Source organism: Diadema setosum, chromosome 5 (assembly GCF_964275005.1).
Source record: "Diadema setosum chromosome 5, eeDiaSeto1, whole genome shotgun sequence".
Taxonomy (NCBI): domain Eukaryota; kingdom Metazoa; phylum Echinodermata; class Echinoidea; order Diadematoida; family Diadematidae; genus Diadema; species Diadema setosum.
This window is the reverse complement of record NC_092689.1, coordinates 24,257,130-24,329,218: the sequence shown is the minus strand read 5'-3', so window position 1 is coordinate 24,329,218 and position 72,089 is coordinate 24,257,130. Positions and strand designations below refer to the sequence as shown.

Here is a 72,089-nt window from a genome sequence, read left to right as displayed (position 1 = left end):
CATTGAATCGTAATTAAGTTAACAGATTGTAAAGCACTGAACATACATTAGTTATATTTTTACTAAGGGGTACATGCATATCATCGAGTCCTGTTTTGGTAGTAAACACTTGGTATCAAATCGATGACAGTCTTCTTAAGATATGAGGTTTCTTATCACATACAAGTTCTGAATTTGTTTGTTTCCTCTGTTAATATCATTCCTTTCAAAATTTGACACAGGTTTGATAATAAAATGTACAGGTCGTATTTCAAAATGACATAAAATCACAAAGGTAAGGTGCTATTATGATAAAGAGATCGCAAAACCTACGTTGTTGTTTTTTAACTTACACACAAGAATCCCACCAAGTTAGTAGAATTTGCAGCATGTTAGTTCCAAGGATTTCAGTTCTGTTGATGACATTCAAATTTTAATCATTTTTCTAGAATGCACCGATATTGTTTTCTTAAGAAAACGCAGACAAAAAAAAGGGAGCATTTTACAGTGTTTAACGCCGTGCCTCCATCAATTATTGCCGAGAAATGCATCTCTTGGATATCTTGATAATAAAATTGGATTTATTCGAGGATGTGACTGAAATAAAAGCAGCATCTTACCATTGCTTGAGCGGGGTTCTCGACTTCTGCTGCAAGACAATTCAGTGTGCCAGACACAAGAAGGGGCAAAAGCAACCAAACTTCCATTCTAAATAGTCGAAGTGAGCCTGGAAAAGTTAGATGAAGTAGTGCAACTATACAAAGCAAGATTTTACCTCTCACGTGATATGGACACACACACATAGGGTAACTATATATATACACACAGTGTTATCAGGTACGACTTCATGGGAATTTGATGATAGCCTCTTGGAGCGAAGACATGCTTTCATGCGACGTGTCAATTATGTTATGTTGTATTCGCGTGAAATCATCTCAAATTTGTGTGCTTTGCTTAGGTGTGACGTGGGTATAACACTCAGTGCAAAGAACTCTCATGGTAACGCCTTTTCCAATGATTCAGTTCGTCTCTTTGTAATACATTAAACCAAAGCAATCTACAATTTATTGATACACATGACGTGGTTTATGATTTATTCAGATCATTACACACCAGAAAATAGGTTAAGTAGCAATAATACCTAATGATTTTCAGCTAAATTGATCACAAAATTCCTCACTAATGATACCACTACATTCCACCAACTAATCTGTCCCATTTACATCATTTTCGACCCAATTCAGTGGTTTTCTTTTCACTACATCTAATACAGGCATACATACAATAATCCAAGCATGTCTGAATGAAAGACGTATTGTAATCCCTATTATCATAAAGAGGGAATGTGCATGGAGAAAATAAGGAACAAAATAAAAACTTATTAATTCGCCCTGTATTTCCAAATCACAGCCACTGTACCCGTCTGTAGATTACTCTATGATTTATCTCACAAAGCATTCAGTCACTCTTCTGTTTTTCTTCTTCTTAACAGTCCTCTCTTCCCTCCTTACTCTCGGTCAGTCAAGGTGTATGTTTGCATTACCAAAGAGGTTCTAGACGAGCTGAAACATCTTTGGTTTGCATCATCGCGTAAACAATGAGAATACAGTGAAGAAAATACCACCCTGTAGACTGACAAAAATATTGCATAGACTGCATGTATAATATAACATTATTTACATATTTGGCACTAGATCTATTCACATAATTACACTGGCGATGAAAAGCCCGGATTACCGCACACGAATAGATAATTTAATGACATTGTCGAATAGCATAAAAAAGGCCCCCTGACATCAAAGTTCATGTTAAGTTTCTCTGATGAAATTATGAATATAAGAAAAATCTGGAGAAAAAAAAACCGTTTGCTATAATGTTCCACGAATTTTTGACTTTGTCATATCTAATTTTATCTGCACCAACTATGCTCCGCCCCCGCCTTAAATAAATTCTCTCCTGCCATGCTGGCATCAACAACAACGAAAACGACCCCCACAAAAAATAGCCGAAATAAAAATCAGAATTAATATTAGCCACGTTCACATGCACGGTCACTCTATCATCATCAAATGGCAAATTAGCAAATTTGTTTAGTGCATAGTATGGTGCTGATTATCGATAACGTAATGAGCTAACAACTCGAGCCACACTCGAGGATATCATCAGGAAGTGCATGCAATGACCACAATGTCGTGCATTCTAAGCATTTTATTCACGAGAAAAAAAATTATCGCCTTCCACGCCTTCTGATGGTACTCTTCATTTGGAGACAAACTTCAGCTCCAAAAACAAAAACATCAACAAAAGAAAGATAGCAATTTAGATCAATAGTGAGGCAAGTACAGGGAAGTGGTGTCGTTTATTCTGAATGGTTTATATCTTAATTTTCTGTTTCCTTTGATTCTGACTCTTTTTTCCCCTTTTCTCTCATTTTTCTTTCTCGTTTATAGTAAGTGAGCGGTTACTTTCAATACGGCTACAAGGTTATCTGTTCCGAGCCGTCTAGGCAGCCAGGGATCGAAGACTTTCATCGTTGCATTTTACCTATTCCTTGCTTAAATTTATGATGCACTTTATTCTTGCGATGTCTTATCCCAGAATACGAACCAATCTTGGCCTGTTATCAAGTGATATTTTTGATAACCATGCTGTCACTGCCTATTTCTTACGGAATTGTAGTTGAATATTGTAGTTTTATCTGTGTTACCGTATTGTGTATATACTTGAGACGTGGAATATTTGTTGTTGTTGTTGTTGTTGTTGTGTGTGTGTGTGTATGTGTGTGTGTGCGTGTGTGTGTGTGTGTGTGTGCGCGCGCGCGCGTGTGTGTAGGGGTGATGGATGGCTGGTTCGTCTTCCTGCTCACAATGGGTGTCAAGGGACACTCGAAAAACTTCGATGTCCACTATTTTCATTAACCGATTCTACTTTCAATTCAATGACTTTATTTCCATCGAACAAGAGGCAATGTAGAATATTCAAGTAAAAAGCAAAGAAGTACGAGTTATAAAGATAGTGTATAAAATGCATGTAATAGTGAAAATATGAATGTATAGTTTAAGACAAATAATGCAAACTTTGCAAGAATGACGTGTAGAAGTACATGTACATTAAACAAAGCAAAGCAAAAGTCTGATCCACTACCAAAAATAGCTTGTAGACGTGGATCACTCGGTAAACAATATGCAAGTAACATTATCCAAAAATTATCTATATTAAGCAAAAGGGTTTTTAGCACATATGATAAAGCAGTACTTATAATGACATAAAAGAAATACGAATTTAAAATATGATGTTAATATTGCGGCATAGTCAATATTCATTGAGCCGTGTACACCAGGAAAATATGGTGACAAAAGAACCAATGCATCAACATACAGGAAGAAGGACATGACACAAAAAATGACCCAAAAATGCACATGCTCATAAAAATAAGATGTAATATTTCAGTGTACTTTTTGTATGACCTAATTTGTATTACTATTTTCTCTTCCTGTGAACAGGAACACAATTTTGTCACATTTTGTGGGTCTTATCAAACGAACTTTGTTTCTGTGTCGATGTGACAAGATGATTAAAGGTGAAAATGCCACTGAAAACGTAAAATTCTCTTCTTACGTCAATCGCTATCAATAAGAAGCAAAAAAAAAAAAAATCCTTCCGTTAGGGGCAGCCTAATGCCAAGCAGTTGTTTGAGTGTTATGAACATGGATGACCAATATTCATTACGTGGGGTCTAGGGCAATTACCCCCTGGGCAATTACTCCGGACCCTTCCCCTGTCCCTAATCCTAATCCTAATCCTGAAACTAATCCTAACCATAACCCAAACTCCTAACACTAAACCCAACCCTAACCCTAATCTTAACTCTAACCTTACCACTAACCAGTATTTAGCCGGGGGGGGGGGGGGGGGGGGAATTGCCCTCGGGGGTAATTGCCCGGATACGCATTACGTGACCTATTCTTAATATTAGATATTCCTCGACATATTGTTTGCGCATCTGTTCCGCGTGTGCGTCTGCGCTGTGTACTAATGTACTGTGAACATTATAGCGAAAAAGAAAAAGAAAACAACTGTAAATTTGTTGAATGTTTGCGTGATTTTCTCAGTTACTGATCAGGTTATTTGTAAATTCAATATCCGAGTCTAAAGAAAAGGGGTGCTTTGAAAATTTCACACATAAATCATATAAATCATAATCTTAATTGCTATAATTGTTCTTCAATGACTGTCAGTATCTCTGCGATATCCATACTGCCAGCATTGCATAAAGAGGATAAAAAACCCATCAGATCAAGTTTGATTGAGAGCGATCTTTTGCTCACACCGTCCCTTCACTATGGGATATACACTTAAGTATGTTTGACCAATCAATGGGATTACTTGAATTTGGAATTAGTGACCGAGAGATGGTTTTCTGCCAACATCCATGCCGTGATACTATCACAGATTATTATGTGATATACTTTTTACCACACAAGCGATTGTAATTGACAAAGATATCGCTCGAATATATCGGCCACGCGGGTAGCTAGCAAGTTCTAGTTGCACCCCCCCCCCCCCGCAATTACATCACATGTACATCGCACATTTATCGATACATCAATATCGCTTGTTATCGTCTTAGATCTAACGATTAATAGTCTCGTTCATTCGACTGCTGCGGACCGCGGTTGTACTTCCTGTGTTTCAATATTCAGCACGATTGTAAAATAAAAATCTGCATAATTGATGGAATACATGGTTGTCAAATCTCAAGTTGGTCAATCGATGTGGGATATAAAACAAATGATCATCTCCTATTTCTCGGGCAAAGGATACAATCTAACATGGCCTCGGTGATGTAAGATTGTACCATCGCCCTCGCAGTCGATTATTATTTGCTTACTATCGCATCTTATTTGAGTGAATCATCCGTAACACGCAAGTATCAAACCGCCCTGCATATTCATTCAAAAGATCATTTTCACTTAGTTATGTGTGCACTTGATAGCATCTTTCTATTCCATTTTCTCCTTAAAGCACATAGAGAAGCAATGCCAGTGATATGCTCTATAGAAGGCGTCAATTTGGCTTATGAACATGGTGATTGTGAAGAGTTTGGTCCCAAAATGGGTTAAGCGCCATTAAAAAAAATAATACTAAAGTAAGTCCATTATCAGATAGAGCAAGATAAACAATTCCCAATGATTTACCTTGCTTGTTTAATAAGAATGCTTATTCTTTAAGTGTTTCCTAATATTTGTTTTGTTTTGAGCAGCTTTAATTGTAAATTATTTTACCTCAAATTAACAAAAATGGAGTGAACCCATTTTAGGATTAAATGTTTCATGTATATACAAAGCTTTTGCAACACAGCTACTTCCTCGATGTAGTTCTGTTGTCACCTAGGCCTGCATTGTTTTATTATGTTTTTGTCTTTAAGCCCCTTGCTGCCCCTATATGTATGTATGAGATTAAAACCTAAAATGGCATTAAAACGCTTTATCCTGGCGAGGAAAGCGCATGTTTTTGAAACAAGACACCAAACAGGTTAGTCATCGCATTCTTCATCAGCGACCAGGATGCGATGTGATGTTAGATTAAAATCCGTTTCTGAAGCAGAACATACACACAAGGGTATACGTCTGCTCCTGGTCGGACGGATTTCAAAAATAACCTGCTTGTGATGGAATGCGTCTAAACTGGTGGTAGTTGTTGCCACAGTGCATGGTAACCGCGCAGTTTGTATGTGCGCGTTTGGCGTAGCAACGACGCATCCATGGACTGGTTCCCTCCACGAAGAGCCAAAGATGAAAGGATGAAATCAGTTTAAAAAACATGACAAACATGAATCCCTGATAGCTTTTCAATGGACTTACATTGCCAACGTCATGCTCCGATTTACTATCACGAAGATAAACGGTTCAGAGACCCACCTCATCTTGTCTTTCACTGACGCAAACTCACACCCCCGGCCCCCATAGAGACATCCCAGCCAGTAGTTATGCCTTGTCCGTGATGGAATATACTGTATCAGACTTTCCTGATAGTCAACGGTCTTTCCCGTAGTCAATCAGACTTTTCCTGATAGTCAATCAGGAAAATAGTTAATCAGTGCCATTTTAGGTTTTAATCTCATATATATATATATATATATATATATATATATACATATATATATATATATATATATATATATATATATATATATATATATACATATATATACACACACATATATATCCGTTTGGTATGTATCCGTCGGGAATATGTAGTTTGTTGAGGATTGAAAAGTGCTCAATGCTGTAAAGCAGAGCATATTAGGCTCTGCTTTATATATTTATATATATATATATATATATATATATATATATATATATATATATATATATAGAGAGAGAGAGAGAGAGAGAGAGAGAGAGTGCGAGAAGGGGTCTCGACCATTTACAGCACCAGTGTAGCTTCTCTTCTCGCACTTCTTTTCGCACTATATATATATATATGATATGTACATGTATATATATTGTAGCGAACAACGGGGCCTTGGCACTTATGCAGACCGAGCCGACCGTCCGTTTGATCGAAATATACGATCACTCTATGAAGAGGATAAAACCTTAAGTTTCCTACCACTTGTACGTCACCAGTCTACACCTTGCACTTCACACCATCTGATTCAACGGCACATTCTCACTCTCATATCTAATTCACCCAACACACTGACAAGTGAATTTTCTCTCTCACTTCCGACGTCGTTTCTAGAGTACGTCGTCCTCCGACGTTCGCCCTGGAAGTACGTCGTTTGTACTTTTCATTTCCAAAGTACTGTACTTCTCATTTCCAAAGTACTGTACTTCGTTCTCCGACGTCAGCTCTGGAAGTACGTCGGACGTACTTGTTTCTTCCAAAGTACTGAACTTCGTTCTCCGACGTCTGTTCTGGATACTCAGTTATCCCACGGTGCAGCAAAGCCCGCTCGAGAATGCTCGCAAAGGCTGCTGGATGAGTTGTCATCTGCTGCAAAACCACCGGATGCCATCCTAGTCTCACCAGCGTTCATTCCAACCAGTACTTATGTTATACTGAACACGAATGCATCACAATGTCAGAGGCGATGTACCGGAACACCAACTTCTTTATTTACTGGTATAGTGTGTACATACTCATGTTCACAACTCGTACCGAGCACAAGACAGAAAGACAGTGCTACCTCGAGGATCAGCCTCTCAGCTTCATTGCCGAGCACTGAAAATATGAGCAGAGTAGCGTGCAATTGTAATACCATTTCATCGCTTCCGAAACGAATAGTTGAGGTAGCTAATAGTACCTGTGCTGAATTATTATAGGCATGGTTATTAATTTCTCCTAAAATTTCCTTTATTCTTACTTTTATTTTACACAGAGTTAAGCTATCCCTTTAAACTCTTCACAGTTTGATTGAAATCATTTTAATCAAACATCAACACCATATTCAGTCCCATAACTGATCATGTTTACTAATTAATCGACGTTAATTGTCTAAAATGTGTCATATGGCCAAGCTGTATACACACGTATACACACACAATGCTAAATGTGTGTGTCAAAGCTCTGTAACACAACTTTGAACTAACTGTAGGAATTATCGCTGCACTTATCATCCATACTTTTTATCACTATCTGAATCTCCACAAAAAACCACTAATTGACAAATAATCATCAATACAAAAGACTGACTTAAAGGAACAATTCAAACACTCTTTTAGAATGCATAGCTTGTTACATGTATAAATCAGCACAAAGTAACCACGACTACATTGTGTTACTGAAAATGTATGGACAAATTTCGCTCTAACAATAATTTCGCTCAAATTCCAAAGGAAATGCACTACACACTACACAAAATAAATATCATTTTGTTACAATATATATAATGTGAAGCGGGCTTGGCCTCGTACGTGGTATAGGTACAAGGTCTTTATAGTGAATAAAGTGCACCTATATCGGTAAAACTCAAACGTCCCTGTACGCCCACCTGAACAACACACGTTCTGAGATTATCAACCACAACACCCCCAAATACCCCCAAGCCACATCACCCCTCACACTTCACTACCCCCGCATTACATGTACGAACCCCTCACACTCATCCTCCTGACACCACACCACTCACAAGCAAATCCCCACGCCTTAAAAGGTAACTAATTTGCCTTGATCTATGTTGGTTTATGCATTACCGTTGGCATTACCTATATTAAAATACTACTACAACTTTATTCATTCACTGCAAGTGTATGTGATAATACTGCCTTTCCATTGGAGCAAATGTAATAATTGCTGCCCATGTTTGTTCGATTTTCTCTTGCCTTGTTTTTGTTTTGTTGTTTGCCCTATTCTGTTGAAATGTATGCAAATTGGTGTAACTGCCTACATTCCGTTTGATTGGCTTCTTGTTATTACTATTTCTATTTCTGTTCAAATGCATGCAAATTGGTTGCTATTTTGCTTTTATGTTATGTCTCATCAAGCCCTTCAAAAAGGCTGGTGAAACAGCCGAAAGCTCGGGGAATAAAGGCAAGAGGCAAGGCTGAACATCACTGCAACGTCTATACTGCAAGTTTTCCTTCCGTCACACACACACACACACACACACACACACACACACACACACACACACACACACACACACACACACACACACACATATATATATATATATATATATATATATATATATATATATATATATATATATATATTCTTTCTTCGTTCTTTTCATTTAACTTTAGTATCAGGTTTTCATCAGTATTTATGAAGATGCAGAGTAAATAATTATGCTATAGACAATGATAATTGTCATCAGTGATGATATACGATAAGTGTATAACGGTATACATTCATGGGATACATGCCAAAATACCTTCATACATACATAATTATATTTCATGCATACAACACAAGCGGATGAGACGGAAATTTGATAGAAACATTAAATTAATTTATTATAATAAAGCAATTACAATCCACACTTTTATAAACACTAGAATAGTATACAAATATGCTTTGCTTTGACAGAGGTGCCTCCAACCCCTACTTTTCACCGATGGGCGCAGCCAAGAAGTGAATGGTTGTTGTTGTTGTTGTTGTTGTTCATTTTCCATCTGTGAAGATGGCTGGATAGCCCATATTCAGCTACAATAAGCTGGTCTTCCATGGGGTCCAGTTGGATGTGGGGTGGGACCACTTCACCGGGTTAGACACCCTGCTCTTTGCGATGAATGAATGAAGCGGGATCTTTTACGTGCATGAGCTGTGACTCTCTCATACACGGGACCTCCATTTTATGTCCTATCCGAGGGACTTTTTTTTTTTTTTAGTCAACGAGACTTGTGGTTTTAACCAGAAACTTTAAATTAGGCAGAGTATAATTTGTTTTATATTTTGGATCAGAGATTTAAACCAAAGAAAATGAAGATGCGACGCGAAAAGTCGTGTGGTGGATGCGATATTGTGGAGGGATCCTACACTGACTGTATGAAGCAAATAACGCATGATGTCAGGATTGCTTTGTGAAGTTACAATAATTATTGTTTGTGAGAAATTGTAGAATTTCACAGACTGACGGAAAGAAATGGCTCGCGACGTCAGAATTGCTCTATGATGTCACAATTCCGTGACGACATCCTTTTGCAAATACTTAGTAGTACACCATGGTGTGTCAATAAGCATGCCAACATTCTGACATAGCTGAAAATACCTTTAATATGGTGAAGCTCTTTCAACCAATACTAGAGGATAACTTCTTGATCCAAAATATATGATAACAGTTATTCATATGACACAGACTATACAGTGTTGAGTTGTGTGCTGGGTGTCTTGTGGGTAGAAAGCGGGCGTGTGTATATGTGGGGGTGGAGGGAATTGGGTTGTTCCAAGTTATTCTTCAACATGAATGTTTTGGGGACGAGATTGGAGCTTGTTGATCCAATATGATTCTTGTTTGTCGTGTTTGAGGATGCTAATACTATGACTGTATGAAAATTATGTCCGATGGCTTCGATACCGCAGATTGAGTGCAAGGTCGTGAAGGTTGAAACGAATTAGGCCCTATGTATGGGAACTTATAGATAGATATCAAACCCCAGTCTATAATGGAAGATGTAATATAAAAGTATAACAGAACGTGTCAGTAAGACAATGAATCTAAAGACTGATACCTGAATTAATGCTAGTGTACACTGTGAAATAAACATTCATATCGACTTTGCATCACTCTAATCGTTTGAATATGCCCGAGCAAATCGAATGTAAGAATATACAGTGGTTATGCGCAGACACGGTCATGTGAGACCATTGTTAATCCTTCTACAGATATTAAATTGTACAGCTACAAAATAATTTGTAATGACATTCATTGCATATAAAAGATCTTGTTTTCATTTTAAGAGGTCTTCAGTACATGGTATGTGTCATCAGGGTACACGTTAATTCCTAGAAACCTTGTGAGGTTGCCGAAGAGTGAATCCAAATTGATTAATGGCTGTAGACAAAACCCCAAAAAGCGGAAAGCACAAGAGTGAGCAGTGAGGGTATCGTCAGTGATGCGTCTGACGTAGGAGTCGATGATTCAAGTTCAAGTTCTGCCGGGTCACACTGCAAAAACATGACGGCTGTACTCTGTGGGTAGCCGCTGTCGACTTGAAAGGTGATATCGTTGAATCGGTAATAGTTTAAACCCGAAAAGAAGTATGTAAACCTATTACTGTCTTGGAATGCTGCGTCTACCGTAGAAGGAAGCCCTCTCCAGACAGCTAGTGAGCGAGGGTAGCCCCGGTCCACTGTACGTAGAGATGTCGAGAGGCGGTAGTACTGGTTTCCTGTCGGGAGACGTGGAAATTATAATTCCAAACTGAGTTTACCACTTATACTTAGCTGTACATAGATTGGAGGAACAGAATAATTGGGCATGTAGTGATGTGCGCCCTCTAATCGCTGACGGTGTTTGGGAGGGACAAAAACGAGCAATGTTGTAAAAACGCAAGGCGAAGCTTATGAGACAACAGTGATTCTCGAGCTGTCTACCGTAGGCCCAACAGAAAATTTTGTGATTACACATTATGTACCTAACCCTGTGATAGCCTGTCATGTTCGCGTTAGCAGAAGTCACTAAGGCAGAGAATAAGTATTATGTTGTCTTCATTTCTATCCCCTGTCAGCTTACTTTACCGTACTGACGACGGCGATATCACCACCAGCGAGAAAACATTGCCGAATACTCGTATTTTCCCATTTCTTAATTGTTTTCCTACTGGTGCGGCTACTATCACTCTATTGTTCACTGCTTGTAATATAGTAGTTAAGACTCGGTCACGGTGTTGCGTCCAAGAGTCAGCTTATGTATTCGCTTGAAATACATTGGGAATTGTGGTAGGATTTTGTTGGTGCAGCTAGCAGTAGTTGTAGTGTTGTTAACCATTGGGGGCAGTGTTTAAAATGTTCGAGTTATCACATTGATGCATATGTGTAGGTCAGTTGTTGTCTCACAAAACATCCTTCCATACGTAAGATTCGCAATAAAACATCAAATATAAGGAGTTATCACTATTTTTCTCAATAAACCATAACTGTAGACGGTTTATTCTATAATCAATTATTATCAATTTCCATGCCGTGTTTTTATACATAATTTGGACAAATAAAAAAGACATGAAATCTCCTTTATCCTCACCTTTTGTCAAGTAGATTCGGCCATTTCCACTCCAAACGAATGCTGAAGACAGATCAGATGGAAGACCACGAAAGTCAGCAATACTGCGTGGAAATCCGCGGTCGATGTTCCGGTTGGTCAGACGCCAGTACTGAGCACCCTGGTGAATTAGATGCGCGATAGAATGGCAGGGATCAAGTAGATAACAGCTCGGAATATATATATATATATATATATATATATATATATATATATATATATATATTTTTTTTTTTTTTTGTTATAGCTCCAAATTAATATTTCGACATTGTTCCACAAATTGTTTCAGTGCGCACAATCTTGGCGTACTACATCAAGAATCACAACCGCTAATATATCTCAGTAATGGTGCGTATATTCCTCATTTTTGTTCATGCTTCGATTATGCTTAACATAATTCTACTTACTGTATTTCCGTCCTCGGCGAACTTCACAAGACAACTACCCAGGTCAGACGTTAAGTCTAAAGCAAAGATTGATCTCTTACAGTGTAAAATAGTAAAGCTGTTTTCGTACCTGTTTGATGATACAAGCTGTTTGCTTATTTGTAGACTCAGTGGTGCAGACTTACCCTGAATACATATGTCCTTCCCCATGGCTCATAGAAGAAAGCGGCATCCAGCTCATTGGGGAGACCGGGAAACTCCTCACTGATTGGCTTGGGGTATCCCGCGACAAGTTGGCCGTTAACTCTTCTGAACACTTGTGTACCTGGTAAAGAGAAAATGTTGGTTTTTCAATATCTGATTTATGATCAATAAAGATTGATAATTATGAGTGAATATCAAAATTTATATTTTTCCTTGCAGTAGTCTAGAGAAAAGATATCGAGTTTTGATTCAGGGGCATATCATTACGTTAAGAAAAGTTAAAGAGATTAGTTCTTCATACTCACCTACTCCGATGTATACGCTGCCATCTTGTGTCCGTGTGACAAAGGACACATCTCCCATGCAGTTTTCCACTGGGGTCAATGGAGTGCCCATCTCTTCCGGCACGCCGACATTAGGACCTGTCAATAACCGTAGTTAGCACGGAAAAGTGTCGAGAGCAAAGAGTGAGTAATTATGCTTTTACTAGACAAATAGGCCTATTACTTGAGAGCGTAAGACGTGCACACTGATATCGAATTGTCATGTTGTCCACTCTTTTTCAAGATCCAAAGGGAACGATTCGCTCACAAACCTGCAGCGAAAATGATTTACACAATAACTAAGTGCTAATTTGTTTTCTTCCACGAGATGAATTTTATGTGAGACATTCATTAACTTTAACGATATATCAGCCTTTTTCTTCTGGCATTTTGAATTTACATCATTTTGAAATACTTGATGTATAGAAACATGGGGTGATTTTATGTTCAGAAAACTTCACTTCAGCCTTTTTTTTTCTTTTTTCGGGGGGGGGGAGGGGTCCCATAAACGTAGCATATTGTGTAAATGTGACTGTTTAATATCAATGTGAGAGAAATCTTTTTAAATATTTTGCTATACTGAGACCTGTGACCTGAAGGAAAATCTATATTACCGACTAAAGATGTAAAATGGCGTGCTTAATTTCATTTTAAGAGCATCGCTATGATAATATCCTCCGTTGATGGAGGGAGATGTGAAGACTATACTCACCATAATGAGCCTGTATCCCGGCTATGTCGTCCTCGTGGAGTTCGAAGTTTGGAACGTAACCTCGGTAGTAAGGCGCCATCAGGGCCGCCTGGATCTGAGAATGACCGAGGCCTAGACTGTGTCCAAACTCATGAGCGGCTACCTGGAACAGGTTGATTCCTGAGCAAAAGGGGATGAGGGAATATATATTATATTAACTCAGATTCATCATAACTGAATACATTGATATAGATATTAAAAATTCATTTCACTAAATTATTGATAGGTGAACAGTTCAAAAGCTTCTCATATTATTAGAACATACTCACCATCACCAGCAATGTGCATGCAATGTCAGATGAGTGTAAAACATAATGCATGGGTACTTATTCCCTGTATTAACCGCCAAAAAAAAAAAAAAAAAAAAATCGGAAGGTTGTATAACAGTACAATGAGACAACCATAAAACATAATATTTTCATTTTCGTGTTTCAGTGTAGAACATTGACACAGCGATGGGTTTATATTTTTTTTTCCATTGATATGACATATTGTGTCCATTTTCTGCAATTTATTCTGTTAGCTACAAAGCAATGTAGATAAATTCTAGGAAGTCACGATAAGTTCTATGTCACAACATTTTCGCCTCATTTCAACAAATTGGAAGATGTGCACCAGGGAGACTAAAACAGCAATAAGAACAGCTTTAAGCACACCGACCAAGTTCTTTTCTCTTTCTTGAAAAGAAAAGCATGGAAGCATCACACAAACCTTGGTTTGTATTTTCTGTGAACGGTTCGTCTTCATCGAAGTGGGCGTCGCCTGCGAGGCTACTAAACCTATTGGGAAAGAAGGCATGCGCGAGAACGTTGCCGGGTCCGTCGAAATCGTTGGGGTCCAAATTAGTATGTCTACCTCGCACGAAGTCGATGATGATATCGGCATCCCCGCTGGTCACTTTTGTAAAGCTGAGTGCTGACACGTCGCTCCAGACCTATAGAACAGAAATTATACATGGACCACATTAACATCAGTAACCAGAAAAAAAAAAAAAAACATTTTCCTAAACATTTTCGTCCCAGGTTACCCTTTTCTTTCTTTCTTTCCTCCTTTCTTTCTTTTTTTTTAGGCAGAAAGATCAAAATGATAAGTTCACGAATAGATAACTATAAAAGGTCATATGTCAGTGTGACAAAATAAACAAGTTTTATGAAAAATACAGAGAACTGCTGAGAAGAATAATTGCTTTTCAAATGTGGATTACCAACACATTTCAGATTTTATCATGATTTCCTTGAATGCCCGATAGAGGGTGAACCATATCTAAAAAAAAAAGTCACTCCAGCCCCTTGTATATAGTACTTCAATTACAAAACCTGAGTGTGGGGGTTTTCCAAATTCAGAGTCTAAAACAAATTCATAATGATTACATCCGATGAGGAAGTAAAAATGTATAAAAATACAAATCAGTCAAATATCAAGGCTAGCAACTAGCAAGGGTAGTACATGACGTGCAGAAGAAGAGACACTGTAACCAATGTAGTTACAGAAATTAAGTTCTTTACCTTTGAATCAACCGTTACACTGCAAAATGCATTTGTCGCTGTAAAGTCACGCTCCCGAGCTGATACGTATGATCGTTTTCCATTACTCATTCTCTGTCTTGGTTGATCATGCGTATAAGTGTTGTTCACAGTAGCCTTAAATGTAAACTGAAAGCTTTAAAATATACCCATTAAGTTGTTCACATAAAACAAAACAGATAAGAAAATGTTACATTTCCTTCTCAAGTAAAAGAAGTACTGTACGAGAAATAAGAGAAGAGAGAGCCCATTTAGCCTCAGGCCGGGGTAAAAGGGCTGTGATACTCACTTTCAGTGCTCTTTCCATGATCTGGTCGACGGCAGCTGCACTCAGGTCAGGCGTGCGCGAGTTAATACGCCAAGTCAACTCGTTCCTTGGCCAACGCTGATCCGACAGTGAATAACGTTTCTTGCGCCGAACCATATCTGTCTCCCGGTCTTCGGACATGTCCGGCATACCACACCGAGGCATGTTCATCAACGCGTACGTCGCTTCATCCAGTTCACCTACATTATTTCGACACAAATTGCAAGAAAAAAAAACCCCAAAACTAGTCAGCGACCAGTCGTCAAAATTTCCAATAATTCATCATTTTTATCTCCGATATCTTGATTCATCTAAACGTAAATGCGATGAGTTGGAATTATTGAATTGCATTTGCTCTTGTCTTTGATCTCTGTTCAAAGAAAAAAAATAACTTAAAAAAAAACAGATTACATGAACAGGGGATTATTGTTACTCTGAAAATGTAACGTGTATCATAACTAAGAGTATTCACTTATAGAAATATAATTTTCAAGAGCTATTGATAGAGCCATGTGAATACCTATAATTGTAATATATCTCAAGTTTTGCAGGACTCCCGGCACTATTTAGAATTGTTGGCAAACACCAAACAGAATATAACAATATGATGACATTGTGCATATAATGTTTAAAAATTGAATATGAAACAATAAAGTTCAAAATGCAAAACGCCAAAAGTACCATGCGGCTTATTATGTACCAAATTACTAGTTTAGACAGAAATAAAAACACTTAAACACACTGAAATCTGATCACGTAATATAGAAAGATGTGAATGAAATGAATGAAATAAGTGGATTTCAGACTTGACAATAGTCTCTGACAATCCTTCAACTGCTGAGTAAAATCTCACCCGTAACAGTCATGTTATTGAATTCCTGGAAGTACTTGATGACTTGCACATAAATGTCGTTTGTCATGGGCATTCCGTCTTTCATTTCAGAAGTTTGCAAGTACTGGTACTTATTCAGATACGCCTGTGTGGTAATGTAAACAGGAGAAGAAAGGTTTTTAATTCAATGTTTTGATGTTTTCATGGCAAAAAAGCAACTGCAAAAACATGAATTCAAGTTCTAGTCAGAATTCAAGCGATGTTTTGTACCTATAAATAAAACCCTATGCAGTAGATTCAATGTGGATTGAATTATCACATGTAGTTGTAAATTGAAAAACACTTTTGGCACTTTCCTTTATACATTTAACAATGTCCGGTCATTCACTCTTTCTCTGAGACGCTGTCTTAGTGTAATATTAGATACAAGAAGGTGAGACGCGAATTACAGATTTTTATTTGTGCTAAGATCCTTAGCAATTCTGTGTATAATCTTAGAATTCACCATGATTTCGAAAAAAATATATACTTAGTGAAGCCAGAATTAATGCTGATCCGATGCGCTTAAATGTGTTTGTCATTCGTCATCATGTGAGTGGTTGTAAACCCCAAGCAGTCACACACTCCTTGCATGATATGTAGAACTTTGGATGAACATTCGAAGCAGTATAAAGAGAAAAATATAACGTTAGTTCTCAATAGAGAATCATTGAAGGTTATTTCAGTCCTGATATTGTAACAAGGCAAGGCATGATTTATGATACATTATTTCATGAAAGAGAAATGCGTACAGATGTCGGAATTTTGGAAACAGAAAACAAACATTATCACAGGGCTGGAAATTTGACTTACCATGGCTTCTTCAGGCGTGTCTACCGTATCACCCCCTGTCACAGCCAGAGCACATGCTATCAACATTAGTGACAGTCCAAGTGCCATGATGAAAGTTCTCCGTATTTCTCTGGTTCTCTGTCTTTCAGCTCACACGAAATCGTAGTGAACCTGTTTCAAGTTTGCAAGGCTTATATCGGCTGCAAGAGACTGCAAAACAGCATGGTAGAAAGGATAAAGTGGGTGGACGAACCGTGCATAGCTGGTTTCAAGCCCTATAATTTGCATGCGTTTTGCACACGTCCCCATTCGAGACAGAAATCACACACACACAAAAGAAAAACTCATTTAACTCACCACACTTTGACAGAATATACAGGGAATGTGGTGGTAGCCCCATTGGAAAAACGGAACCAAGATAAAAGAAAAAAAACCAAACAAACAAAAAACAAAAAACCTTCAGAGGAAGTGACTTGCACTACATCGTTACTAATTTGTCATAACGGAAATGAATCCAATGTTGTACTTTTACAGGTATAGAGCATAGAACATTTCTCATCATAGCGTGTATGATTTAATGTATGCTATATGATCACAACGGCGAATAGGTTTTTATGACAGGTCACTTAAAAAAGTTCAAATCATCAACACACTCTTCTTTCATACACACGCACATGCACAACAATACACTCAAACGGTGATATCCAAAACAGGCATACATTTCATATACACGTAATATATCGTTTTCGCCTGACTATACACCTTATACATACAGTAGACTTAAATACAAATATGCTGTGTGCTCAAATATAGTCTGTACAACTTATCTCTACTCTTTCCTCTCTCTCTTCTTCTTCTATTTCTTAAACGACTGTTGTCTCACGTCTTTTTGATTACTTCTTGGGTGTTTTGTTTATGTTTAGACGACCAAGTGTCACGTCACATGTCCTCAGAGGCAGCCATCAAGATCAAGGTAGTATGGATGTACATCAGTACATCGTACTACAAGAATATGTGTACAACGTATTGTAGTGATGAAATTACAAAAGGATTGCATCTTGTGATTTCCGTACTAACTATACATGCATATGAAAACATATGAAATAAAACATTTTTGTTGTTTGAAACTAGATAATAAATAATAATAAATAACTAACAACAACAACAACAACAACAACAACAACAACAACAACAACAAAGAAACCCAAATCCCACTTCCCTTCATTACAGTTATGACTCAATGGTGAATGATGAACGTTTGGATGAAAGGGAATGAGTAGACACGTAGTAAAGGGGAAGAGGGAAGTATGTGAAGGGATGGGGTTAGCGTTACTGCTACCCTGATTATATTTTGTATCATTATATTCATCTGTTTAGTATATTTTCTCGTTTATTTATAAGATGAATTTCCTTGCATTCAATAAGGATTAAGCGAAACATACTTCACTCTCTTCCCCATATTCACAACATCGTGTGAAATGACATTTGCCTTTAATAACTCTTACACTGCAATTATGCTCTCTGTTACAGCGATGATTTACAGTACATTACTGCATGATAATTTTTGCGTTGTCTGCGTTTGTGTTTACCTTGTCTTGAATCTGCATGCTTTGTACGTTATAGCTGTAGGTTACGCTGTGATGAAAATAAATCAGAGTGAATCAAATGTAACTGAAATGGCAACACACATTTCTTATTGTGTGTTCCAAGTTAGACCAAGATCTTAAAAAAATAATAATTTGCGTGATTTTTCCAAGGTGCACAGAGTCATATGTAGCCGTCATGCCATTGCATATTTCCTACGTAATATCATGAACCATTTTATATCACTATGTTTATCACAGATGAAGCATCACACTGAAATTGTGTCATCGATGTCAGTATGGTTTAAACTTCTGTCTCTTCATAGCCCACATTTATAATGAATCACATCCAATGACTACCTTCAAGCTGAAATCTACCATGTGTAGGCGCTGTGAGCGAGATTCACTTCCTGCTATATCCTCCTCAAACAAGTATTCTAAAGCTGCTTTTCATTAGATAATTGTACAACCCAGAACTCATTGACCACGTTGATGTAATCTCTTACTTCCTGAAATAGATCAGATGAGCCATGGTAGATATCATACGACACTGAAATAATCGGGTTCTTATATTGGACACATTATGTCTGTATACCTGGTATTTCTCCTTGAATGGGCAAATGTTGGATGATATTCAAATCGACGATATATGTTGAATGGAAAGTCATTTGCTGTATGAGTGGTTTAGATTCTTTTTTTTCTTCCATTTTTGCTTTTGATCAAAACAGGACTTATTTCTTGCTCAAATGGTTACACGGCATATTTATTCAAATGGCAAAATGACTGTATCAAAGCTTAAAATTGGATTTGCCTTCTAAAAATCACCGACAAAAGCGTACAAGTCTTTATTGATCTCCTACTGCGTATTCGTGCTAAAATCCCGTGTTTCCTTTCGCAGGGCTTAGCTTCATTTCATCCCTTCAGTGTCATGCAATGGTTATCGTTGATGAACCAGTGTATCATCAAACGCTTCCTGCCAAACTCAACAATAGTTCTTTTTGCGTCAACACCGTGAACCATCACGGAAGTGTAGGAGTGATTCTTTCGATGGTGGAGGTTTACAGAACGCGTGATGGTCCTTCGATCCTTCTATGAAAACAAAAAATTAATAACAGCAACACAAAACCAAGCTAAAGGTGAACCATCCACAACGACGACAGCAAACGACTGTTTGCTAAAAAGAGAAAAGAAAAGAAAAGAAAAGAAAAAAAGTGTGCGCAGTCATCTGACACACAACTGAGCTGACAATGTCAACCATTACAGTCACCCTCCTTGACATTTTCAATTGCTATTTTAAACTAATGGAGGAAGTCATAAAAAAAGAAAGTTTTATCACATTACGCTGATAACATCATCATCGAGATGGAGAATCACCCAAACAATTCGTTCTCAGGCGTGTGAGTCAGGTATACAATACTGCAATGGGGATGTGGTTCTGGTTCATTTATGATTTCCCTTGTACAAGAGTAATCAAAAGACTGACTTGCAGTTTAAGCTTCTATACTAATCGATAGTCGGCTACCTTCTGTTCACTGTAGCAGACTTTATCAAGTCAAATTTTCCAAGATCACTGGGGAAGGATTGGTAACAATGAGTAGCCGCCTGGCCGGTGTCTCTCTTCGCCGGGAGGATCTTTAGAGGAATGTCAAAGCCAATTAGCTTTGTATGGACCCCGGTGTAGTATGTACCTTATTCAGTGAAGGATTAATTATCTCTTATAGTCAAATAGTTTCATTTATTTTCCTTAGAGCATCACCCCATTGATTGTTGTGCTAGGTAATAAGGGCGTGTTCTGCAACTACCAAATGAGTTGTATCGTTCAATATAAAGGTTCTCTTTTTAAAGTTTTCATTCGCCGTTCCCGCGTCATCGGTATCATTGACGTTCAAATCCAAGATGAGGAATGCATTACAATCAAACTTGTTAAGGGATTAGTGAATTGTGAACATTGCGCGCCACATCCGTGGACGTCAGTATTGTTATCACACTTGATGTCAAAGTAAGTCACGACGAACGATAAATCACGTTTGTTAAAAACGTTGATCAGCAGTTGCGATCCTACACATTTCATTTGTACAGAGGGATACAAATAAAATACTAAAGAAAACTGCCCTGCTGTTCAGAACACAGTGTGAAACACAAATTGAAACAAAGGTCAGAACACATTGTAAACACATTGTGACTCATCATTTTACAATATGAAACAGATCATCATTATTTATTTATTTATTCATTTCCAGTTTTATTTAATCAGAGTAGCCTCGTCAGATATAAAACTGCTTTCAATGAGGGCCCTGCAGATGGGTAAAAACATAAAAATACAATACATAACATTTAAAAACAAAAGTTTACAGATAAAACTGCAACGGACAAAACATAGATTCAAGACATAGTTACACAATTGATAACAATAAACTTAAAATGCCTTTGAACATAATCATTAATACATCATTTAAAACATACGTTATATTACACATACATTTCTAAATTTTCATAAGTATAATAAGATAAATGCGCCTTAAAAACAATGCACAATGAATAAAGTGATAGAGTGTATAATCTGATTTCTTACTCCCCAAGTCACTCTAGTCATTACACAATTAGCAGCAAGCGCGCCGGAACATTTGTTGTTGTTGTTGTTGTTGTTATTGTTGTTGTTTTTTTTTGGGAGGGGGGGAAATCTCGACGGGGGCACATTATGTGATGGTGTGAAATCCTCGGTGAGGGAGCGAAGCGACCGAGTTGGGTTACCATGGTATGGACTTTTTGTAAAAACAGAGTACAAAAGTCGCATTTATAAAGCATTAAAAGCAAATTTATAGGAAATTACACATAGTGGAAAAAAAATTAGTGCGAAGGACTATGATTATAACATATGGGGGCACATTTATGTGACGGTGTAAGATCCTCGGCGAGGGAGCGAAACGACCGAGCAGTGGGAGGGTGTGGGAGGGGGGATACCCCCTCCCACTGTAGGGACTTTTTGTAAAAACAGAGTATACAAAATTCGCGCTTATAGAGCATTTAAAGGCAAATTTCTAGGAAATCAAACATAGTGAAAAGAATTTAATGCGAAGGACTATGATTATAACATACGGGGTACATTTTTATGTGACGGTGTGAGATCCTCGGCGAGGGAGCGAAGCGACCGAGCAGGGGGAGGGTGTGGGAGGGGGGGGGGGGGATACCACGGTAGGGACTTTTTTGTAAAAACAGAGTACAAAAGTCGCGCTTATAGAGCATTTAAAAGCAAATTTCTAGGAAATTAAACGTGGCGAAAAAAAAAATAGTGTGAAGGACTACGATTGTAACATACGGGGGTACATTATGTGACGGTGTGAGATCCCTCGGCGAAGGAGCGAAGCGACCGAGCGGGGGGAGGGTGTTAGAGGGGGTATCACGGTAGGGACTTAAAAAAAAAAGAGAGTGTAAAAGTCGCGTTTTACAGAACATTTTAATTCAAATTTTTAGGGCATTAAACGTAGTAAAACAAACACTGCGAAGGACTATCATCATAACTTATGAAAACTGTTCATTTTACTATATGTACGTGCAGAGCGAGCGAGCCACTTTCACTTTGCCATTCGTCTGAAATGTATTAATTAAAAGCTTAAACGTGATCGCATTGTTGGAGCACTAATAAAATTATTCTTATATTGCTAAAAAGCATAGAAGAAAGGGAAAATGTAAGGTTTTACTAAAGGTATGTTTCAGGGGGCACACTCGAGGACGCGAGGCTACCATCTATACACTAAATTTACTCATAAGTAAATATTAGTGTATAGATATTATAATGTATATTAATAATGAATTATGATTTTTGCATTTTCTGTTATGAAATTGACAACTTTTAGACAAGAAAAGTGCCTTTATTGATCATTTTGGTCATTAGATAATTGATTAATTATTTGTTAAAGGGGGCACTGGGGGGGGGGGGCAAAATCGCGTTTTGCCCTCCAAAAATTTTATCTGGGGGGGGGGGGGGGGCAAGTGCCACCCCTGCCCCCCCCCCCCCCCCCCCCCGCTTCCGGCGCCCTTGATTAGCAGTAAACGAGCGGAGTACGAAGAAAAAAAGAAGAAGAAGATTGCAGAGGAAGAAGAAAGATTAATTAAAAGGCAGTAAAAGGAAAGAAAGAGAGAACTGAAGGAGGGGCAAAGAAGGGAAGGCACTCCGAAAGCATGATAAAGTACAATGCAAATGTGAACGACTTACAAACAAACGTCAATACCAACAAAATCTGCTACAATCGAGAAACAAAGCACAAAAATTGGATTATACTATTTTTACAATTCAGTGATTGGCCGCGAGCGTTCTCTCATTGATGCTCGTAGTGCATTGATTGAATTTAGTTGCCTTTGCTCAGGTCTGAGGCTATTCCATTCTGGAAAGTGCGTTTGCCACTATTTTTCAAAATTTGACAACCACCTTCAGATAGAGATGCATGTGTCTTTGACCTAGTACCCACTGTGTGTGAGGGCTTTGCAAAGCGTTGTGACAGATATGGAGGCGCGATGTTGTTAACGCACTTAAATACCTCACACATTCTATGAACATGTCTCCTTTCTTCAAGGTTCTGCCACTTTAAATTCCTGAAAAAATCAACTTTGTGTGTTCTAGTGTGAGCACGCCATATCATCCTCGCCATTATGCAACAAATCCAATTTTCTCAATAGAGCCAACGAGCAATTTGACCACACAAGCTCACAATAATCGAATTGGGACATTATGAGCGCATTGCACAATACTGTAAACACTTCATTTGGAACATATTCTTTGGCAGTCCTTCTCAAGAAACCAATCTTCTTAGATATCTTTTTTGCCGTATTACTTACATGTCTTTAATATGTAATATTCATCTAGCAGCACACCCAAATGCATAAACTCTGTTACTCTTTCGATCTCTGTATCGTCAACTGATATTAGGAAAGTTTGGCGTGCGTTGCCTTGATCCAAAAAGCATATACTTTGTCTTACCGGCATTCATTGTTGATTGAAGTGTCTTCAACCAATCATTGACAGAACTCAAACATTTCTGCATATCATTCTGTAGTTCCGTTGTTGATGAACCTTAAAATAATAAAACGGTGTCATCAGCATACATGTGGATTTTACAATTGACTTCTGTCACCGCTTCCGGGAGCGAATTTATATAAATGACAAAGAGCGGCGGTTCCAAAATCGAACCTTGCGCTACACCGTGCTTAATGATCCTACAGTCTGACAAGTCTTTACCAACTTTGGTTTTCTGCTTCCTTTCAGTCAGATTAAGAAGAGAACCATTCAAACTCTTTCTCTAATATAGCGACATTCTGAACATGTACTAATATATTACGGTTCACTGTGTCGAACGCCTTTTTAAGATCGATAAAAAGAGCATCAGTTACATTTCCTCTGTTCATAATATTTGTTAGAATATAATCTGTAACATCTAATACCTTTGACTGTGTGTTATGTTTTGGCCGAAAACCTGATTGCTGATAAAACAAAAAAAAAATAATAGTCTGTAAATAAGCATTTATTGTTCATGGACCTCTCTTTCTATTATCTTCGACAATCTGACATTAGAGGCATAACAGATATTGGTCTATAATTCTCAATTTCGTCACGATCACCACTTTTATGTATGGGGGTGACTATCGCAGTTTTCCAATTATCAGGAAATTTTCCCGTCATCAATGATACATTAATCACGTGAGTTAAAGAATGTGTAATGGCTGGGCGACCTGCTTTTAAAAGTTTACACGTAATCACATCAACGCCAACAGCCTTTTTACTTTGCATTGTGCGAATCTGTTTATCAATAAATGGCACATGAACAGGTTGAAAATGGAAGCGAGATTCATGTGAAATTGCTTTTGTATAAAAAGATATATGATTCAAATCAGTATCGAACTTTTCTGCTAATTCATTTGCAAGGTACACGAAATATTCATCGAATTTTTCTCTGTCATCTGACATGGGCATTGTATTTCCTTTTTGTAAATTTGTGACTTCTCTCCCTTATTACATTCCACAATTTGATTGAATCATTTCTATTTTTAGTGATCTTTTTAGTATAAAACATTTTCTTCACATATTTTCCCATGTTGTTAACTTTATTTCTCAAATTCTTTGTTTCTCTCCAGTCAGATTCAGTTCGAGCCTTAGAAAACAGTAAATCTCGCTTTCTTCCAAGTTCAATCATCTCCCTAGATACCCACGGGGCTGTATAATTCGTGTGTACACAGATAGTCTGGAAAGGATCATGAATATCGCAAACTTCATTAAATAAAGTTATTCTAATGCCTCATCTACGTGTTCACATTCCCCAACTATGTGCCATGGTTTCCGCAGCAGGTCTAGGAGAAGTTTTTCTTCATCAAAATTCTTAAAATCACTGATACGAGCATATTTCACTGTATTACTTTTACAACATTTTGTCTTCCTGCTTACAACTATCATAAAATCATCACTCAGACCAAGAGGAACGACATCCATTTTGTTAATAGATTCAGGGCGAGAAGACAACACCAGGCCAATGCATGTCTTCGAATTTTCAGTAACCCTTGTTGGAGATGTTACTAGTTGCTTCAGTTGGTATTTACAACCTAAATCATCTATTTTAGTATTTTCACTCGAACACAATACATTATAATCAAAATCTCCAACGACTAAAATATCATTAGATGTCATTTCAGTCGAGCCCGATATTTTACTCAGTTGATATAAAAACATATTGTCTTTTCTTGGAAAATATATTACACCTATAGTACAAAAGATTTGCTAGATGTCGGGGATATTTTTACCCAGCAAGACTCAAGCCAATGTCAGTAACATCTGTAATATTGATCACTGTGAATGAAATCTTGTCCGATATGAAGAGAGCTGTACCTCCGTGAGCGTCTTTCCCTGGGCGATCACATCGCACAAGATTATAGCCATTTATTCGAAGCTCGTTGTCTAATATGCAATCGTGCAACCATGTCTCACCAAAGGTCATTACGTCGTACTTAGCCTCAGATAATAAAATACGTATATGTTCTCAATAATATTTGGGCAAAGACTCTGGGAGTTTAAATGGGCTATACTCAGTCCCGATGTCTTGCCTTGAAAATTTATATTACAGTGAGAATTCGGGCAACCAGTACCAGAAAACGAATGTCGAGAGTAACTTAATGGGTTGGCAGAATCACATTGGTTTACGCTGCTTTCTGTCCTAGTTGATTCTATTAGCGTCTTTGGTTGAGGAGCATTCTCGCAGTCTCCGGGCTGTCGATCCAATCCCGTGGAAACACGCGACCCTGTGGTTGCCTTCGTTGATGGTTGCGGTGTCCCTGAAAACCCCGTTGTTGCAGGTGTAGTAGTGAAAATCTCCGCAGGTGGCGTATGAAGTTACGGGCAAGTTGTACAACACCGGCTCTGTTCAAGTGAAATCCTTCATACGCATACATCTTCACCCTTCAGCTCAACAACCTCTTGTTTTATTTGAAACGCCTTACTTAATATAACATGTCGGAATTTCGGAGTTTTGGTATTTGTTCCAAGTTCAATGTATCACTGTCGGTAACCAGGAGAGCCTGGTGGTAGTGTCACTGCCCGGAAAGCAGTAGATGCGATTCCCGCTGGACCCCCCCCCCCCGACATGTTGTTAAAAGAGTACAGCAGTACGATGTTACAAATTTCATTTGTGCAGAGGGAGAAAAATTGAAGAATATTCATACCATATCTTCACCCCTCTGCTTAACAGTCTCTTGCTTTTATAATATCCTTTTGGCAAATAAGTTTTTCCCTTTTTTTGTTGTTGCATATTTTGGTCGTAAAGGCTGTCGCCGAATCTTCCTAATTTGCCAGTTGTGGAGGTAATCTTTTCTTTTTTTTTTTTAATGAGGGGAATAGGTAGGAATGACCAACAACCCCAACAAACAAATTTTTGTTATTTTCGACAGCATAATCCGACATTCATGTTTCATGGTATACAAACACAAATACAAACTGCATTCCATTTATTACATTTAGTAAAAGTGACGTATGCAAATAGCACAGTTTTGCCTGATACAAGATAAGAAAAGTCAATGCTGGATCAGAAAAAATGAATAGACAAGGAACTCTGAAGCAGTCGAGGATTTTAATGGCTACCTATCTTTTCATCTAAGAGACGTCAGATTATCCAATTTTTAAAAGTGAAAGTCTCCGTTTCTAGCGACTTTCGACGTCAATGGCGTGCATCTTTCTTGGTAGACCAACTACATGCCTATAAATAGGCCCTACACGCTCTTAAACCCTGCTTTTGTTGCTATTGTCAATCTGTATAGGCGCCAAGGATTATCTACATTGCAACTGTTCCGAAATCTGTTGGACAAAAGTGGAGGAGAAGAGGGAGTGAAAAAAGTAAAGGAATATAAGCAAAGGCCATTCCACCATGACAGAGGGAATATTATCAGTAGTCAAACCAATATTAGGTAGGAAAAAAAAAGGTAGAAAAAGTAACGTAACGTTGATGATGCACCAGTAGGACCTACGATGTCTACCGACGTGTTGTAGAGCTAGACCTCTCGATCTACCAAAAATATGGACACTATAGATGGAAACCAGTTCGGTTCAGAATACCAACCTCTTGAAGTTTGATTTTTACTAGCAGACCCAATTTAGGTGGTACGTGTAACCTGTGGCAATGTTCATTCGAAGTTCGCTATGTCGAAATTATTATAATTATCATATTCGAAATGTTAGCCCACTATGACACTCAAGGAGGACTCCACCTCGATCTTCTCCTTTGTGTCTTCTTTTTTTACTCCTTGCTGGATGAAAAAAAAAGAAACTGAATAGAATGTTAAACTATGATTCAAATTTGAAGCACATTATGGTTATCATTGAACAAAAAATCAAATCTCAAACCAATTTACGCCATGCGCGCAGTCAGCCGTATTCAATTCAATTCAAAATCTATTTCACTTTTCGACAGAAAACATATACATTTCACTTCATATGGTAGAGAAGAAGGTAAACAGAACATTGTAAAATGCAAATACTATAAGAGAACTGAGGAACCTTAGAGTAAGAATACATTGTCATGAAAACTGAAGTGATCGAAATAAAGTATAACACGAACTGATATGGGTGAGAGTCTACTCTTGTATTCTTAAACAATTCAACTCCAATTAGAAAACACGCAATAGTATCAAATAATAAAAGCTGTGAGATTTGTCTCGGAAAGCCATCGAAGTCGGGAAGTTGGGGAGGAAAGATCAATGTCATCAACGAGTAATCGTATAGCAATCATTGTTATGTCAGAAAACAATTCTTTCTCACGATGTGTGCGAAAATGTGTAAACCATACATCATGATTCTCCGCACAGGAAGCTCTTTCCGGGTTACTCATGCGGGTGACTGCATGGTGTCCTCAAATTACTGTGGTGTGCGGGTGACTGCATGGTGTCCTCAAATTACTGTGGTGCTCAGTACTTTGTCCTTGCGATCTTCTCTTGTGCGAGCAGTATAACCTTTTTAGGAATTAGATTAACATTCAGTGCGCGCATGAGCAGACAACTATTCCTGCACAGTTCGGACGTACGGTAGAAATCACGATCTAATCGTCCAATTTAACAGCTTTAACAGGCCACGCTAGTCAATTAAAAATGACTTTGCAAAAAGAAAAAAAAACAAGAAGAAATGTTATATTTGGTGCATTTAATGTTCGAGCGGAAGAATCTGCTACAATATCAACGCATTTCATCACACTTTCTTCGTATTTCTATGGCTATGAAATTATCTCTGGCAATTCTGGGAGCCAAGCAAGATTCTCCCTCCATTCACGTCAGTTCACGACGAACGCTCCATAAAAGACCAGATGTTACAATACTACAGTACAATTCTAGTGTTTGATTTAGACTTGGCACGCATGTCACTACTTTTTATTACAGACGTAGGTGAATACAGTAACATAGCAGACGATGAAAGTATAAATTCAAACAATGAATGATTAGTTCGCGTCCCCTAAATGTGTTTATTTTTCATATGTACACTCTAAAGGGCTTTTTACACTTGTAAATTTTTGCTTAGCCCCGGACCAACGGTGGGGCTAAGGGGGGGGGGGGGGGGGGGGCTTAGCCCCACCGTTGGTACGGGACTATCCTTAGCCCACTTTCTGTTTACACTCGTTTTTGCCAAAGTGGGCTAGCCCCACCGATAGTACGGTACTATCTGGCCCTGCAAAATAGCAGGGGTTAGCACCGCAATTGCGGTGCCAAGCAAGTGAGTGTAAACAGAACGAAAAAATAATCCTGGGCTAAGCGACGGAGACGAAGTCCGACCCTCACTGACCAATCAGAAACGAGGTAATCAAGTGCTGCCGGTGCGTGCGTGTACGTGTACAGTACACAGCGTAATTGTGAATATTCATGTGGTTTGGAAAGTCCGGGGCTAAGAAATACGAGTGTAAAAAGGTCAGTTTTCTCCTTAGCCCCGGACAAGAGATAGTACGGGACTAATTGGCGAGTGTAAAAAGCTGAAAAAATTGGTACGGGACTAACGATAGTCCTGGGTCAGAGAAAGTCCGGGGTTAAGAAACACAAGTGTAAAAAGCCCTTAAAAAAATCCGAGTCAGAGCTGACCCGGAACTGGGTCCGTTGGGGTCACACACCGTTCCGGGTAAAAAATGACTTGGAATTTTGTCATGAAGACCCCGAATGTGGTCACCCTGACCCAATTCATGACCCTGAATGGGTCATATCTGACCCCATTCCTTGTCATTTACTAACCTTTTCAGTATTTTGGAGACATTCAACATTCTTCTCCTCCTCTTTATACATCAGTCCACTGGATACAACTTCTGTTGTCCCACGGTGTCATTTCGGACGATGGTTTTATTATCATTTCATTATTGTTATCAATTCAATTCATATCAGTTCAAACTCTATTTTCACTCTTTTCTAAAGAATGTACAAAGAAATGTGCCCTGTGCTTTGTTGACCATATTATATACACAGCCAGCCAGGAAAAACAACATGTTCATGTTTTACAAAAAGAGGCATGCAATCGTATCTGTACAAATTAAATGATATCCAAAACCAAGATGTCCTGAGGAAAGGTGGGACCCACTTTTTATTACAACTACTCCTTTTTTTTTGACATCTCATTCATTTCAAAACCGACTTTCAGCAAATAAACTTCGAATTCCTTATATGTTCTTTCATATTTTATTCACTGTGTTCTTTTTTTTCTCTCTATCTTTCTCTTTACAAGAGAGGTTGCTTGTGTTTGTTTGTCCGTCTGTTTGTTTGTATAGGTCTGTATGTGTTGTGCACCTTTTCTATAATATCTAGCAAATTGCTTCCTTGGTGTTATTTAGTCTTTTTGTCCACGAGGAGACTGCAAAATACAAGCTTAGCTTTTCAGCATGTCTCCTCCAATTCCTGCAACTTTAGTTTTAATTCAATTTTCATTTGCTTTTGTGATGCGTAGTATTGTTAACTTCACGTATTTTTCTTTGTTACTACATTGTATTGATATTGTGTTATTTTGTGTATGAAAATGTTTTACATTGTTGGAAATGAAATAAACGAAATGAAAACGAAATGAATGAATGAATATTTCATAAGTGATTTCTGGGCATCTCACAAAAAATGAAAATCCTAATCCTCCATCTAAACTAGACTGTACCCCCCCCCCCCCTCCCCCTTTAAAATCAATGTCTGGTATAACGAACCTCATTTAATTTTTATTTTTTTCGGATTCCGAACCTTCGAACTAGCAAACAGTAACCCGATGACCCTGTCGAGGTAAGATCAAATAGTAGAACGCTTTGTTTGTTTGTGTGTTTGTGTGTTCGTTTGTTTGTTTTTGCAGCGACTCAGTTAGTTACTGTTAGGTCTTTTTCGATGACGCACAATCTAGATATTGGTCCCTCTCAGAAGGAACCGGTTACCTAGTATCGGTTTTCTCGATAAGAAGCGAATTTCAATATCATCGGACGTGGTTTCGGATCTTTTGCGTCTGTGTTACTTGTTCCGCCGACTGTTTTCAATATCGTTGTTTGCTTGGGGGCACCCTCTCCTGCCATTTCAATGCCAATACTCGATGTCTCTCTAAAAGGCCCGGTCACACTGCCCAAAACTCGCGTAAACGCATGAATCACGTAAGAAATTTGAGCCTTGCCCGATATATGCGCGATTTGCGCATTTCATGTGTTTGTTTGTTTGACGTGAAACCTTCAAAGTTGTCCGCCGATGTGCGCTGGATAGGCGCTTTACGCGATTCTAGGTTTTGAGCAGCTCAAAACTCGGCTCCGAGTAATAGTTTACGCAGTATTGCGCTGTTTTACGTAATTTTTGCGTAGTTTGCGTAGCTCTTACGCGAACAATGAGCGAAATATCCGTGGAATATCAGTGATCGTTCGCGAAAATGTTGCCGCTATCGCGTTCATGCGCGAATCACGCGCGCTTCATACACAGTTCAATAGTGATAATGCGCAGATTATGCGTGGTTTTCCGTGGACCTCAGTCGTCAACCACGAATTCGCTCTAATTGGGGTCTTTGCGTGCCTATGCGCTGAAAGTGCGTGGTTTGTTAGTGATTTTTGCGTGATCTGTCCGTAGTTCTTGCGCAATTCATCGGCAATTTTCATCGCTTAAATCAGCGAAAATTCTCGACGGACAAGCACGCACAACCAAATTTCTTGCGTGATTCCAACTACACGCAGCCGCTGTCGCTTCGCGACAGCGGCTGCACGTCTACCCTCTTGTAGACGTTGTCATTTTCAGCGATAGGTGTACGTTTCCTTCATGAATATCTTTATTTATTGTAGAAAACTAAAATAGGAAATAGAAAAGGAATCCCCATAGTCCATGATTTTTCACCCAACCCTGGGGTCTCATTCCCGCCGGGTTCCCGCCGGGTTATGGTGACGTTGGAGGTCACAGGATAAGGTCAAAGGTCATTTAAGGTCATACGTTAAAGTTTACCTGCAAGACTCTCTTTTGACAAATAACTTCACATAGGTTGCTTGGATTTCAACCTAATTTGGGTCATAGATGCACTGGGGGTACCTTCATGTTATGGTGCCGTTGTAGGTCACAGGATAAGGTCAAAGGTCATTTGAGGTCATACGTTAAAGTTTACCTGCAAGACTCTCTTTTGACAAATAACTTCACATAGGTTGCTTGGATTACAACCTAAATTGGGTCATAGATGCACTGGGGGTACCTTCATGTTATGGTGCCGTTGGAGGTCACAGGATAAGGTCAAAAGTCATTTGAGGTCATACGTTAAAGTTTACCTGCAAGACTCACTTTTGACAAATAACTTCACATAGGTTGCTTGGATTACATCCTAACTTGGGTCATAGATGCACTGGGGGTACCTTCATGTTATGGTGCCGTTGGAGGTCACAGGATAAGGTCAAAGGTCATTTGAGGTCATACGTTATAGTTTACTTGCAAGACTCTCTTATCACACGTAACTCGACACATGTTGCTACAATGGCAATCAAACTTTGGTGATGGATGCACTGGGGGCACCTGCATGTTATGGTGCTGTAAGAGGTCACATGATAAGGTCAAAGGTCATTTGAGGTCATACATTAAAGTTTACTTTCAAGACTCTTGGTGAAGGCTTCCTAACTTGTGCACAGAATTGTGTGAGCATGTGTGAGCATTACTGATGTAGATTTAAGCAAACATAACTCATGCACATTTATGCAAATTCATTAAAAGTCACTATTTTGCACCTGATTTTGATGTTGTCTGTTTAAAGTGGCTTATTTGTTTGTTTCAGTTTTTCACAGGTTTTACATGCAGGCACTACCTCTTAGGCAACAAAGGAGCCCATTTATTTTATGGCAACATGGCGTATACATGTAATAGATGTGGAAAGTCATTCCAGTTGAGAGCGAACCTCCAGAAACATTCATGTAATATTTGCTACAAATATGAGAAGCAGTTTACCAGGAAACAAATGTTGCATTCACATTCTTGTATAGGTGGTTATTTTCGCAAGTGGGCGAGACACAATATTGCTAATGCCTTGTTTGTAAGGAAACATGTAAAGATTTTTTTTTTTTTTTTTTTTTTTTTTTTGCTTGTCAGCCGAGCTTGCAAGCAGACAAGTGGCAGCAAAATGCTTCCCTCCATCCTGAAAACAAATCAACGCCTCAGTCTGTTCCCATAAAGTCGGCCCCTCACTTTGGAAAATGAAGCAACTCTGATATATTTTTATATTTTGGAATTTGTAATGCAAAATCGCTGAGAAAAAATATTCAAGGAAATTTTGAATGACTATGTCATGGTATCTTTAAATTCTTGTTCAACGTGTGCCTCTTCACTGTGTACAAAGTCTATGGAAGTGGACCGAGCGGGTGATGATTCTGCAATAAATATTATCTATATAAAAATAGTAATGATTAAAATAATAACAATAATGATAATAAAAATAATGATACTGCTACTACTACTACTGATAATAATAATAACTATTATTATTATTATTACTATTATTATTATTATTATAGTAATAATTGCATATATATTGCGCTTTATACTTGCGTTTTTATGGTGCTTTTCATTAAAAAAAAGACTAGAAAACACAATAACATTAGGACAATGCCAGTGGCGTATCTAGGGGGGGGGGGGGGGGGCAAGGGGGGCACGTGCCCCGGGCGCCACTCCTTGGGGCGCAAAACTCCTTGGGACGCAAACTCCTTGGGGCTCACTCGCTGCGCTCGCTCGCCAAAATTGATATAAAAAAAAGACGATAAGAACAAAACGTGATGATGACAAATTGACAGTGTCTATTGTGTTCAAACATGTTATTTTATATTTAGCAGGCAAAATGTTTCACGGAGCAGCGACTGCAATATCTTTCGTTCTGAAGCGATCGCCAATTGCGGATCAAAGGAGGACGCCATCGGTTTCGAACATGGGGGGGGGGGGGGTGCGCAAAAAACCCCGAATCAAACAAGATAATAACAAAACGTAATGATGACGCGGAAATATACAAATTTCGGCTCACTCGCTCGTACTAATTTAGAGTATTTTTTCAAGTCCTCAGTTTTTTAAATCGTTATCTATAAGGCCGTCACTATATCTTGATTGGAATTGTAAGATTCAATAAGCAAAAAATGGCAAGAGTTTCATGATTTGTAAGCTGAAATACAAAAATTTTCGGCTCGCTCGGTGCGCTCGCTCGCCAAAATTTGTATAAAAAAAGAGAAGAAGAAAACGTGACGATGACGCGGACAAAATGATAATGTCTATTTTGTTCACTCATGTCATTTTATATTTAACAGGAAAAATGTTACATGGAGCAGCGACTGCAATTTCATTCGTTCTGAAGCGATCGCCGATTGGATCAAAAGAGGACGCCAACGATTTCGAACATACGGGGGAGGGGGGCGAAAAAAAAATCAAAAAAGATAGAAAAAAAAAGTAATGATGACGTAGAAATATACAAATTTCGGCTCACTCGCTCGTACTAATTTAGAGTATTTTTTTTTCAAGTCCTCAGTTTGTTGGTATAAATCGTTATCTATACACTGCAAAAAGTCCGGTGTTAAATAGTGAACACCGAGCTGGTGTTAAATTTTCGGTGCTCATTTATGGTGTTAAATTAACACCCCCGGGTGTCATTTCCAAATTTTAAACTGTTTTTTGAAGAGTTTCTTAGTAACTGCACTTCTTGTTGATTTTTAATTTAAACAAGACGATCAAGAATTTTACATTAAAATACTAGATTTTTGAAAAAAATGTGAAAATGATTTTACACCAAAGTAACACCAGCTGGTGTGGTCCCTTATTGAAGCTGGAGGGGTGTTAAACCATTGATATTAACACCAACAAGTATCAAATCAACACCATGTGGTGTCATTTTTTAATTAACACCAGTACAGTGTCAAAATAACACCAGGTACAGTGTCAAATTAACACCACGAAGTGTCAGGTGAACACTTTTCAACACCATCACAGTGCATTTTTAACACCTGTGGGTGTGGTCCTTTATTGAAGTTTGATCGGTGTTAGATTTAACACCCGTGGTGTTAAATCTAACACCCATGTTTTTACAGTGTAAGGTCGTCACTATTGTGAGATTTGATAAACAAAAAATGACAAGAATTCCATGTTTTGTAAGGTGAAATACAAAAATTTTCGGCTCGCTCGCTACGCTCGCTCGCCAAAATTTATATAAAAAAAGATAAGAACAATACGTGATGATGACGAGGACATATACAAATTTCAGCTCACTCGCGCGCACTAATTTTGAGTATTTGTCAAAGTCCTCAGTTTTTGGGTATTAATCGTTATCTATAAGGCCGTTACTATATCTTGATTAGAATTGTAAGATTTGGTAAGCAAAAAATGACAAGAATTCCATGTTTTGTAAGCTGAAATACAAAAATTTTCGGCTCGCTCGCTGCGCTCGCTCGCCAAAATCTATCAAATTCATTACATTTAAATCACCCTCAAAAGATCCCTTTTAAGTGCTTGAAAAAACATCATGTGGACTTTGTTTAAAGTCCCTACCGGGATGGGGTTGGGGTTGAACACTTTTTCAGAAATTAGGGGCTTGCCCCGGGCGCCGTTTTCCATAGATACGCCACTGGACAATGCAAAACCAAAATTACAATCACAAGATGTTAAAACAATACATGTGATACGGTGATAAAATAATTGATTAATATATGTATAAGATATTATTCTGTATCTCAAAATAAAACTATCTGGAATTCACATCCATACCCTACTCATTCAGATTAACCAGTACACTTATATCTTTTCCGACCTTCAACATGGTGAGGTAAATAATGAAAGATCATATCATTTTTTTTTCATTGCTTCGTTGAAATCATCGCGAATGATTTGACTTGACCATACGTCTTTTCCAGTCCTCTTATTTTTCTTGAGTATGATAGGCCTATCTAGTTCTTTTTTCCTTCGTGACAAATTTCAAGGTATTCCAATGTTGTGTTTCTTTTCCTTTTCTTTTCCTTCCAGAAAATCATTGTCGAACGTTAATGCCACTTTAAAAGAAGGTTCATGTCTTGTCCATATCATATTCCATTGAATCGTAATTAACTTAACAGATTGTAAAGCACTAAACATACATTAATTATACTTTTACAAAGGGGTACATGCATATCATCGAGGCCTGTTTTGGTAAACACTTGATATCAAATTGATGACAGTCTTATTAAGATATGAGGTTTCTTATCACATACAAGTTCTGAATTTGTTTGTTTCCTCTGTTAATATTCCTTTTAAAATTTGACACAGGTTTGACAATAAAATGTAAAGGTCGTATCTTAAAATGACATAAAATCACCGCAAAGGTAAGGTGCTATTATGATAAAGAGATCGCAAAACCTATGTTGTTGTTTTTTAACTTACACACAAGAATTCCACCAAGTTAGTACAATTTGCGGCATGTTAGTTCCAAGGATTTCAGTTCGGATGACATTGAAATTTTAATCATTTTTCTAGAATGCACCGATTGTTTTCTTAAGAAAATGCAGACAAAGACACGCAGACATTTTGCAGTGTTTAACGCCATGCCTCCATCAATTCGTCGTTGACACCACGAAGTGGCACTTTGGCCAAAATCGCGTAGAAAATCAATTTTCTGTTTTCTTCATTTTTGTTATGTATTTGTTATTCTCTATGATTTCACAGAATCTCAGGTCAGAATTATGCTTATTTATGCAAAAACAAGTATTTCTACAAGTGGCACAATGCACAAAAACGCAGATCAGTAATTTCACAAAGGTGGCACTAACGAATGTGCCGCTTCGTGGAATTAATTGCTCTGTGTGTTGCTTAGTTCACGAAGTGGCACAGTACATAGACGCCCTGTGTTAAGACGTGCTACGCGCACCGTACGCGGACCACTTGCAGCGAAGCTACGATATCACGTCAATATCCAGTGAAAGACCAAGAACCATGCTTTTAAGAAGGTAAGAACTCTGGGTAGATTTTAGTCATCTGTGAAAATAGTGTTTATTTTGTCGTACTTTTGGCTATCCTGGGTTTTAGGGGTCTAAATTTTTTTGGCATACTTTTATTTTGACTTGACATTACAACGCTATAACGTAACATTAGAGACGTTCAAGACAAGGGTCTGATGTTCATACTGTAGAACGCAACTTTCAAGTTAACCTAGGCCCACGTACTGTGATCCGTGTATGCTATGAGTTATCAACAAACACCCCCCCCCCCCCCAAGAAAACATAAATTTAATTCACGCTTTGCCAGCATTACCCTTTTTATTTTTCTGGAGAAACGTCTGCCTATTTAGACCTTCCGCCTTTTTATTTGCTTGTCAGTTGCGTAGAAGTCAATGTGTATGATGTTCGTGCCTGTAGAAACGACTAGTTTCTAGACCTAGATGATCTGTAACAGAAGTTCAGTAGAACCTCTAATACTAGGAATAATATTAACAAGGGCTCAGACGGGTCCGTTTTATGGAGTCATCACATATCTAAATCTCTCATAGATGTGTCTTATGAGCGAAAAGTCTCTCCTAAGGCTTTCATGAAACGGATCACAGTCTAGTAATTTACATAGACATGAAACTAATTTGCCAGGGAGCGAAACATACTGTGGTTATTTAGGCCTACACCCTCACTTGACCTTATCAAGATGTAGATAGACCATATAGCACGATGAAAGAAAATTCTAGACACCCATTTAAAAATGAAACAAACAAAAAAATCACAGGGCTGTTTGCCTGAAAAAAAAAAAAGATAGATTCCTAATTTTTAGAGAATTATGCATTCAGGTTTTCAGGGAAACATCTTCACAGTCTTGTGCTACTTCATCGTTGAATATACTTTTTTGCAATTATGCTGACAATGCATTTACCAATTTGAAAAGTAACAGAGCTATCCAGAATAATTTTTGAAATTTACAAGGTCACCAAGATACATTATTCATGTAATAATTTACATGTCTGTGTTTCTGCAATCTAATTAATCCAGATACCAACAGTGCAGGGTACTTCCATCTCCAGAATCCCACCTCTACAGAAAGCGGTTCGGATTCAGAGGACAATGTTTCACCGCCAGTACTGTGTAACGAAAGTTTACTTCAGCAACAAGTGGAGAAATTATACATGCCAACCGTTGCAATGTTTTTCTTATTTTTTTCCTCACGACTCTCAAGCATAAACACCCTTCCTAACATCTTTACCACCAATGGTTGACAGTAATGTCAGGCCTTACTTTAACTCATGTGTCCATGTAATTATTTCAAATGATCTTTAGGTTCAGTTATCCTATTGTCGTAAGATTGATGATGAATGACATGTTTAGCAAACGAAAGCACATGCCAGAGCAATGTGGGTTTTTTTTTTATTTAATTAAGAATTTTTGGTGATACAAATTTGGTGATACAAATGTATTATGTTTCACCACTGTAAATGTGACCGTGCATCACAAAGCAAACTAAAAGTCGCACCCCTTGATTTTACGTGAGGACTCAAAAAGTTAAAATGGGTCAACCGAGTCAGTCCTGAGTTTTTCATATTTTCTGAAAGAGCTATCCTTCTATATTATTCTTTAGTTTGGGATCATAACATGAATGGAAGAGTGTGTTTTCAGCAGTTTTCTACAACCCATTTTTGGGGGAGAACAGAATGATCAGGTATGTCTTATAGTCCTCTTTTCATATCTTGAAATCCTTTACTCACTATTCACTTTCGAATTTAATAACTTTTGAAAGGATAATTGTACTGCTTTGAAAGAAAGAAAACATGCTCAATTTCAGTTCAATCTGATAATTCCTTTATTGTTGTTACGGTGGTTGTTGTTCCGGTGTGTTTTGTCCCTTTTATTGCACAGCAAAGCACGACTTGGAGAAGATTAAGTGCTTAAATAGACCCTGTTCTTCATAGCCTCTTTTCTCAGTTCAATCTTTTTCAGAGTGTGTGCTTTCTAGTATTTATATAGGTTGGAGGAGTCCATTTGAATTTAGTTATTCATCATTTTAAAGCCCAGAGTCTGCTCTATAAGAATCTGCCCTCAACTGAAAATCAATGTCTGGCGACTTTTTGTTGGTTTTGTGATGCAGGCTCAAAATGTAATATAGAATGCACAACACATTACTGTTCACTCCATAATTCAAATCAGTTTGCTTAATGATAATATCCATTATGGATACTTCGCTACATTGGCATATACACTCGAGTGGCCTTTTCAAGTTTCACTTTTGTGAGAAATGTATCATAATCACAACTGAATGGGTTTAGATGTGATACAACATTAATGTCTCATTAGATGTGATACAACATTAATCTATCATTATGGAAAAATTTCTTGCGTGTATACTAGTGCAGCATCTTGCATTTGATGTATCTTTTTTTTTAAATGCCATGACTGATACCATTTATGGATGTATCATATCAATATCAATTTTCTGTAATTTGAAACATGATTATTGCAATACCGTTATGATTAGCATGTTTGTTAGTTTCAAGCAGAACTTGAATATCATGACAATCAATAACCGAAAAAAGCACCTCATGTACTGTATTCTACTAGACTCAATTAAAAAATATTCAAAATCTACGAACCAAGGCAATTTATCATATTGTTTTTTATAGCAAGAATGACAGTGTACATAACCTGTAACGTTATAAGAAAATTATCCTAATACATCTTTGATACAAACACAGCATAGATGTTTGCAGGCGTTACAAGTAGAGTAAAAATGACAAATTGAGAATTTAACAACAACAAAGAACAATAAATAGATGTTCCCTTCTACTTCCAGTAGTGTATGGGAGGGTTGTAAATTACACGCTTTTGTTAATTTCAGCACGCATCTTGATTTGGCGGTACAACATATACCCCATATATTGGACATTCAGAAAAAAAGTTGATCTATTCATTTAATTATTTCATCTCCTGAGCCGTAATACACTGTGCTGAAAGTCAATGATCTAATTAAACGTAGAATTAGTGATCGCTGATGCGTTTTAAAGTGCTGATATGCAGGGTAATGGACGTTGGTGTTAATTAAGGGGAGCAGGTACGTGTTCCACAGAATTATTAAGTTTCTTCGTCTTATCTGGCAGAAAAAAAAAAAAAAAAAAAAACTTCTTCAGTGTTATTTGTAACCCTTTCCGCAGCTAGCCTATCCTATAACGTGTGTATAGAAATATAATTATCTAGGCCTATTCTTTCAAATACCTTCAGAATATAATTATGTTATAACAATAAGCTGACAATGTAGTTTTGAAATGTACTGTCAATTTTTATTAATACTTAATTTCGATTACATTTTTGAAATGTAAGCACTTTTTCAAGTCTGAAATGGTGTAAAAGATCATTGTCATTGCTTTATCAACTGACCATTTTTCTTTGTCAGTGAAGAACGAAATAAAATATGAAGTGTTTTCATCACTTAACAAGAAAATGATTTATGGGGATTGATTTTATCATTTCTTTCGTACATTCTTTCTTCAACCTCTATCACGTGGATTTGTTTTTGTTTTGCTAGTTTTTTTTTTATATAGACGATTGAAAGTAGTGAGTATTCTTTTAGAATAATAAGTATGATAAAAAAGAGACTGGATACGGGGCAGTTGATGGGGGATGAGGTAGGCATGAGATTGCTTCCAGGAGAGAGAGGGAGAGAAAGTAGACTTAACTGTAAAATAAAGTCTGCATGTGAAGTTATGAGACGTTGAACATAACTGTGAGCATGGTGAAACATAGAATTAAGCAAGAAAAAAGATCAGTATACATTGGAGTAAAGGTACAGATGCATGAGGTGAATAATTTTGATTAGGAATCATCCCCTTGTCACCATAAACACAGAAAGTCCTGAACATAACAGCAACACTGCTTGTTTTTATTACATGGAATTGTTCTTGTGATATATAGCCAAGAAGACATTTGGGGTTTATAATAAAATAGCGAAACTGTTTAAATTTTCACTGTAAAGGCTGCACGAATGATTGAAAGTAATTCGGAAATTGCAACACGCGCGAATACCTCATTGTTGTGAACAAGGCGCACGTACGGTACGTCGCGCGCGCGTGCAATGTGCCACTTCGTGGAATTAATGAAACGTCGATTTGGGCGTATGATTTCGTTCACGAAGTGACACATTATGTTTGCAACTTTATGGTGTTAATATATTATCTCCTCGATTTGAGAAAATCATAGAAGTTGGTGAGAGAAATATCCTTCTTGATTTTCTAATCAGTAAACCATATATATATCCCCCAAAACCGATCGTAAGAGCAATTTCAATATCGCATCTCAGAAAACCTCGTATTGTACTCGCGAATACACAGGACACAATGGGGCGCGACCCAATGTGCCACTTCGTGGAAACAATCGAACCGCGGTTTACGCGTATGATTTATTCCACGAACCGGCACAATTGTTCCCTGCCTCTTGGTCGCAATATTTCACCTTTATTATTTGAAATTGGCATGTGAATGTAAAGAAGAAGTTCTCCTCTTTCCGTTCATGTACAATTTATCATGTTTAGTTACAGAAATCCACTCGAGTCGACGATTTCAAAATTTGTAAAACTTTGATTGCGTTTTTCTGGAAACGCGGTTTTCGTGAACCACGCGCCAAAGTGCCACTTCGTGGTGTCAACGACGAATTATCGCAGAGAAATACATTTCTTGGATTGTTGATAATAAAATTGGATTTATTCGAGGATGTGAGTGAAATAAAAACAGCATCATACCATTGCTTGAGCGGGGTTCTCGACTTTAGCTGCAAGACAATTCAGTGCGCCGGACACAAGAGGGGGCAAAAGTAACCAAACTTCAATTTTTGATTGTCGAAGTGAGCTTGGAAAAGTTAGATGAAGTAGTGCAACTATACAAAGCAAGATTTTACCTCTCACGTGAAATAGACACACACACATACATAGGGTAACTAAGTATACACACACAGTGTTCGCAAGTACGACTTCATGGAAATTTGATGATAGCCTCTTGGAGCGAAGACATGCCTTCATGCGACGTGTCAATTATACTATGTTGTATTTGCCTGAAATCATCTCAAATCTGTGTGCTTTGCTTATCCATTTTTAGGTGTGACGTGGGTATAACACTTATCAGTGGATAGAACTCTCATGGTAACGCCATTTCCAACGATTTAGTTCTTCTCATTGTAATACATTAAACCAAAGCAATCTACAGTTTATTGATAGTTTGATACACATAACGTGGTTTGTGTTTTATTCAGGTCATTACACATCAGAAAATAGGTTAAGTAGCAATAATAAATGATTTTCAGCTAAATTGATCATAGAATTCCTCATTAATTATACCACCACATTCCACCTACTCTGTCCCATTTACATCATTTTCGACCCAATTCAGTCGCTTTCTTTTCACTACATCTAATACAGGCATACACACAATAATCTGTGCATGTTTGAATGAAATACGTATTGTAATCCCTATTATCATAAAGAGGGAATGTGCATGGAGAAAATAAGGAACAAAATAAAAACTTATTAATTCGTCCTGTATTTCCAAATCACAGCCACTGTACCCGTCTGTAGATTACTCTATGATTTATCTCACAAAGCATTCAGTCACTCTTCTGTTTTTCTTCTTCTTAACAGTCCTCTCTTCCCTCCTTACTCTCAGTCAGTCAAGGTGTGTGGTTGGCATTACCAAAGAGGTTCTAGACGAGCTGAAACATCTTTGGTTTGCATCATCGCGTAAACAATGAGAACACAGTGAAGAAAATACCACCCTGTAGACTGACAAAAATATTGCATAGACTGCATGTATAATATAACATTATTTACATATTTGGCACTAGATCTATTCACATAATTACACTAGCGATGAAAAGCCCGGATTACGGCACACGAATAGATAATTTAATGACATTGTCGAATAACATAAAAAAGGCCCCCTGACATCAAAGTTCATGTTGAGTTTCTCTGATGAAAATATGTATATAAGAAAAAATCTTGAAAAAAAAAATCGTTCGCTATAATTATAAATGTTCCACGAATTTTTGACTGTCATATCTAATTTTATCTGCACCAACTATGCTCCGCCCCCGCTTTAAATAAATTCTATCCTGCCATGCTGGCATCAACAACAACGAAAACGACCCCCCCCCCAAAAAAAAAAAAACAAAAAAAAACAAAAAAAAAACAACAACAACAAACAAACAAAAAAACCAAAAAAACAAAAAACAAAAAACAAACAAAAAAACAAACAAAAAAAAAACCAAAAAAACAAAACAAAAAACAAAAAACAAGCAAAAAAAAAAAATAGCCGAAATAAACATCAGAATACTTAATATTAGCCACGTTCGCATGCACGGTCACTCTATCATCATCAAGTGGCAAATTAGCAAATTTGTTTAGTGCATAGTATGGTGCTGATTATCGATAACGTACTACGTAATGAGCTAACAACTCGAGCCACACTCGGGGATATCATCAGGAAGTGCATGCAATGACCACCATGTCGTGCATACTAAGCATTTTATTCAACAGAAAAAAAAAAATTATCGCCTTCCACGCCTTCTGATGGTACTCTTCATTTGCAGACGAACTTCAGCTCAAAAAACAAAAAACAGCAACAAAAGAAAGATAGCAATTTAGATAAAAAGTGAGGCAAGTACAGGGAAGTGGGCGTCGTTTATTGTGAATGGTTTATATCTTAATTTTCTGTTTCCTTTGATCCTGATTCTTTCTTCCCTTTTCTCTCATTTTGTCTTTCTCGTTTATAGTAAGTGAGCGGTTACTTACGGCTACATGGTTATTTGTTCCGAGCCGTCCAGGCAGCCAGGGATCGAAGACTTTTATCGTTGCATTATATCTACTCCTTGCTTAATTGGATGATGCACTTTATTCTTGCGATGTCTTATCCCAGCATACCAACCAATCTTGGCCTTCCTGGCCCAAAAGAGCATTTTCACTTAGTTATCTATGCATTTGAGGGCATCTTTCCATATTCCTCCTTAAAACACACAGAGAAGCAATGCCAGTGATATGCTCTATGAAAGGCGTCATTTGGGTTTATAAACATGGTGATCCTGGTGATTGTAAAGAGTTTGATCCCAAAATGGATGAAGCGTAAGTCCAATATCAGATAGAGCAAGATAAAAAATTCCCAATGATTTACCTTGCTTGTTAAATAAGAAGGCTTATTTTTAAGTATTTTCTATTATTAGCTTTGTTTTTAGCAGCTTTAATCGCAAGTTATTTTACCTCAAATGGAATTAATTCATTTTTGGATCAAAAGTTTCATGTAGGTCAATGTATACAAAGTTTTTGCAACACAGCTACGTCCTTGATATAATTCTGTTGTCACCTACATTATTTTATCATGAAATATATATATGCATGTATGTATGTATGTAAATATACATGTATATATATATATATATATATATATATATATATATATGTATATATGTATATACATACATATATATTATATATATGTATATATGTATATATATGTATACATATATATATATACATATATATATATATATATATATATATATATATATATATACATATATATATATATATGTATATATATATATATATATATATATATATATATATATACATATATATACATAGCTTCTTTCTACGTTCCTTTTATTCCGAGCTTTAGTATTGGGTCTTCATCAGGATTTGTGAAGATGCAGAGTAAATAGTATGCTACAGACAATAATAATTGTCATCAACGATGATATACGATAAGTGTAACGGGTATACATTCATGGGAATACATGTCAACATAATCTTCATGCATACATGGTTGTATTTCATGCATACAACATAAGCGGATCCTCTCTTCTCTCTTCTCTCTACTCTTCCTATTTGGGTCCCTTATTATCGGTTTTTTTTTTTCTTTTTCGTCTTTATACATCCCATCTTGTGTTGTCCTTTTTGGTCAAATGACATTTAAAATACTTGTTACTTTTAAATACTTTTAAGATTTACGTTATTTGTTCAACTTGTGTGTACTCCGTTCCTTTAGTTAAAAAAAAAAAAGTTACAAGGCATATATTCAGAGACCGTTCTCCAAGTCAAGCGATTTGCTTATTGATAACTGTCTCCCCCACATGTACACTTAAAGATTAATATAATGAAATTCATGCATTATTTTCCACGATAATATACTTGTAATGTTAAATCTTGTTTATATTTTCATGACCTGTGAAAAATATGTTTGATATTGTTATACTTATTTTCTGTTATGTAAAAGTGGAGAAATAAATCTTACTGAAACTGAAAATGAAACAACATACGCGGATGAGATGGAAATTTGATAGAAACATTTTATTATAATCAAAATAATTACAATCCATAAACTTTACAATAATATACAAATATACTTTGCTTTGACAGAGGTGCCTCCAAAACTTTTTTGAGTCAACGAAACTTATGTTTTTAACCAGAAAGTTTAAATTAGACAGAGTATATTTGTTTTATATTTTGGATCAGACATTAAAACAAAAGAAGATGAAAATGCGACGGCAAAAGTCGTGTGGTGGATGCGCTGTTGTGGAGGGATCCCAAACTGACCGTATGAAGCAAAGCACGATGTCAGGATTGCTTTGTGATGTCACAATTGGTGGTGACATCATTTTGTAAATTCTCAGTAGTACACCATGGTGTGTCAATAAACATGCCAACATTCTGACATAGCTGAAAATAACTTTAAGTAAGTGAAGCTCTTTCAACCAATGACTAGAGGAAAACTTCTTAATCCAAAACATAATAACAGTTATACATACAGATACAGACTATACATGCAGTGCTGAGTTGTGTGTCGGCGTCTCGTGCGTGGAAAGAGGGCGTGTGTACATTATGTGGGATGTGGTAGGGGTTGGGTTATTGCAAGTTACTCTTCGATTAATGTTTCGGGGATGAGATTGGAGCTTGTTGAGCCAATATGATTCTCGTTTGTCGTGTTTGAGGATGGTGTAGTAATACTATGACTGTATGACAATTATGTCGGATGGTTTCAATACCGCATATTGAGTGTAAGGTTGTGAAGGTTGAAACGAATTTGGGAACTTGTAAATAAATACGCCTATCAAATCCCATTCTAATGGAGGATGTAATATAAAAATATAAAAAGAACGTGTCAGTTAGACAATTCATTTCATTTCATTTTACCACGGAAAGAAAAGCCCAATCAGAAAATATGCTGTTTTTCAATGGGGCCGTGAGTCAGTGTACATAAATCATATCAAAATGATTTAGATAAAAACAAACAAAACATTAGCATTTGTTGCACTACATCCACAAAATAAGGTTTAAATAATAATTTTCATAACACAAATCTACACAATAATCACAGAAAGAACATAAATATGACAAAAATATCACCACCCCACCCTCCCAGATCATGTATTTATCCCCTCCAAACATCCAAAACATCCAGTTCATTTACCATTTATACCTAATAATCCATTAGAATATCAATATAAAATTATATTCAATACTTCAAAAAATTATATATATAACTTATGTCATACCATTCTAAACAATTTTTCATTGTTTTTTTCTTGAAAATAGATATAAATCTTTTACTTTTCAGATCAGTAGTGAGATTATTCCAAGCCACTGCGCCCCTGTATCCTAATCGTCTTTTCCCATAATTTGTTTTGTCTCGAGGAACACAGATGCTATATTCTGACTTCCGTGTAATATAATGAGGATTTTGAAAAATAAACCTGCGACCTATATAATCAGGGACCACCCCGTATAAGATTTTATGCATAAACAGTATCATTCTTTCATTAATCCTTTCTGTGACTCTATTAATCTTGAGTTGGTGGAAAATTTGTTCAGTTGGGTATCTTTTATTCAGCATAAGCACAATCTTAAGTGCTCGTTTTTTGTAACAGGTTTAACTGTTCAATGTACCCCTTTCCAGTGTTACCCCAAACTCCATCACAATAATCCAAATGACATTGTATCAAAGTTTTATACAGTATCAGCGCTTCACTTTGAGACATATAAGTTCGAATCCTCTTTAAAAGATATACACATTTAGCAATCTTGGACTTCATGTGTTTGACACGTGTTCCCCATTCCAAATACTCATCGATAACAATGCCGAGATATTTTGCGGTTTTTACTCTCTTAATCACATCACCATCTAATGATATTGTAATTGTTTTATCTACCTTCTTAAGGCGGTTTCGTGTACCAATCAGTAAAAATTTACATTTTGCTAAATTCAACTTAAGTTTATTACAAGCAAGCCATTTCGATATAGCTTGTAAGTCACTTTCAAGACTTGACGTAATTTCAGATACATTTTTGGAACTGTAATATATATGTAAATATCATCAGCATACAATGATAATTTAGATTTTTGGACTACTTTACCGAGATCATTAATATATAATGAAAACAGCAACGGGCCGAGTACAGATCCTTGTGGTATACCACATTCAACTGTAGCTTGCTCCGATCGTATTCCATTCATGTAAACATACTGAGAACGAGATGACAAATAGGACTTAAACCACTTGTGGGTAGTACCCCGTATGCCAATGAAATGAAGTTTATCAAGAAGAATCTGATGAACTATACTATCGAAAGATTTTTTTTTTTTTTAAATCTAACATTACCATGCCAGTAAGTAATCCTTCATCCACATTATTTAAAACGTCTTCTGTTGTATTCAAAACTGCAGAGTAGGTGAAGTGATGTGGTCGGAAAGCCGATTGGTTTTCGATTAAGATTTTTTTTTTTATTCGTGACATATTCATATATTTGTTCAAATACTATATTCTCAATAACTTAAGCTGATACAGACATAAGGGAAATTGGTCTGTAATTGTCCATAACTTCTCTGCTACCTTTTTTTAAATATGGGAGTTACTTTTGAAATTTTCCATTTCTCTGGTACGTCCCCACTCTACAGAGATAAATTTAAAATATGATGAAGAGGTACAACTATGCATGGCAATATTTCACGAATTAATTCGGCTGATATATTATCTGGTCCACAACCTTTACCCTTGGGAAGACTTTTCAACAGATCAGTGACCTTCTGAACTGACACCTCATGAAACTGAAATAAATCTTCTAATTGAGTAAGGAAATCCAATGCAGACTTTTCCGCGTGAGGTATTTGTTTGTTTGTTGTTTGTTTTTATTTCCGTCTTCATATAAAAATACACACATTACAAGTTGCATATACATTGCATATGCTTACAGAAGAAACGGGGGATTGCCTGTTCAGTCATATTATCAAAATATGTCTGTTCTTCCACAGGGTCCCTATCATTCTGAACATTCTTACCTACATTAACAAAGTGGGTATTATATACATTCACAATTTCTTTGGGGTTTGTGACGTAGTGACCATCACCTAGTTTGACTGAATTAACCAGAGAGTGCGTAATTTTGTTTGGTAATAAATGCTTGAGTGACGCCCACATCGAATTTCGATTATTATTATTGATACATGATGCTATGAATTCGATTTGTATTCACACCAATCCTTTTCTGAACAGAAATTTTTTGCCTTCACTTTTTTTTTTTCGTCCCTCTCTCGTATCAGATCCAGTATTTCAGATGTCATCCAGAGAGAAATTTTATTCTTTATTCGGCATTTCTTTGGGGAGCATGCTTTTCAATTTTATCTGTGATTGTTAATTGATAATGATCACTGATTGTTAACTGCACGATCCCCAAATCTTGTATTTTTGAACAATCATTTGTTATAATCACATCAATTATTGTTTGAGATAAATCTGTTACTCTAGTCGGATCTTTTATTATTTGTTGACAATTAAAATCATTTACAATATCAGATAATTTTTCTGCCTGCCACTTCTTAGGACTCGACAGCATGTCACAATTAAGGCCTCCAAGGATGATATATTCATAGCCTGTGTCTTCCAGAACCTAAAAACATTCTTGTATGAGGTTAAACACTTCTGATCTTGCATTCGGTGGTCGATAAAGATTACAACTAGAAATGGCTTTTGTCTTTCTAAACATATTTCAGCTACAATACATTCTAAATTATCGTGCATTAGGTCATATCTCATACGATAATTGATGTTGTCATTGATATACAATGCAATGCCTCCACCTGAACGATTCCTATCTAATCTTTCTAAATTATAATTCTTTATGTTCAGCTCATTATTACCGATCAAATCAAATAGATGAGTTTCACTCAGAGTGAAAATATCTATTTTAGAATGTGATAACAGTTTTATCTCATCAAAATGCTTAGTGAGTGAACAGACATTTAGATGTGAAATAAGAAGACCTTTACTTGAGGATAAAGATTGAAGTTTCTCCTCTACCTCACTGTGTTCAGGGGGATACAGATCAATTTCATCGTTTACATTTACATGTAACAAAGGAGGATGGTTAATTGACTCATCTCGATCATATTCAGACTCGTCTAGGCATGTACTGAATGGAAGTTCTGACAGAAGACAGGGATCACATATCCAATCAATATCTGAGTTAAAGACAGCTTCAGACACAGACGTACATCTGGAGTGGCACCAAAGATGACAATTTACACACAGTAATACTCTTTGATTTCTTTTGAAGGACTTTTGACATATGACACATGGGTATGATATTAACATTATCCAGAATATATATATATATATATATATATATATATATATATATATAAATCAGTAGTTACCTTATTCCCAGATTACCCCCAAATCCTGATTATCGTTATACTAATTCACAAAAGGAAAAGCAAAAGCAAAAAAACCCCCAAATCGTTAGATCACACAGAATGAATCTAAAGACTGATCAGTGTACACTGTTAAGTAAAAAATTCACATCGACCTTTGCATCACTCTAATCGTTTGTGTCATCAGGGTACACGGTAATTTCTAGAAACCTTGTGAGGTTGTCAAAGAGTGAATCCAAAGTGATTAATGGCCATACTGACAAAACCCCCAAAGAGCGGGAAGCACAAGAGTGAGCAGTGAGGGTATCGTCAGCGCTGCGTCTGACGTAGGAGTCGATGATTCAAGTTCAAGTTCTGCCGGGTCACACTGCAAAAACATGACGGCTGCACTCTGTGGGTAGCCGCTGTCGACTTGAAAGGTGTTATCGTTGAATCGGTAATAGTTTAAACCCGAAAAGAAGTATGTAAACCTATTGCTGTCTTGGAATGCTGCGTCTACCGTAGAAGGAAGCCCTCCCCAGACAGCTAGTGGGCGAGGGTAGCCCCGGTCCACTCTACGTAGATATGTCGAGAGGCGGTAGTACTGGTTTCCTGTCGGGAGACGTGGAAATTATAATTCCAAACTGAGTTTACCACTTATACTTAGCTGTACGTAGACTGGGGGAACAAAATTGGGCATTAACTAGTAATAACGTGGGCCATCAAACCACTAACGGTGTTTGGAAAGAACAAAAACTGGCAACGCTGTAATAACGCAAGGCGAAGCTTATGCGACAGCATTGATTTCGTGCTGTCTACCGTAGGCCCAACAGAAACTTTTGTGATTACACATTACATACCTAATCACGTGACAGCCTGCCATATTCGCGTTAGCAAAAGTCACTAAGGCAGAGAATAAGTATTATTTTGTCTTCATTTCTATCCCCTGTCAGCTTACTTTACCGTATACTGACGACGGCGATATCACCACCAGAGAGAAAACATTGCCGAGTACTCGTATTTTCCTGCTTCTTGATTGTTTTCCTACTGGTGCGGCTACTATCACTCTGCTGTTCACTGCTTGTGATCAGACTCGGTCACGGTGTTGCGTCCAAGAATCAGCTTAATTGCTTGAAATACATTGGGAATTGTGGTTGGATTTTGGTGGTGCAGCTAGCAGTAGCTGTAGTATTGTTAACCATTGGGAGCAGTGTTTAAAATGTTCGAGTTAGCACATTGATGCATATACAGTATGAAGGTCAGTTGTTGTCTCACAAAACATCCTACCACACGTAAGATTCGCAATAAAACCTAAAATATAAGGAGTTATCACTATTTTTTCTCAGAAAACCATAACTGTAGACGGTTTATTCTATAAACAATCATTATCATGACTATTTTTTTCACATTTTGTGTAAAAAACAATTTTCCATGCCATGTTTTTATACGTAATTTTGGACCAATAAAGAAAGAAATTAAATCTCCTTTATCCTTACCTTTTGTCAAGTAGACTCGACCATTTCCACTCCAAACAAATGCTGAAGACAGATCAGATGGAAGACCACGAAAGTCAGCAATACTGCGTGGAAATCCGCGGTCGATGTTCCGGTTGGTCAGACGCCAATACTGAGCACCCTGGTAAATTAGATGCGCGATAGAAAGACAGGGATCAAGTGGATAACAGGTCGGAAAAAAAAAACAAAACCCGTAGCAGGAACGATCATGCGCTATTTCTTTCTTCTTTTTTTTTTTTACATTATATCTCCAAATTAATATTTCGACATTGTTCCACAAATTGTTTCAGTACGCACAATCTTGGTGTACTACATCAAGAATCACAAACGCTAATATATCTCAGTAATTGTGCCGTATATTCCTCATTTTTGTTCATGCTTCGATTATGCTTAACATAATTCTACTTACTGTATTTCCGTCCTCGGCGAACTTCACAAGACAACTACCCAGGTCAGACGTTAAGTCTAAAGCAAAGATTGATCTCTTACAGTGTAAAGTAGTAAAGCTGTTTTCGTACCTGTTTGATGATACAAGCTGTTTGCTTATTTGTAGACTCAGTGGTGCAGACTTACCCTGAATGCATATGTCCTTCCCCATGGCTCATAGAAGAAAGCGGCATCCAGCTCATTGGGGAGACCGGGAAACTCCTCACTGATTGGCTTGGGGTATCCCGCGACAAGTTGGCCGTTAACTCTTCTGAACACTTGTGTACCTGGCAAAGAGAAAGTGTTGGTTGTTCGAATTACGTTTTCAATATCTGATTTATGATGAATAAATATTGATATGAGTGCATATCAAAATGCATATTTTTCCTTGCAGTAAAGAAAAGTTATCAAGTTTCGATTCAGAGGCATATATTACTTTTAAAAAAAGTCCAGAAAAGTCATAAGTTCGTCATACTCACCTACTCCGATGTATACGCTCCCATCTTGTGTCCGTGTGACAAAGGACACATCTCCCATGCAGTTTTCCACTGGGGTCAATGGAGTGCCCATCTCTTCCGGCACGCCGACATTAGGACCTGTCAATGACCGTAGTTAACACGGAAAAGTGTCGAGAGCAAAGCGTGTGTATGAGTAAGGTATCATGCTTTTACTAGACGGTAGGCCTATTAGTTGAGAGCGTAAGAAGTGCACATTGATATCGAATTGTCATGTTGTCCACTCTTTTTCAAGATCCAACTGGAACGATTCGCTCACAAACCTACAGCGAAAATGATTTACACAATAACTAAGTGCTGATTTGTTTTCTTCCACGAAACGAATTTCATGTGAGACATTCATTAACGTTAACGATATATCAGCTTTTTTCTTCTAGCCTTTTGAATTTACATCATTTTGAAATACTTGATGTATAGAGACATGGGGTGATTTTGTGTTAAGAAAACTTCACTTCAGCCTTTTTTTTGGGGGGGGGGGGATTCTCATAAACGTAGCATATTATGTAAATGTGACTGTTTAAAATCAATGTCAGAGAAACCATTTCAAATATTTTGCTATACTGAGACCTGTGACTTGAAGGAAAATCTACATTACCGACTAAAGAGGTAAAATAGCGTGCTTAATTTCATTAAAAGTGTTGCTATGATAATATCCTCCGTTGATGGAGAGAGACGTGAAGACTATAAACTCACCATAATGAGCCTGTATCCCGGCTATGTCGTCTTCGTGGAGTTCGAAGTTTGGAACGTAACCTCGGTAGTAAGGCGCCATCAGGGCCGCCTGGATCTGAGAATGACCGAGGCCTAGACTGTGTCCAAACTCATGAGCGGCTACCTGGAACAGGTTGATTCCTGAGCAAAAGGTGAAGAGTGAATATACTCAGATTCATCATAACTGAATACATTGATATAGATATTAGAAATTCATTTCACTAAATTAGTGATAAGTGAACAGTTCAAAACCTTCACATATTATTAGAATATGCTCACCAACACCAGCAATGTACATGCAATGTCAAATGAGAGTAAAGCACTAACGGGTACTTATTCCCTGTATACCATCAAAAATATTGGAAGGTTGGATAACAGTACCATGAGACAACGATAAAACATAATTATTATTACCTATATGAGGTAGTTTTGAGGGCAATTGTAGTTGTACCGATTTTGATCGGTCGTAAAGGTCAGCGGGCAATATCCGTGGGTATCATCCTTCTTCCGGGTTTCGCCATTCCCTTTACATGTAAACATTCCGGTCAATCACAAAGAGGAGACATTCACAAAATCCGGGACACTCGCACCGCAGAAGAACACCAATAAATCAATTCATACAAGGTCGACCTCTTCCAGCAGCACTACGCGTCAAACAATGAGTCCATTTGTGCTCAATATCTGCACAGTGACCATCAGTTATTACAACTCTCCAAATTGAAACAGAAGCAAAAACAAAGTGTAAATAGTTCAGAGGTTTGAAGTTCGCCAGTTATAACTACATAATATGTATCTTGGAAGTTGGAGTTCAACGATGTACATTGATGAACAATTTTGCAACAATTCGACATGTTGGTGAGGATCTACAGGTAAGTCAAATGTGGCTCGATCTTTATCATAATGTATAGCCGTATTCATATATTTTCCTAATTTACCCAGGGGATAGGTAATAATCATGATACTGGCCTTGAGGGAGATACCAGAAAATATAGCCCGCACTGAAAGAATATTTTCTGGTATCTCCCTCAAGACCAGTCAATATTATACAAATATATTCAGTTTCCGTGTTTCAGCGTAGAATGTTGACACAGCGATGGGTAGATATTCTTTTTTTTTTTTCCATCTGTATGACATATTGTGTCCATTTCCTGCAATTTATTCTTTTAGCCTCAAAGCAATGAAGATTAATTCTAGGAAGTCACGATAAGTTTGCATAGCAACATGTTTGCCTCATTTCAACGAATTGCAAGATGTGCACTAGGAAAACTAAAGCAGCAATAACAACAGCCGTAAAAACACCGACCAAGTGCATTTTTCTTTCTTGAAAAGGAATGCATTGGAGCATCACACAAACCTTGGTTTGTATTTTCTGTGAACAGTTCGTCTTCATCGAAGTGGGCGTCGCCTGCAATGCTACTAAACCTATTGGGGAAGAAGGCATGCGCGAGAACGTTGCCGGGTCCGTCGAAATCGTTGGGGTCCAAAGCAGTATGTCTACCTCGCACGAAGTCGATGATGATATCGGCATCCCCGCTGGTCACTTTTGTAAAGCTGAGTGCTGACACGTCGCTCCAGACCTATAGAGCAGAAATTTGCATGAACCACAGTGGTAACCAGGAAAAAACGGCCATTTTCCTAAACATTTACGTTCCAGGTTACCTTTTTTTTTTTTTTTTTTTTTTTAAGCAGAAAGATCAAAATGACAAATTCACGAATATAAAAAAGTCACTCCAGCCCCTTGCAGTACGTCAATCTCAAAACCTGAGTTTGGAGGTTCTGAAACAAATTCATAATTATTAACATTCGATGAGTAAATAAAAATGTAGAAATACATTTCAGTCAAAATCAAGGCTATCAAGAACAGTACGTGACGTACGTGACGGAAGGAGAGACACTGTAACCAATGTAGTTACAGAAAATCGCACCTGAACCTCCACCCCTCTGAATAATATCTTTCTTTCAGAAATTAAGTTCTTTACTTTTGATTCAAGCGATACACTGACTGCGTAACGCATTTGTCGCTCTCCCTAGTCATACTCCCTAGCTGTCGTGATGATTGTTTTCCATTACTCATTCCCTGCCTTGTTTTGATCATGCATATACTGTAAGTGTTGTTCATTTGTAGCCTTAAATGTTAACTGGAAGCTTTAAATTATACACATTACGTCGTTCACATGAAGCAAAAAAGATAAGAAAATGTTACATTTCCTTCTCAAGTAAAAGAAGTACTGTACGAGAAATAAGAGAAGAGAGAGCCCATTTAGCCTCAGGCCGGGGTAAAAGGGCTGTGATACTCACTTTCAGTGCTCTTTCCATGATCTGGTCGACGGCAGCTGCACTCAGGTCAGGCGTGCGCGAGTTAATACGCCAAGTCAACTCGTTCCTTGGCCAACGCTGATCCGACAGTGAATAACGTTTCTTGCGCCGAACCATATCTTTCTCCCGGTCTTCGGACATGTCCGGCATACCACACCGAGGCATGTTCATCAACGCGTACGTCTCTTCATCCAGTTCACCTACATTATTTTGACACAAATTGAAAAACAAAACAAAACACATAATCAGCATCAGCCGTCAAAATTGTCAATAGTTCTTCATTTTTATTTCCGATATCTTGATTCATCTTAACGTAAATCCGATGAATTGGAATGACTGAATTTCATTTGCTCTTGTCTATTAACTCTGATCATAACTAAGAGTATTCACTTATTGAAAAATATTTTTAAGAGCTATTGATACAGCCATGTGAATACCTAAAATTGTATAAATAATATCAAGCTTTGTAGGATTCCCAACACTATTTGAGAATTGTTGGCAAATGCCAATCAATACAGAATATTAGAATATAATGGCATTGCGCATAAAATGTAAAAAAAAAAAAATGAAATTACGTTGAAATTGTAAAACACGGAAAGTATCATGCAGTCTATATAGGTACCAAGTTATTAGTTTAGACAGATATAGATAACACTTAAACACACTGAAATCTAATCACGCAATAGAGTGAATAGAATAAGTGGATTTCAGACTTGACAATAATCTCTGACAATCCTTCAACTGCTGAGTAAAATCTCACCCGTAACAGTCATGTTATTGAATTCCTGGAAGTACTTGATGACTTGCACATAGATGTCGTTTGTCATGGGCATTCCGTCTTTCATTTCAGAAGTTTGCAAGTACTGGTACTTATTCAGATACGCCTGTGTGGTAATGCAAACAGGAGAAGAAAGGTTTTCAATACAATGTTATGATTTTTTTCATGGCTAAAAGCAACTGCAATAACATGAATTGTTGTTGTTGTTCATTTTCCATCTATGAAGATGGCTGGATAGCCCATATTCAGCTACACTAAGCTGGTCTTCCATGGGGTCCAGTTGGATGTGGGGTGGGACCACTTCACCGGGTTAAACACCATGCTCTTTGCGATGAATGAATGAAGCGGGATCTTTTACGTGCATGAGCTGTGACTCTCTCATACACGAGACCTCCATTTTATGTCCTATCCGAGGGACAGAGTGTTTTGCCTCTTGCTAGAGGGGACGGTATGTTTACACACAACATTGCTCAGTCCAGACTCGGGTTCGAACCCGGGCCGCGTGATCGTGAGGCAGACGCGCTACCGACTGAGCCAACTCACCGCCCTGAAATTCAAGAACTACCCATAATTTAAGCAATGTCATGTGCATACAAAATAAAACCCTGTGCCGTAGATTCAAATGAAGAATTAATTATCACATGTTGTAGTTGTAAATTGAAAAGCGCATATCTTTTGGCACTTTCCTTGATAAATGTCCAGTCATTCATGCTTTCTCTGAGACACTGTGTTAGTGTAATATACAAGAAGATGAGACACGAAATACAGATTTTAACTTGCGTTAAGATTCTTAGTGATTCTGTGATATCGAAAAGAAAAGCCTCAAAAGACTTAGTGAAGCCAGAAATAGTCCTGATCGGATGCTTTTCAATTTGTTTGTTATTCCTCATCATGTGAGTGGTTGTAAACCCAGAGCAGTCTCACACTGCTTGCATGATAGGTAGAACTTTGAACATTCGAAGCCGTATAAAGAGAAAAATATAACGTTAGTTCTCAATAGAGAATCATTGAAGGTTATTTCAGTTCTGATACTGTAACAAGGCAAGGCATGATTTATGATATATTATTTCATGAAAGAGAAATGCATACAGATGTCGGAAATTTGGAAACAGAAAACAAACATTATCACAGGGCTGGAAATTTGACTTACCATGGCTTCTTCAGGCGTGTCTACCCTATCACCCCCTGTCACAGCCAGAGCACATGCTATCAACATTAGTGACAGTCCAAGTGCCATGATGAAAGTTCTCCGTATTTCTCTGGTTCTCTGTCTTTCAGCTCACACGAAATCGTAATGAACCTGTTTCAAGTTTGCAAGGCTTAAATATATCGGCTGCAAGAGACTGCAAAAACAGAGTATGGTAGAAAGGATAAAGTGGGTGGACGAACGGTGCATAGCTGGTTTCACGCCCTAATTTGCATGTGTTTTGCACACGTCCCCATTCGAGACAGAAATTACAAAAAGTCATTTAACTCACCGCACTTTGACAGAATATACAGAAAATGTGGTGGTAGCCCCAATGGAAAACGGGACCAAAATAGTGACAATAAAGAAATCTGCAGAAGGAGTGACTTGCACTACTTTATCGTTACCAATTTGTCATAACGGAAATGAATCCGATGTTGCACTCTTACAGGTATAGAACATGACAAGAATTTAGTCTTGTTTTCTGATTAGCGTGTATGGTCAGGGTACACTTTTAAAACATCCGAGTCAGAACTTACCCGGAACTGGGTCCGTTGGGGTCACACACTGTTCCGGGTCAGAAATGACTAGGAATGGGGTCAGATATGACCCATTCAGCGTCATGAATTGGGTCAGGGTGACCCCATTCGGGGTCTTCATGACCAAATTCCAAGTCATTTTTGACCCGGAACGGTGTGTGACCCCAGCGGACACAGTTCCGGGTCAACTCTGACTCGGATTTATTTATTTATTTATTTATTTTTTTTAGAGTGTATGCTACGATCGAAACGGCGAGTAGGTTTTTTTTTATGACAGGCCACTTCTTATCAACTTTAAAAAATCATCATAACACACTCTTCTTTCACTAACACCCACATGCACAACAATACACTCAAACAATGATATCCAAAACAGGCATACATAATTTCATTTAGGTCGTAATTTCTCGTTTTCGCCTGGCTATGCACCTTATACGAAGACTTCAATACGAATACGTTTTGTGATTCAGATTCGTTGCTCTGTACAACTTATCCCTTAACTCTTTCCTCTCTCTCTTCTTCTTCTTCTTCTTCTTCTTCTTCTTCTTCTTCTTAAGCGACTGTTGTCTTGCTTCTTTTAGATACTTCTTGGGTGTCTTGTTTATGTTTAGACAACCAAGTGTCACATCATGATATCCTCAGAGGCAGCCATCAAGATCAAGATAGTATGGATCAACATATAGTACATTGTATTACATGATTTATGTGTACAACTTATTGTAGTGATGAAAAAATCACGATAGATTGTTTCTTGTCATTTCCATACAAACTATGTATGAATACATATGCATAATATTTCTTGTTTGAAAACTAGATAATAACCATCAACAACAACAACAACAACAGCCACAACAAAAACAACAACAACAACAACAAAGAAATCCAAATCCCACTTCCCCTCATCACTGTTCCTTGTATGACTCAATGGTAAGTGATGAACGTTTGGATATAAGGGAATGAGGAGACACGGAGGAAGAGGGGAGGTATGGGAAGGGATGGGGTGGAGCTTAAATGGTACCCTGAATATATCTTGTATTATTGTCATAATATATTTTCTCGTTTATTCATAACACGTAGGCCTACTTCCTTGCATTCAATAGGGATTAAGCGAAACACACTTCATCCCCTTCTCCTTATCCACAACATCGTGTGAAATGACATTTGCCTTTAAAAACTTTATACTATGCCATTGTGACATGCAGTGATGATATATGTTAATACATGATAATTATTGCATTGTCTGCGTTTGTGTTTACCTTGTCTTGAATCTGCTTTGTACTTGGTAGCTGTAGGTTACGCTGTGATGTGAATAAATCAAATGTACCTGAAAAAGAAACACATATTTCTTATCGTGTGTTTCGAGTTAGACCAAGATTTAAAAAAAAAAAGTTTGATTTTTGAATTAATGATTTTTAACGAGTTTTCCAAGGTGCACATGTCATAAGTAGCCCCCATGTCATTGCATATTTCCTACCTTATATCATGAACCATTTTACATCACTATGATTATCACAGATGAAGCATCACACTAAAATTGTGTCATCGATGTCAGTATGGTTTAAAGCTCTGTTTCTTTATAGCTCACACTTATATTGAATCACATCCAATGACTACCTTCAAGCTGAAGTATACCATGTGTAGGCGCTGTGAGCGAGATTCACTTCCTGTTATATCCTCCTCAAACAAGTTTTCTAAAGCTGCTTTTCATTAGATAATTGTACAACCCAGAACTCATTGATCATGTTGAATTGTAAATTGAAATGTAATTTCTTACTTCCTGAAATAGATCAGATGAGCCATGGTATAGATATTATAAGAAACTGAAGCAATCGAGTTCTTATATTGGACACACCTATGTCTGTATATATATATATTTTTTCTTTCATTCTTTTTTTTTTTTTTTGGGGGGGGGGTCAAAATAGGACTTATTACTTCCTCAAATAACTACACGGCATATTTGTTCAAATGGCAAAATGACTGTATCAAATCTTAAAATCTGTTTTGCCTTCTGAAGATCACCGACAAAGGCATACAAGTCTTTAATGATCGCCCACTGCGTATTCGTGCTTAAGATCCTGACTCGTAAATTCGATATATATAGTAAAATTACCGAAACAGTCGTCAAAATATTTTTGCAGCCATTTTGAAAAGCATATAATTACTAATTTTGCAGCACTAACATTGCTATTGGTACTAGTAATTGATTTGATTGTAGGTGTTAACTGTACTCGCATGTTTTGCCCCTCATAAATGGCAGAGTTTGCAACGTTTCGCAGATCGACTATTATGTCCAGCTGACCATTTTTAAACTTGACATATCGCATTAAGATTATATATGACAGTGCTTACTATTTCAAACCCAGTGACTGCTGGACAAGATGACAGGTGAAATTGTGTTTCATGTCTCACTTATGACAAAATGGATCACCGGCCAACACACTGACAATGCGTATTGGTTTATCGCTGTCGAAGTTCCGTTGAAGGCACACTTATCTAGCCTCCACTGCTCTCGCTCTACATCCTGTGTTTCCTTTCGCAGGGCTTAGCTTCATGTCATTCCTTCGATGTTATGCAATGATTATCGTTGTAGAATCAGTGTATCATCAAGCGTTTCCTGCCAAACTCAACAATAGTTCTTTTTACGTCAACACCCTGAACCCTCACGGAAGTTTAGGAGTGATTCTCTCGATAGTCTTGATAGTGAAGGTTTACATAACGCGTGAGGGTCCTTCGGTCCTTCTATGAAAACAAAAAATGAATAACAGCAACACAAAACCAAGCTAAAGGTGAACCATCCACAACGACAACAAACGACTGTTTGCTTAAAAAAGTGTGCGCAGTCATCTGACAAACAACGGAGCTGTCAACCATTACAGTTCGGTGTCACCCTCCTTGACATTTTCAATTGCTATTTCAAACTAATGGAGCAAGTCAGAAAAAAAGAAACTTTTATCACATTACGCTGATAACATCATCATTATCGAGATAGAGAATCACCCAAACCATTCGCTCTCAGGCGTGTGAATCAGGTATACAATACTGGGGATGTGGTGCTCGTTCATTTATAATTTCCCTTGTACAAGAGTAATCAAAAGGTTGTCGTGTAGTTTAAGCATCTATACTAACTGATAGTCGGCTATCTTCTGTCCACTGCAATACTCTTTATCAAGTCAAGTTTTTCGAGATCACTGGGGAAGGATTGGTAACGAGTAGCCGCCTAGCCGGTGTCTCTCTTCGCTAGGAGGATCTCTTTTAGAGGAATGATTTCAAAGCCAATTAGCTTTGTATGGACCCCGGTGCAGTATGAACCTTATTCAGTGATGGATTAATAATCCTTTATAGTCAAATAGTTTCATTTACCCTCCTTGACCAGAAGTGAGGTTAAAAGTCAATAGTATGAGCACCACCCCATTGATTGTTGTGCTAGGTAATAAGGGCGTGTTCTGCAACTACTAATTGAGTTGTATTGTTCAATATGAGGGTTCCTAAGCTCTTTTTTTTTTAGTTTTTTTTTTTAGTTTTCCTTCACCGTTCCCGTGCCATCGACATCATTGGCTTTCAAATCCCAGATGAGGAATGTATTACAATCAAACTTGTTAAGAGATTGGTGAATTGCGTCACTCGTAACTATGAACACTGGGCACCACGTCCGTGGACGTCAGTATTGTTATCACACTGAGTTTTGATGCCAAAGTAAGTCACGATGAACGATAAATCAACGTTTGTTAAAAACGTTGATCAGCAGTTGCGATCCTACACAGTTCATTTGTACAGAGGGATACAAATAAAATACTAAAGAAAAATCCCCTGCTGTTAAGAACACAGTGTCCAACGGTATGAAACACAATGTGAAACAAAGGTGAACACATTGTAAACACATTGTGACTCATCAATTTACATTGTGAAACAGATAATTACTACGTGAAATCCTTGTGAAAAATCCAGACCACAATGTAAAATCATCCTCACACTGTCAAATTCGAGCGTTTTCACATAGTCGAATATGCAAACGTGTTGTGATAACGCTGCAGGGCACTGTGTTCTGCTTACCAGTAGAGACATACGCATATATCTTCACGCTTCAGCTTAACAATCTCTTGCTTTTATTTGATTGGCCTTACTTAGTATAACATGTCGGAATTTCGGAGTTAAGGTATTTGTTCCAAGTTCAATGTATCACTGTTGGTAACCAGGAGAGCCTGGTGGTAGTGTCGCTGCCCGGAAAGCAGTAGATGCGATTCTCGCTGGACACTCCCCCCCCCCCCCCCCCATACACACACACATCAGTGCGATCTTACAAATTTCATTTTGTGCAGAGGGGGACGAGTTGAAGAATACTCATACCAAACCTTCACTCCTCTGCTTAACAGTCTCTTACTTATAGGATATCCTTTTCGCAACTAATTTGAATGATGCTAATCATATCTTTTCTTTCTTTTTTTAATCTATATTTTGGTTGTAAAGGCTGTCGATGAATCTTGCTAATATGCCAGATGTGGGGGTTATCTTTTCTTTTTTAATCAGCAGAATAGGCAGGAATGACCAACAACCCCAACATATTTCTTTTCGTTATTTTCGACAGCGCAATTCAGCATTCACGTTTCAAGGTATACAAACACAAATACAAACTGCATTCCATCCAATACGTTTAATAAAAGTGACGTATGCAAATAGCTCAGTTTTGCCTGGGATACAAGATAAGAAAAGTAAATGCTGGATCAGAAAAATGAATGAATAAGGAACTCTGAAGAAATCGAGGATTTTAAAGCCTACCTATCTTTTAATCTAAGAGACGTCAGATTATCCAATTTTTTAAAAGTAAAGTCTCCGTTTCTATGGCGTGCATCTTTCTTGGTAGACCAATTACATGCCTATAAATAGGCCCTACACGCTCTTAAACCCTGCCTTTGTTGCTATTGTCAATCTATAGGCGTCAAGGATTATCTACATAGCAACTGTTCCGAAATTTGTGGGACAAAAGTAGAGGAGAAAAGGGAGGGGAAAAAAGGAATATAAGCAAAGGCCATTCCACCATGACAGAGGAAATATTATTAGCAGTCAAACAAATATTAGTACACGGTAATATCAAAGGTAGAAAAAGTAATGTAACGTTGATGATGCACCAGTAGGACCTACGATGTCTACCGACGTGTTGTAGAGCTAGGCCTCTCGATCTACCAAAAATATGGACACTATAGATGGAGGCTAGTTCGGCCCAGAATACCAACATCATGAAGTCTGATTTTTACTGGCAGACCCATTATAGATTGTACGTGTAACCTGTGGCAATGTTCTGTCAATATTATTTTCATTATCATATTCGAGATGTTAGCCCACTATGACACTCGAGGACTCCACCTCGATCTTCTCCTTTATTTCTTCTTTTCTTCTCTTCTTTCAGCTCTGTCACCTTTTCTTTGCCACACCCCATTGCCTGTCTCCTTCCACTGCCTTTATTTCTGTAGATACTCGTTTTTCTAGCTTATAAGTAGTAAAATGGACATCTCAAATCTGAAAATTCTGATTAAATCGCAGTGCCTCAGCATCACTAATTATCGAAATATTTAGGGTGATAAATCCGGCCATACGCAGAGCTTGATTTTTCTTTTCAACATTACATGCTATTCTTATTTCATGGCTAAAAATCTTCACAATATGAGGCTCTGGCATGTAGGATTATGCAGCTTAGATTTCCAAATTGGAGACATTGTCAAATAATTCCTCTCATCTTTTGCTCTCTATGAATCTTCCTGCGTAATGATTTATTAATTAGGGCCTACATCCACATTCACCCTTCTTTCACCCTCGGATAGGACATAAAATGGAGGTCCAGAATATTAGAGAGTCCTAAACCTTGCGAAAGATCCTGCTTCATTCATTCAAAGAGCAGGGTGCATAACTGGTGAAATGGTCCCGCCAAACATCTAACTAGATCCCACGGGAGAAGATCAGCTCGTACAGCTGAATATGGGCTCTCCAGCCGTCTTCTCTGATGGAAATAAAACAAGTAAACAAACTCTTTTTTTTTCTTCTTCTTCTTCTGCTTGTGTTTATTTCAACTTTTTTTTCCACCATTCTTCTGTTGGGTACACACGGCAAATGGAATAGCACTTGCAACTTGAGCATTAGATTTGCCTGAAAATGCATTATTTTCTGCATTTCAAAATATCGTCAGATCATCTCTTGTTATATACTACTATACACGATTCACTTTTAGTTTTGTATCTCTTTTTTCCTTAATTGAAATTAATCAAACAATATTTTTTTACGATGCTTTATACTTTGTTTTACTCCTTGCTGGATGAAAAAAAAAAAAACTTAATAGAATGGGTAGATATGATTTAAATTTGAAGCACATTATATCACTGAAAAAAAAAATAATGAAATCTACTCAAACAAACCATTCCACGCCAAGCACGCAGTCAGTCGTATTCAATTCAATTCAAAATCTACTTCACTTTTCGACAGAAAACATATTTCACTTCATGTGGTAATTGATAAGAAGGTAAATAGAACATTGCAGAATGGAAAGACTATACAATAATTGAGGAACCTTACAGTAATTATGATAACTATATTGTCAACTATATTGTAAAGTAAAGTATAACAATACGCAAAGTGCGAAAAATGAAGGGACCCACTAAAAAGGTAGAGCTTGTAGAATGTGGGCCCTCTTCTATGGGAGAGCACATTAATGGAAAGATAAATTGAAGCGCCGTAAAAAAAAAAGAAATCTGGAAGTCCACTGAAAACAGAGCAACAAATAAATGCACTTACACAGACGCGAATAAACATGAAACAAAACTAGACAACAATAAAACTACTAAAGGAAAACCTTAAGAGACAAAGCAGAATGGATAAAAGAGAGACAACAAACGGAAAGACAACAAGGAAAAGTAGAAATTACGCGGTGCGTAATATATGTCCCCGCCGGAAGTAGCATTTAGTAGCAAAATGTACAATATAGGTCAAAAATCAAGGTCAAAGGTCAAAGAAGTCAAAGGTCAAAATTCTGTGTAGAAGTTTTGAAGCACTCACCTAGTGCCATCACATAAAGCAAACGGAATCGAAATCGGGTTAGAAATGGCGGAGTAGCATTTTTTAGCCAATGTACAATATAGGTCAAAAATCAAGGTCAAAGGTCAAAGAAGTCAAAGGTCAAAATTCTGTGTAGAAGTTTTGAAGCCCTCACCTAGTGCCATCACATAAAGCAAACGGAATCGAAATCGGGTTAGAAATGGCGAAGGAGTAGCATTTTGTAGCAAAATGTACAATACAGGTCAAAAATCAAGCTCAAAGGTCAAAGAAGTCAAAGGTCAGAATTCTGTGTAGAAGTTTTGAAGCCCTCCCCAAGTGCCATCACATAAAGCAAACGGAATCGAAATCGGGTTAGAAATGGCGAAGGAGTAGCATTTTGTAGCAAAATGTACAATATAAGTCAAAGGTCAAGGTCAAAGGTCACAGCTGAAATTCTGTGTAAAAGTTTCAAAGCTCCCATGTATCATATAAAGCAAACGGAATCAAAATTGGCTCATAAATGACTGAGAAGTAGCAAATTGAACATTTTGATCACACACGGACGCACACACACACATACACACACACACACACACCCACACACACACACACACACGGACACACACACGTACGGAGCCCGTTTCATAGTCCCCTGCTCGAACTCGTTCGGCGGGGACAATTAGCAAACAAGAAAGCACAACAGGGACAGCTATTTTTGGCAGAAGCATGTCGAGAGAAACAAGTCATAATTGTCGGGAAAAATAATATTGTGAGAGAAGCAAATTGTATGTCGAGGAAAAAAATAATATTATTGTGACAACTGATAAATGACAAGGAGAAAGAGAGACAGAATGGACAAAAGAGACACAACAAACACACGGACAACAGAACAAACAATAACGCACAATGGAGACGACGATCGTCGCAGAAATAAGTCGAGAGAAAAAAAATAATTGTCCAGAAAAAAAAAAAACTAATATCATTTTGACGCCTGATAAAAGACAAGGAGAAAGAAAAACATATGAGAGGGCATACCATAGAGCGATTCAACTCCTAGACCTGTTAGTCTATCAAAATCTGAAAAATAAATTACAAAATCATTGATATTTGAGTATTCCGCAATATTGTCTATTCTGAAAAATATCTTCATGAACAAAATATTGAAAAGTACGTGATATATTATGTACAATGGAATACCCCTATCATTCTTATCCGGTCTATTATTAACAAATAAATGTTAACAATCAATTTCAAAGAAATTTGAAAAGAAACAGGAAAGGAATTTCCTGTTTCACTTTACCCAATAACCGAAAACAACTGACTTGCATCAGTTTCTGATAAAAATGTTCATCATAGAGGTGTCTATTCACACTCCTTATGTTTAAATGCGATAAAAAAGTGCCCTCAGAAAAAGTATGATACATATCTTTACATTAATTCACTGTGATATAATTGCGCAACATATTTTGAGTTAAATCATCACTGAAATCGTGGGTCAATGCATTTGTTGCTCAGTTCAGGTTATAGGCAACAAAATCATCGTAAGTTGCTGGGATCTTTCTTTTATTGATGTGCTCATAATTATGAAAAGCGATGTACTACATTCAGTTGGTCGTAGTCAAGAATGATTGAATGATTTATTAGTTTAGATAGATTTATTTTCACCAGCATATTCTCTTGTACAGAGTTAGCATATAAATAGTGCATAATAAACAACGTCAACAATTCCAGCATCCCAATGCACGTTAGATTTACGCCTCCAAAGGCATTATTATATGAAAGTTTAGGTAAGAATAACAAACAGATTTAGATAAGTATAAAACATTCTTTTGCTTAAAACGGCTGATTTTTGTGAACGTATATAGGATCATAATTATTCTGGCATTGTCCAGACAAGATAACTTTGACTTTCCTCCATGTTCCTGGACCTCTCGATGGCCTCGAACTCAATCAATCTTGAGATTTTACTTCACAACTGTCCCATCATGAAATATGTGGCCACTCAGGGTTTTTCTGCCACATTTTCACTCCCAGGTTATGATTTCATACATAATAGCAGAAATCAGAGAATGGGCGGAGGCGTAAATTGCTTTATATGTTAAAAAAAACAAACAAACCTGGATTATGTTAATTGAATTGAATTGTATGAATGAAATCGTTGAATCACTTGTAATTGAAATGAAGGTCCCTAATTCAAAGAATATAATTGTGTCAGTATTATATAGACCTCCTAATTCAAATATTCGTGATTTTTTTTTTATTATCTACAATCCCTATTACCATGATTACTACACTGTTAACCTAACTCTTAATAATAAAGATTGTTTTATTTTGGGAGATTTTGATGTTGATTTGTCAAAGTTTCAGACTTTAAACACTGCCCAAAATTTTCTGGATATCATGACTTCTTCGTCTTATTTTCCACTTAAAACAAAACCAAATCATAGCCAATCATTCTGCGACACTTATCGATAGTATATTTTGTAACATCAGCTCTCTACCTGCCTCCGGAATTGTTTTATCAGATCTATCTTACCATTATCCCATTTGCACTTATATCCCCTTAACCACAGAATTACTTTAAAGCCCCCTATATGGTGAGTTTCCGGAAAATAACACCTGACCATATATAGGTTACAAGACGACATAAACGATGTGGACTGGACCGATGTATATGATACTGAAGATCCAACTTAAGTTTATAATTTGTTAATGCAAACGTTAATTCCATTTCTGGATAAGCATGTTTCTATTATTAGGAAAAAAAAAAACCTAGAAAATATTTCCTAGGCTGCCTTGGATATCTGAATCTCCGTTGCGATTGATTAATCGTAAGAATAATTTGAATTATGCTGATGAAATTAAACACACTCAGCAATCTCATTATAAATAATTATACTTCATATAAAAAGGTTCTCACGCAAGTAATACGGTGCAAGAAACGTGAATATTTTACTACTCACATATTTTTGTTTAAACACGATATTCAAAATACGTGGAAAATTATTAATACAGCTACTAATAAATACACAGAAAAACCACGTATTGCCACAATCTAAACATAGTAATCTAATTATTAATAATTCTACATCAATTTCAAATATTTTTAATCAATATTTCTCGCAAATAGGCAATTATCTTGCTCGCAATATTCCGGATACCCAAAAGAAGTTTCTTGATTTTTTTTTTTTTTTTTTTTTTTTACAAACTCCTAATCCCAACTCATTGTTTTTCATTCCATTAGAAAGAAACAAATTGGTAGATATTGTTCAGAATTTGAAAAAAAAAAAGTGCTGGGCACGACAGTACATGTATTGATAATGTTCTTTTGAAAAAACATTATGAATTTTATCGTTGATCCATTAGTACATGTTTAATTTGTCTTTGTGTAACGGAGTTGTCCCTGAAGGTATGAAAATTTCCAAAGTAATTCCCATTTACAAAAAAAAGGGGATAGGGAAGATGTTTGTAATTATCAACCCATATCTTTGATGACTTCTATTTCGAAATTACTTGAAAGAGTTGTTCATTTCAGATTATTAAAGTTTTTGGACACTTATAAAATAATTTCTCATTATCAATTTAGTTTTCGGTAAAACCATAACACATCCTATACGCAATACTTGAGTCTTGATAAAGTCTCAAAAGTTATTGATCAATTTCTTCATTCAATTGGCGTTTTCCTGGACTACTCCAAAGACTTTGATACCATTGACCACAATATACTTCGTTATAAATTATCACACTCTGGTATCAGAGGGAAAGCCTTCGAGTGATTCAGGAATTATCTTTTTAATCGTAAGCAATTCGTTTATGTAAATGAACATACATCTGTTATGCAAAATGTCAATTGTGGAATGCCTCAAGAAAGTATTTGCTTGGACCTTTTTTATTTATTCCTTATATTAATGACATGCCGAATTCATCAAGCATTCTTTCCTTTCTATTATTTGCTGATGATTCTAATGTATTCCTTTTACATTCTGATCCTCATAATAGTTAATTGATATTTTGAATATTGAATTGTATAAATAACTTCAATGGATAAGACCAAATAAATTGTCAAGAAACCTTCACAAAGCTAAAAGCATGATTTTTAGCAATTCCTTTGAAAAATCAATGTACCGAGGAATGTTTACCTAAACCACACAGTTATTAAAGATTTCTCTTCAATTAAATGTTTTGGTTTGATTCTTCACCGTAAACTCAATTGGAATTTATATAATGATTCCATAAGCCGTATTATTTCAAGAAATATAGGTGTCATAAATAAAGTTAAATTTTGTGTACCCAAGAACGTTCTTTTAATGTTATATTCATATCTGATTTTACCTTTAAATTATGGTGTACTCGCATGGGGAAACACATGTTCGTCGCATTTGGAAAGACTACTTTTGTTATTGAAGAAAGCCCTTCGTATTATTTGTAATGAATTGTGGAGAAGTCACACTGATGTTTTAATTCGTTAAAACAAAATCTAAAGGTAAAGGATTTGTATTTTCCACATTTAGGACAATTCATGTACAAACTTACAAATAATATATTCTCTCCCATCTGTGTTTGAGTCCATGTACACTTAAAATAGAACTGTTTATTTTTAACCTCATACCCGGCAATCCAACTCATTTCATTTGCCATTAACTAGGACTATTTTTGCTTAGTCTAGTTGAGCGTGCCGAGGGCCAAATTTACTTCTGCGCATGATCAAATCCGAGCAACGTCCCGTCCTGGGGAAAATGAGTACGGTATGTGCTCGGCCAAAATAGCGTTCGGTCCCAATGCAGGGCAGGATTGAGTCAGTCAGCCAGCCAATGTGGTCCCCACGCCTTCGTCCACACAGGAATGCCACGAGCGGACTGTCACGGCTGATTGCCTCCGTGTACTCCCGGTCTTCCTGTAGTGAAAATTCCCCAATATCTGGGCAACGCGATGATGAACAAAATGGGGATAGCACCCCCATTGTGTGTTGTACATGTTTAGAACCTTTAGGGGAAGGATTCTAGAAAATCATTGATCATATGACATGCCATCAAAAAAATTAGCAAAATGTAGAATAACTAAGCCCGTTTTATTGAGTGTTGCGATTAGTGGGAAAAATAAAGAAGAACTAAAACAAAATTAAGATGCAGTATTAGGCTATTATCAGTAATCTGAAGCCGGATTCATTTTGATCATCAGTTAAGTCAGGAGTTTCACTGTCAAAATACTTCTGGGTGTATCACAATATAACTTTAAGTCGAGCAATAGCGACCTTGTTTCATCATCCAAACATTCTCAAGTAATTTTTTTTTTTGAAACTGTCAAAATTGTGCACTTTAATGGGTATTTGTATAAATGAACCTACTGTGCAAAATCATCTCTAATCAATAATAAAATATCATTTTGGAGTCTTTCTCAATGTCCTTGTACTTTATTTCATGATGCTTGGGATTGAAGAGACGACATGAGAATCCGCAGAGATAGTAATATTGTTGAAGAGGGTTTATTGATAGATATAATGATCATCCTTTCTTCCCTGGAGTTCCCAGATAGTGTTTGACATTACCACCGTTGGCCATGGAAGCGAAAGGAGTGAAGAAAGAGTGCATGGTCCTTCCACACTTGAACAGTTCCTTTATAAGAGTAAGAATAATGTGGTCTTTTTATCTATGGTAGCCTATTCAATGTTGCCATTGCATTACAAGAATGTCCCGCCATTATTACTACCCTTTAGCGTTGCAAGGTACTTTGTACAAGTGGGAGGATATTGACAGTGTATGGTGGATGCTACGTTCTTGTCCAAGGGCCCATTCATATTGACAAATAATCAGAAACATTTTTCACCTCATGTCACATCTCTTTTGTGAAAATGGTGTTTCTAATATTTTTAAAAGGTCTTTTACCCAGTTCCATCTCCCCTAATCCATTATCGTAAAGACTGTAAAGTTATGAAGTTATGAACCAGATAGTTGAATTTCAGTACTAATTAAATCAAACTGAATTAAATCAAATAAATAAGATTCAATTCAATTCAGTTCAATTCAATTCAATTCAAATTGTGTTTAATTTTTCGAAAAGAACATGCATTAGACATTTCACTTTCTTTGGCAACAAAGAAAGTGAAATTTGGAAATTTTAAAAATGCAAGAGATTCCTCGTGTGGCAGGGGGACACCACCTCCCCATTCTATTCACCTCCAAAAGCGGATCAAGAGGTGATAGATATGTAAACGAGATCTCGCCATTCACATTGTCCATATACAAAGTGTATATTGATTGTTAGTACCTTTTTTTTTCCTCAAAACTTTGTACATGTTCCACCAAAAGTGTGCAACAGATCGTTGAATTTCAATTCTAAAACCGCAAAAGCCCCCCCCCCCCCCACCCTCCCCGGTGAAGTAAGGGGATTTCCTGTTCCACACCCTCCCCTTGCTCCGGTCTCTGGGCGTTGTCGCTTGCTCCCCTCCCCTGCAATTACTAGTAATATTGAAGATATTCATGCTTACTGTCATGAATGTATATATTTCCATCTCGAGGGTATGATCGTTTCGCCTTTGGTGTTTCCGTCCCCGAACTTGATACATTAAATCATTGCCACTGAGAATATTTTAGCAATACCTGCCAAGTTTGGTGACATATTATTTCATGCATTTTCGATAAGAAGATGAAAACTTAAAGATTACCTACCAATTTAGTCCACCACAGTTAGCCGTTACAGTCACCGATGTATGGTTTGTACGTACTCATGGCATCACCTTAGGCTCTATCACCTATGGTCATAGATAAGATTGTTATAAATTCCTTGCTTCCCGGGATTTGGAGTTCCTTATACAGTAACCCCCCCCCCCCGGAAGAAAAAAAAAGAGGGAAGGGAGGGCATTGAGCTTACGGACGACACACGATGGAAGGTTTTTGGCTTCTGTGAACTGAAAATAAAATGAAAATAGAATAAAACCAATCATAAATGAATTAAAAGAACTCTAGAAATCTGAAGGAAAACAAAAATAAAGAAAATTCAAAAGAATAAAAACCGAAGAAATTAAAAAGATGAAAATGTCAAAAAGCAAACATGAAATATGAAAGTGAGTAGTATGCACATGTACGTGAATGTATGCATGAATGTCAGATCAAAATATCTGTGTCCAGGTGGATACATCTTACACATTAACCGCGGCGGTCACACTGGCAAAAGATCGAGAAGTGTAAGATCCCGATCTTTAATTTCAAATCTTTTGCCAATGTGACCATGGCTATTGATTTCAAATTCCATTCACATGAACTAAATCATTTTTCTTTTAATACCCTTTATTGCTTTCTATTACAAGATTTGACTGGTATTTCGGCGAACAAAGGAATTGGTACTGTATGAATCAGAAGAGACCACGCACCGTTAAACCCTGGTCACAACTCGCCGTGCGTGCTTTTAGTCCATACGTTTTTGGCGGAGGCCACGGCATTCACGTTTTTTCTGAAAACGTGGGGAGGGAGTGACTAGAGCAGGAAGTACGTCTACGCACGACACTCGCACGGTTGCGCAGGGTGTAAGTACGTGGCCCGTACGCCACACCTGGCCGTGAGGGGTTACGTGCATCGTACGTTGTGCACGTGGTAAGTTAGTTGTACGTGCTTACAACGTATGGTTGAGGGGTCTAGATATCGCGCACGAAAGTTTGAAATGCTCTTATAATAGAAGTTATTCCATAATCGTACCTGAATTTCTCAATGAATATCACGAAAATGCAGAAAAATCACCTCCCAGAATCTCCTGATGATACGATGACGGAGTAGTGCGCTGTCGCCGTTTGTATGTCGGACTTTTTTTTTATGCGTTCACCTTCTCGGGGTATGTAAAGATCGCGCAGCTACCCTATGTAGTTTCATGCGTGAAAGTGTCTGCCCCTCTCTGCGGCTGTAGCGTGCTTCGGCTTTCGTAGAATATTATCAACGATCGATCGAACAAATTACGAATTCTATCGGCTACGATCATACGAACGAGACAAGCGAGACGACACGTCTAGGCTACAACATCCTTAAAAAAAAAGATTTTAAGCTAAGGTAGGTAAATTATAAGGTAAAAAATTG

The 72,089-nt window shown here is 37.3% G+C and overlaps 2 protein-coding genes across 2 annotated transcripts; both read right to left on the bottom strand.

Moving 5' to 3' along the window:
- Nucleotides 1-10,476: 10,476 nt before the first annotated feature.
- LOC140228794 (interstitial collagenase-like) lies at nucleotides 10,477-16,954 on the bottom strand. The gene is made up of 9 exons (XM_072309068.1): nucleotides 16,868-16,954; nucleotides 16,037-16,160; nucleotides 15,166-15,383; nucleotides 14,065-14,287; nucleotides 13,315-13,473; nucleotides 12,585-12,701; nucleotides 12,261-12,400; nucleotides 11,672-11,810; nucleotides 10,477-10,820 (listed from the first exon to the last, which is right to left on the bottom strand). The coding sequence occupies exons 1-9, from the start codon at nucleotides 16,952-16,954 to the stop codon at nucleotides 10,477-10,479; spliced, it is 1,551 nt and encodes a 516-aa protein (XP_072165169.1).
- A 32,338-nt stretch (nucleotides 16,955-49,292) lies between these two features.
- On the bottom strand, nucleotides 49,293-56,524 carry LOC140228793 (interstitial collagenase-like). The gene is made up of 9 exons (XM_072309067.1): nucleotides 56,438-56,524; nucleotides 55,270-55,393; nucleotides 54,492-54,709; nucleotides 53,548-53,770; nucleotides 52,176-52,334; nucleotides 51,447-51,563; nucleotides 51,115-51,254; nucleotides 50,524-50,662; nucleotides 49,293-49,639 (listed from the first exon to the last, which is right to left on the bottom strand). Exons 1-9 carry the CDS (start codon nucleotides 56,522-56,524, stop codon nucleotides 49,293-49,295), a joined length of 1,554 nt encoding a protein of 517 aa, XP_072165168.1.
- Between the last annotated feature and the right edge of the window lie 15,565 nt (nucleotides 56,525-72,089).

Coding starts and splice junctions, on each gene's coding strand:
- LOC140228794 (XM_072309068.1), bottom strand. CDS start 16,954: ATGGCACTTGGACTGTCACTAATGTTGATAGCATGTGCTCTGGCTGTG. Junction 16,161..16,867: donor ACACGCCTGAAGAAGCCATG/GTAAGTCAAATT, acceptor ATTACCACACAG/GCGTATCTGAATAAGTACCA. Junction 14,288..15,165: donor TCATGGAAAGAGCACTGAAA/GTGAGTATCACA, acceptor TCTGTTCTATAG/GTCTGGAGCGACGTGTCAGC.
- LOC140228793 (XM_072309067.1), bottom strand. CDS start 56,524: ATGGCACTTGGACTGTCACTAATGTTGATAGCATGTGCTCTGGCTGTG. Junction 55,394..56,437: donor ACACGCCTGAAGAAGCCATG/GTAAGTCAAATT, acceptor ATTACCACACAG/GCGTATCTGAATAAGTACCA. Junction 52,335..53,547: donor CACAGAAAATACAAACCAAG/GTTTGTGTGATG, acceptor CCTTTTGCTCAG/GAATCAACCTGTTCCAGGTA.